The sequence below is a fragment of the Rhipicephalus sanguineus genome, unplaced genomic scaffold (assembly GCF_013339695.2).
Source record: "Rhipicephalus sanguineus isolate Rsan-2018 unplaced genomic scaffold, BIME_Rsan_1.4 Seq3701, whole genome shotgun sequence".
Classification (NCBI taxonomy): domain Eukaryota; kingdom Metazoa; phylum Arthropoda; class Arachnida; order Ixodida; family Ixodidae; genus Rhipicephalus; species Rhipicephalus sanguineus.
This window is the reverse complement of record NW_023615118.1, coordinates 5175-77263: the sequence shown is the minus strand read 5'-3', so window position 1 is coordinate 77263 and position 72089 is coordinate 5175. Positions and strand designations below refer to the sequence as shown.

General features: G+C 47.5%; 2 protein-coding genes and 1 long non-coding RNA gene across 5 annotated transcripts; 1 reads left to right on the top strand and 2 right to left on the bottom strand.

Annotated features, from left to right (window-relative positions):
• Positions 1–29044: 29044 nt before the first annotated feature.
• Positions 29045–35075, bottom strand: LOC119377152 (uncharacterized). The gene is made up of 3 exons (XR_005180761.2): positions 35004–35075; positions 33532–33632; positions 29045–29064 (listed from the first exon to the last, which is right to left on the bottom strand). It is a non-coding gene; the product is annotated as an uncharacterized LOC119377152 (long non-coding RNA).
• Positions 35076–40784: 5709 nt separating this feature from the next.
• Positions 40785–47069, bottom strand: LOC119377154 (cohesin subunit SA-1-like). Its single transcript, XM_037646737.2, is given in 3 exon segments — positions 40785–43385; positions 43387–45249; positions 46259–47069. Coding segments are annotated over 3 exon segments (3318 nt in total). The 5' UTR covers positions 46931–47069; the 3' UTR covers positions 40785–42602.
• A 213-nt stretch (positions 47070–47282) lies between these two features.
• On the top strand, positions 47283–67970 carry LOC119377155 (CTP synthase 1; the record flags this gene model as incomplete). Of its 3 annotated transcripts, none has more annotated exon segments than XM_037646738.1 (13): positions 47283–47421; positions 47821–48001; positions 48103–48272; positions 49484–49585; positions 49661–49777; positions 50857–50940; positions 51913–52092; positions 53315–53503; positions 53928–54016; positions 55356–55450; positions 61083–61189; positions 65150–65246; positions 67818–67970. In XM_037646738.1, coding segments are annotated over 13 exon segments (1648 nt in total), but the record flags the coding sequence as incomplete, so codon positions are not given.
• Positions 67971–72089: the final 4119 nt, after the last annotated feature.

Sequence of the window (72089 nt, the reverse complement as noted above, 5' to 3'; positions counted from 1 at the left end):
GTATCCATGTATTTCATATGGGCAGAGTAAGAAAAGAACACAGTTACTCAACAGGCTTGCGCAGTATTAGAAAGGAGAGGATGCCAGTCTGACGCTGTAACTTCTGATAGCAAAAGTTACAACTTCGAATAGAAACTCATATACGTAGGCATGCGCAGAAGGGGGGCAGGGGGGCACCCCCCCCCCATAGTCACCTAAGAAGAGGGGGGCACAATGTCTGCCCCATACATTGACTTAATATGGAGGGGGGGGGGGGCACGGTAAACCTTCGCCCACCCCCCGCCTCCCCTGAAGGGGAACCCTGAGCACGCCTATGCTCATATATCTATCAGTCAAAAGGACGGCCAAGAACAGTGACAATAATTTGAGCAGGCACTCGTGCTTTGCCATGGCCGCGGACAATTATGACGCAAGGTTGAACGGCTTTGGGAGAACTAGGATATACGAGTGAACCTTGTGAAAATTCTCCTACTTGCAGCTTTTTTTTTAGCATCGTGCCTTTGTGGCTAACTGCGTAGATTCTGCAGTGCTAGCTGAAAAGAAAACAGGCAATTTGTGCAAGTGAGCGTTTGGTTTCATTGCATTTAAGAACGGTGCCATCGGTGGCAGGGGTCGCCGTTAGTTTATGGCACTTTCCGCTTCACGGCAAGCCGTATACTTTGGCTGCACTACCTTAAACCACGAGATGTAAACAGCGGCCGGCCTCGAATTCAATATGGCGGCCAGGGCGTCGGCGGTGGCTCGCATCGGCGCAATTGCAAACTATCCGTGCAGCACGACAAAACTCACAGCCTCGACAAGGACGCGTTCCTCGAAAGCCTTGCTTGGATTAAGATTGCCGAGAAGGCTAGAATCTCGCTTTTGCACAGCCGGGTGAATCCGCCACTGCTGGCGTGCCCGCTTATGTAGTTTCTGCTGGTGTATCTCCCGAACAACGGTATGAAAAGGCGAAAGCTATTTCTTTTCCGTATTTTGCTTGCATTACTTGAATTCGGTAGAAAAATAAATGCTAAGGAAACGGGAAAAACAGAATGAAAAGTGGCGAAGGCGGCGATGGCATGCAAGAGGGACAGAACAAGTGTCAACATTTTCGAGGCGCCTGAACATGGTTTTCCGACCGCTGTGGCGTTTCGCTTTCTCTTCGCTTCTCAATGCGCCATTCGGAGTAGAGGGCCAGGACAACCCTGGTAACGATTTTGCTGCACTGTTATTCAGCGCAGCAAGATGGATGGTGCTCAGACCAACTGTACTGTGCAAACACTCGCGCCTCCGTTGGTCCGCCAGAGAGTTGTCGAGGGGCGACGCCTAAAGCCCCTGAAACTAGCGACGCCACGTAAAGGCTACGACCGCGTCTGAGCGTGTTCCCGGGAGATTCGGTAGATGCGCCTGTATCATGCGTCTGTTCCTTCGTGGCAATACCGCCGCCGCCTGACAGCGCCCGTGGGGCACATGTTAAAGGGACACTAAAGAGCAAAACGATTTTTCTCGCATTAGTAATGTAGTCTTCCACGATACCAAAAACGCTACGCTTGCTTCGAGAAGACGCTTATTAAGCGAGAAAACGCGCAAAAAGAAAATACAGGTGGCGACGCCACCTTGGAATTCCGGCACCATTTGCCGTGACGTCACATATTTTTGACGGGTAGAGGCCCGTGTACTTAGATTTAGGTGCACGTTAAAGAACACCAGATGGTCGAAATTTCCGGAGCCCTCCTCTACGGCGTCTCTCATAATCATATCGTGGTTTTGGGACGTAAAACCCCAGATATTATTATATTACATATTTTTGACGGCGCCTGCTTGGGTCTACGTAGTTCCTAATCGGTTAAATCGAAGTACATTGTCCTCTGAGGGAGCCAGAGACTTGACATAACGAGTTTGTGGAAATTTCGTCGGGGCAGTGGCGCCAATGTATACGTTAAATGCTCTTTGAAACCTTTTACGTCACGAATTACAAAGTTCGGCGCGAAATTTAAAAATGGAGCTTTGAACTTGGTTTTCTCCTCTAATAATAAACCTTTGGTGGTGAAATAAACTACACAAGAGTTCTCCAAGCACACTTTATCAATCTAAACCAATTCATTGTTTCTATTTAGTGTCCCTTTAAAGCAAGCCACAGACAGCGCAGGCAGCAGCGTCGCAATGACGCGTCCCCATTACATGGTAGCGCCATCTCAAAACACCACGTCTCTTAGAGAGCCAGTGCGATCATGGGGGATGCCCCACGAGCACAACTGAACCTCCTCTGGCTTCCATCGCACCACCTAAAGTTCGCTCTCCCCCATGAACGCAAAGCAGGCGCTTGCCGAGAGCGGGAAAGCTCATTAGGGGAGGGTGATCAGCAGCGGGCGCATCTGACTGGCATTCAAAAAGTAGAGGATGCGCTGTTTCTACGATATCGGTGATCAGGTGGCAGTATGGGCCAGGACAGCGCAAGTATATCAGAATATGGGTGAATGAGGGCGACAGCTACAAGGAGGTACCGGAAAAAGCCATGGTAGCAAAGGGAAAAGTAATGAAACAGAGAGCGTTACGGGAGTTAGGTGATTCCAAATTTGTGGAAACGCGTCATAGTTGCAGGGCTCATATTTGGGAACTCATGTGGCGTGCATGAATTCAGAGGTGCAGTTACTACTCGACGTGAATAAAGGGAGTATGGATCGCCTCGCATTGGCTAAAGACGACAAATGAGGCTGTCAACCAGTTTACCAAAAGGCAGTTGACCTTCTACAGAATAAAAATGCGACCAGATTTGCAGCTAATAACACATTTTTCTTACCCATGATCCATACTAAATACGGCAAAAAGGAAAACCTCCGCGTTCGCTGCAATTTCACTTTCAAATATATTCACCCTAAGCTATTAAGTATATAGTACGCTTCTGTTGCAATCTTTAAAAATTACCTTTGGCCACACTAACTGCAATAACTGTACTCTGCTCCTGGCTGTTTCACCTCGGACCTTTTTTACAGCGAAAGCTGTTATGAGATCATTTCACCGGCCGTTTTTGGCGCCGTAGTTGTCCGCCGCCGGTGTCCGTAACCACTATCGCTCGAAATAAGAAAAGAAAAACGAAAAAAAAAATTCCAGGATGGAACGAGGTTCGAACCTGGGCCCTCTGCGTGGGAGCCCAGTATTCAACCTCTGAGCCACGCCGGTGCTTCAACTGCTTTGCTAAAAGGTCCTATACGGGCTTCATGTCGGGAAGGAACCATATTAACATATGCAATATAGCGTGGTAGATGAGTAAAATAAACACCAAGCGTCGCACAGCGCGAATTCTGTAATCAGGCGTCACACAATGCGAATTGCGCAACGAGACGGTTGTTGAATGCTTCCAACCCTTTACAAAGGGCTCCGCCATAATTCTTCATCGTCATCAGGCACAGCATCAACAAAGTGCGCATAATGCCTTACATGCGTTTAGCAGGTACCACGGCTCTCCGTAGAATGACGAAAAATGGCATAATGCCTGCTTTCTTACTTCTCAAAATTGCAATGATTTGTAGCATAGTGGGTTCCTCGCAAGTGCACTTGTATTAGTTGCCAAGGAAGCCCATAAGCGCATGATCCATTTCCTCGGGGTCTCAGTAAAGTTCTTCGCTCCCCCCCCCCCTCACCTCTCTCTCCCACGTCAACGTATGTTATACAGCATGGCGGGAAAGGGACATAGCGACCGGGCGTCACCTAATGCAAATTACATAACTGGTGGGCCGTTTAAAGCTTCCAACCCATTACAAAGGGCTGAGCCATAATTCTTCATCGTCATCAGTCGTCGCGTCAACAAAGTGCACATAATGCTTACAGACGTGTAGCTGGTGCCTCGTTTCTCCGCAGAATGACGGATAATGGCTTAGTAGGTGCTTCCGAACTTCACAAAAATTGTGATTTATGGCGTAGTGGGTACCTTGCTAGTGTACTTGTATTAGTAGCCCCTAGAGAGTTTACAACGGTGCTTTAGAAACGCCGCTCTTCCAGCTTTCGCTGTGACTGTGCTGCGGTTTCAGCGCAGGCCTGGCGTTGTTTTCCTCAGTTGTAACTTGCCTTTCTTTTACCTGTGCTGTTGTATATTTAATTGATCTGTAATGAAATCTTTATTCTACATTTAATCTGTTTCATTTTACCGACAATAGCGTTCATTTTCTGTGTTAGTTATTACCGTCAATGCTTGTACAACTAACCGAGGGTCCCACTACAGTTCTTCTACTTTGGGACCCTCGTCTGTACATTTGTGATTATGTAACTACTTTTCTTTAATCAATATATCTGAATTTAATCTCACTCACAAGGTGCTATATGCGTTGGACAGGAATGGAGGTGAGCGTAGCTTAGAGCAAATTTTGTTCGAATAGAGACTAAGGAAAATGAAGGATATCAGATAGGCAGTGAAAGTGTACAGGTATTTGCGTAGGAACAGCATTGACACGCATTGGAGAAAGAGAACTAGGAGACTCACCAGCAAGTATACAGCTGGCAGTGTAAGCGATATATGGCTACAAAAAAACATAAAACGGAAAGAAACAGAGGCAGAGGCGGATTTATTTAATAGCTACGACGAAAAAAAAATACGGCTCTTAGTAACAACCGGAACAGTAAAGACTTTATGAGAAGGGGAGCATTTTATGATAATTCCGCGGGCAGCGCTTTACTGTTTGAAGTGAGGTCAGGGGGCTTTACAACGCGTAGCTATAATGTGCGCTTCAGTAAAGAAGAAGAAAAATGCACACGCTGTGGGGAAACTAAGGAAACGACAGAGCATGTTCTGATTGAATGTGGAGATCTCCATCCAGGTCTATGTTAGGGCGCGAGCCTGCATGAAGCTTTGGGTTTTAGGGACAGCAATGGAAAGCAGAACACGTCTGCGCTAGAAATAAGTAAGAGACTGTTAGAGTATTGGTGGCAGGAAAGTAGAGAGAAAGGACAAAAATAAAATGGCATGAAAACCAAGGTTACTCTACTGGAAAACGCAGAAAGTCATATATAAGTTTTGCTTCTTTACGAAAAAAAAATTATTTCAGGTGAGCGAGACATTAGTCCGAATTTAAAAAAAAAAAGAAAGCTCCAGGCAGAATGGGGAGTCGTCTAAATGCTGCGTACGCGCAGAGTTTTATTGTAGGAAACCTATGGTCGCGGCCTTCCCGTAACGTTCTTGCCGCGCGACATCGGCACGGCGCCATTCGTTAGCGTCTGGAATGGCCCAGCAGAAGGCACCGACCACCGAATCGCGTGTTTGGCACTAAAGTTCTGCAAGGTTTCCGAGCCACGTTTGCTCAGGAGAGAGGGCTCTTATTCAACCACCATGGAATATTGTCGCGATCATTTGTAGCACGTTTTCTGTAGACGCGCCACGCGTCGAGACATGTCCGACAACGCCCACTATGTTTTCACTGCGGTGCGACACTGCCCATACAAACGCATGACACTTCGGCGCTTTGCTATTGACGCACCGCGACCCGGACAGCGACAAACCCAAGTGGAAAGCTACGTGGGACGTACGGAATGTTCGCCCAGCCGTTAATCAAAGTCACGGTCACACGCACGCTTCAGTTCGCCAGGTCGAAGCTACGCAGCGGCAGCCTAGTAACGTTGGCGGCAGCGCGGGGAAAGTCCCTCGTAGGGGAAACTTGAAAAAAGCAACCTGTGGAAGCGAGGTTGATTGGCGGCATGGAGCAAGGAAGGAACTGAGGAGATGCCCTCGCTCGCTTAGCTGCGTTGCGAAAAGTGTGGCGGAAGTCACGTGCTTTCGCAAGAGCTACTGGGATTCCTTGGTCACGCCGTCGTCTCGCGTCGTCTGCGCCACCACCCATAGGACAGCGTTGCTGACAGCTGGAGCTGCGAATTCGTATCTTTATGCAGTCGTTGCATTTCGCAGATGGTGCAACGTGTCGGAGCCCTACTGTGAGCGTATGTCTTAACTCTTGCGTATTTCGTTCATTTCGTTCAAAGAGGTTGTTTTCGAAGCCGCTTATCCGAAAATGGCTGGCGCCGCAGCTTCGCCGCTCTCCTACGGCGTCCCTCAGCGCTGGAAGGTTATAATTCAAAGACGAGAAGGACAGCGCCGACGGCTCTTAAAGGAGTCCTGACACAAAAATTTTCGCCCCGCGTTTTTTTGCTGCAATGAGTTGCTGGGGGCCTGTTAGTCATCACACGGCACACCGATTGCTGCAGCGCGCGACAGATAATTAATTACAAGCTCCTCATTACCGACACAGCCTCAGTTTCGGTTTGACAGAGATCCAAAAACGGCAAGCCGCCGGGTGCAACTATCACCACGTGGCGAGTGAAACGCTCGGTCACGTGAGCACACAGAACAGTGACGCATTTCCGCGCGGTCTGTCGTCGTCGGGCTCATCGTCGTCTGATGGCGACGATTTTCTTGCGGCGGGGATCGAAGGAATTTTCGACGTGGCGAATCACTTCATGTTTGACCCGCTGGCGAGGAGTGATTCGTCGGGAAGCGCGTCAAAACAGAAATGGCGGCTACGACGTCATCGGAACGTGTACCGGCTGCAACGGTTACGTAGGGGAAGTAGGGGGGTCACCTCGGGTCACCTCCGAGGGTGTCAATGCACTAGGTGCGGCCTATAATGCTGGCTCGCGCTCGCGAACTTCAAAATTCATATAAAACACCTTCGAAGCTTTATTCGCTGCCGGTATTTTGCAGATGGTACACGCACGTACACGGGAATCGATCCAGCAGGCTATCTCGGCCGTGTTAGGAATGGAGTAGGGCCCCTCGGGTGCGCAGCATAGGATACGAGGTCATGGCATCCCACCGCTGCCACCACTGTTATGAATGAGGTAGCGTGGCCCATCGTTGCCGCCACCATTATGGTCCGATGTCGTCCCTCAGGCTCGTTGCTGGGGGTACGCGTCGTTGTACACCACCTCTGGAACCGTTGTTGGGACTCGGGTTGCGTGGCCGGTGCGAACACAGGTGTGCATCGTGCTCGGAGTAGTCAGTAAGGGCAAGGTGAAGAAGGAAAAGATTTTATGTCCAGACTATTTACATATTTTTGCTCTTAGGCAACATGACTGCCAGCCCGACCACGTCGGCTGGTTCTACTCCGTTCGAGTCGTTCTCCTCCTCTGATTGACGGACCGGCACGGCCTTAAATCCTCTAGCCGTCCATTGTCCTGTTGACCGTCCGCCGGTCGCAGGTGTCGACCCTTCTCCGAACTGGGACGCGCCGATATCAGCAACACGTAGGTGCTGATTTCCTTTCTCCGAACTGGGACGCGTCGACATCAGCAACACGCAGGTGTCCACCCTTCTCTGAACTGGGACGCGCCGATATCAGCAACACGTAGGTGCTGATCTCCTTTCTCCGAACTGGGACGCGCCGATATGAGCAACACGTAGGTGCTGATCTCCTTTCTCCGAACTGGGACGCGCCGACATCAGCAACACGCAGGTGTCCACCCTTCTCCGAACTGGGACGCGCCGATATCAGCAACACGTAGGTGCTGATCTCCTTTCTCCGAACTGGGACGCGCCGATATGAGCAACACGTAGGTGCTGATCTCCTTTCTCCGAACTGGGACGCGCCGACATCAGCAACACGCAGGTGTCCACCCTTCTCCGAACTGGGACGCGCCGATATCAGCAACACGTAGGTGCTGATCTCCTTTCTCCGAACTGGGACGCGCCGATATGAGCAACACGTAGGTGCTGATCTCCTTTCTCCGAACTGGGACGCGCCGACATCAGCAACACGCAGGTGTCCACCCTTCTCTGAACTGGGACGCGCCGATATCAGCAACACGTAGGTGCTGATCTCCTTTCTCCGAACTGGGACGCGCCGATATGAGCAACACGTAGGTACTGATCTCCTTTCTCCGAACTGGGACGCGCCGACATCAGCAACACGCAGGTGTCCACCCTTCTCCGAACTGGGACGCGCCGATATCAGCAACACGTAGGTGCTGATCTCCTTTCTCCGAACTGGGACGCGCCGATATGAGCAACACGTAGGTGCTGATCTCCTTTCTCCGAACTGGGACGCGTCGACATCAGCAACACGCAGGTGTCCACCCTTCTCTGAACTGGGACGCGCCGATATCAGCAACACGTAGGTGCTGATCTCCTTTCTCCGAACTGGGACGCGCCGATATGAGCAACACGTAGGTGCTGATCTCCTTTCTCCGAACTGGGACGCGCCGACATCAGCAACACGCAGGTGTCCACCCTTCTCCGAACTGGGACGCGCCGATATCAGCAACACGTAGGTGCTGATCTCCTTTCTCCGAACTGGGACGCGCCGATATGAGCAACACGTAGGTGCTGATCTCCTTTCTCCGAACTGGGACGCGCCGACATCAGCAACACGCAGGTGTCCACCCTTCTCCGAACTGGGACGCGCCGATATCAGCAACACGTAGGTGCTGATCTCCTTTCTCCGAACTGGGACGCGCCGATATGAGCAACACGTAGGTGCTGATCTCCTTTCTCCGAACTGGGACGCGCCGACATCAGCAACACGCAGGTGTCGACCCTTCTCCGAAGCAGGTTGCGCCGGCATGAGTGCTCCCTCCATCGCCCTCAGGAATGCTGTTCCAGTGCCTCCTCTATAACTTTCAGTGCCTGGTAGAACACCCTCCCGCGGCCGTCGGCGCTTGCGTTTCTCCCGCTCGCCGCGACTGCGTGGTGGCGCTGTGCAAACAGGGTCGGGCGCTGAGCCGGTAGTGCTGGTGCGGGCGCGGCCTAGAGCGCTTGTTTGCTTTGCTCTGCCTTGACACGTGCGGTTGGGTTTAGCGAGTTGAATGCGAAGGAAGATTTTTTTTATCCTTTGTCGTGACCACGCAGCTTGCATGAATTGCGATGTCGTACTGCTGCGTGCCGCTGTGCAAGTCGGACGAAAAAAAGAAAGTGCCTGGACTATACATCTGACCAGCTCCTTTTTGTCCTTGATATACTTTGCGAGCTTTTGCAGACGGTGCGCTCAAAGACAACCCAAATTTGGCAAAGCCACTCAGTACCTTGACAAAGTACACAGTTCCAGCCCTCTGTGCATCAAGGCTCCTTAAATGCCAGAGTGATGGCAGCTATGACCGCAGGGTGCGACTCGTGAACCTCATATGTATTTACTTCCTCAGGCCACTCCTCTCGGACTAGGCGTTTAAAGGAACACTAAAGAGAAACAATGAATTGGTTTAGATCGATAAATTATGCTCCGAGAACTCTAATGTCGTTATTTTCGCCATCATAGGTTTATTAATAGAGGAGAAAATCTATAGTTCGAAGTTTCATTTTTAAATTTCGCGCCGAAATCTCCCGCGTGACATCACGAATTTCAAAGTGAATTTATCGCATTTTGGCTCCATTGGATCAACAAAAATACGTCAAATTTGGTATGTTAAGTCTATGGCTCCCTCAAAGGATAATGTACTTCATTTTTACCGATGAGGAACTACGCAGTCCCTAGTAGGTGCCATCAAAACATGTGACGTCACGGCGAATGGTGCGGAAACTTCAAGGTGGCGTCGCCACCTACATTTTCTCGCTTACTAAGCGTCTTCTCGCAGCAAGCGTGGTGTTTTTGGTATCGTGAAAGAGTACTATACTAATATGAGAAAAATCGCTTTGTTCTTTAGTGTCCATTTAATGTGACTGACAAGCAGGATGCTTGCAAATATTTCGCGAGGAAGCCACTTTCAAGGGAGTATGTAAGGATTTGAGAAAGGTTGTGTCGTTGTTTATTATATGCGATATTTTATTTGTCAACAAATATTTTCATTGCAAGCCATTTTATATAACGCTGTGAGAAATATTATCTTGTGCAATTTATGATCTTTTTTTCTTGTCAGCAAATGTTTTAACCTTAGGCCATTGTATGCATGGCTCTGAAAAATAGTTTTGTGCAATTTATGATCTTTTTTCTTGTCAGCAAATGTCTCAATCTTAGGCCAATGTATGTATGGCTGTGAAATATTGTTTCCTTTGCAGTTAACTTTCCTTTGTCACCAAATGTTTCACTATTAGGTCAATAGATGTAAGGGTGTGAAAATCATTGTGTGTGCAATTTTATATTTTTTTTTGTACGCAAATGTTTTAATAGCGGGCCAGTATATGTAAGGCTGCGAAAAGGTTGCTTTCTTCCAATAGAAATTTTTTTTTTTCCTTGCCACCTGGTGATTTAATCCTAGGCAGCAGGTAGGTACCCTGGACAGAGAAACAGCACGCCTTTTTTTTCACGTTGGGTTAATATTTCAAGAGATATTCTGAATTGGGACAACAAATTGGTCCAGTTGGATTTGGGTAATGGTGGAGCGTAGACTGATTTTGAATCGGGTTTTGTATAAGCTTGCTCCGCGGCTGAGTGCCAAGTCAGCAACTGCGGGTTTTGCCAAGTCTTGTGTTTGTTGCGAGCGAGCTCAAGAGCTTAGCGGTCGAGTAGGCCTTGCTTCTACCGATCATTGTCAGCATCTCAAGATACCCTGACGTCGAGAAAATCGCGAAACTAGCAGCCGCACCTGCGCAGGTAATGCGCGGCCAGCGAGCGAAAGACCGCGAAACCCTGTTTGGGTGGCGGCGCCTGGCGGTGAACGGTTGTACTCGCGCCGACGGTCGTGCCTTTTGTTCTCCTCCCCGTCCACCAGGCACTGAAAGTTATAGAGGAGGCACTGGCTGTTCTCAGTCGTTAGGCAGCGTGAAAGCATGACGACTGGTATCAGCTGTCGGGGCCAGCTGGGCCAAGACGCCGTTTTCCAGGGTTCCTCTTTGTCGGAAAGTCGGCGACATTGTGGCCTTTGTGCTGAGGCACAACAGCACCCCCGCGGCCAAACAATGCATCAGGAGGACGAGCTGCTCCACGTAGCTCGGCTGAATTGATGCGGCCGGACACCCGGCTCATCCACGGCTCTAGGCGAAGCTCCCAGGATCACTGCTCTCGTGGCATTCCACACGAACACGCAGCTCGCACGGACTCGAGGTTCCTGTGGATAAGACGAACTCGACAGGGCAACCATTGTCAAACTAAACCCAACGCTGCAAGTGCCCTCCGCACTCCCTCCAATTGCCAGACATGAATGAAACACATCCTACTGACAACTAACGTTCCCGCTTTAAATAAAACGAGGAGAAGTGCGTGTCGTATGGCGACAAGCTCAACAACAGACCTCAATTTCAGGTGTTGTTAAGGAAACAACTCCGTAATACAAGAATTGTAATTGTACTATAGCTGCTTAGGCATGGAAGGTAAACAACCAAGGAAGCCAACGGAAGCTCAAAGGCTTCGCTGAATTCTCACTAAACGCTCTCAGCGTAAGCGTAACACAGTAAGAACACAACATGGTTCTACTAACTATGAACTGAAATTGAAAATAAAGCTTACACGCTTCACATAAAACAATGGTGAACTACCTTTCGCCCTAAATGCTCTTGCTAACTAGTACAGAACAAAACAAAACTCAACCTACAGTTACCTCCGTTGAAACAGTTTTCAACTATAACGCTAGAAGATTACCCTCCAAAATATAGACCCTACATAGGTCAAAATTTACTGCCTCTACAGTAAGCACAAACAAGTAAAATTCGGTTACGCTCGACAAACACCACTCTTTCACAATTAGTGGTCGTAAAAGCTTTACTCACGGCTAACGTGCCTCATTTTACGCCGTCAGCTCACTTCACTGCTTCCGCATGTTATTCTCAACATTGCGCCACTAAAGCTAGACATGTTCCCGTGAGCACTCTGTCACGCTGCACCCACATCAGGAACTGAATTCGCAAACGACATCCGTAATTGCACGTACTAGTGCCACTGCGAGCTTCTACTCCGCGGATGTACGACTAACCTAGCTCTACTCTGGCGGTCACAATTTTTACAAACAACTGAATGACTCTCGCGATAACCTTTCCCTCCTACATAGAACGCACGTGAAAAGAACAGCAAACAAACAAAACTAATTTTCGCGTGGCTCTACCAAAACTCGCACAAAGCCTAGCCTTGCCCATTCTTCCCGCAAGCTCCCAGCTTAGCGCCTAAGGTTCCGCTATACAACTCGTGGGACATCTTGACTTATTAGGGAGCTCCCGAACGGCCCACGCAAAGCCCTGCGCCGGCCCTTCGCGCAACTGCGCATGCGTCATACGCCAACCGCCCGCGGGCTCCCGCTAAATGACGGAAATAACGGGCCTCAAGCGCCAACGCTAACTCAGCGCACGCCACTCGAAAACCGCCCAATGTTTCCTTGCGTCCACGCATGACACGCAACAGAAACGCCACAAACTCTTTTCATAGTCAGCTGACGTAACCCTATTCAAGGCGCTCATCTCTTAAAGCCCTCGACTTGCTCTGATACGTGTCACTAACCTTCCGATAGCTAGCGGCACAACGCATAACGGCTAACAAACAAAACAACAGAGCGCTAAAGAAAACAAAGTTCAATGACAGTTAACTAAGCTAGCAACACTCGTGGAAATAACAAGGAATACTAATGACTAACCAAAATGAACACTCAAAATTCCTTCCAACAAATGCTGAGTCGATATTCCAGGAAAAGCTAACAGCTGTCCTCAACAACTTTTCAGGCGCACTCGCGGTGGTCGCGCCCGGAAGGCTTTTCTCGTCAAGCGGGGTGCTCGACACGCATGAAAGTTAATTACCCCCTCGTCGAGCCCCACTACGTTCCTCGAAGCGGGCTTGCCTTTGTCACCTCTTGCTGCTTCGCACAACTCACCCACCACGCGGTTTCGCACCTGCTCGAACGTTCCTCGAAAAGAACAACGGGGAGTTCCTTTGCCCCCTGACCCTTTCCGCGAACCATGCGCTACTCTCCTCCTTTTCTCTTGGTGGTTCAGACCAGACGCATGCTGTGGAAACCGGTCAACAATGACAATCGCGCCCCTCTCGCAATTTCGCGCCGACGTCCGAACTTCTTCCTCAAACTCGTCGCGACCTTTGCCGCATTTCTGTCTTGCGGACGCTTTCTTTTTGCACGACTCTTTGTGCATACTTTGGGGCCTTTGTCACGATACCTATGTGCGCGACACCTCATTGCGCTCCTGCCTCTACACGGCAGTGAAAAAGATGAGAACAGACGGAAACCTCGGCGCCTGAATCTCATCGACATTCGCTTCCTCGCGATGCGCCTAGCGCACAATCTAGATCCCCGCGGGACTCTCAACTTGGGACGTTTCCTAGCACGCCCTTTTGGGAATTCTGGCCAAGCCTTCAACTTGGCGTCTCGAGAGATGCGGTCGTCGCGTTCTGCTAGCGCTTTAGCACGCTTACCGCTACTAGTCTCTTTTGCGTTCCCCTTTTTCTTTCGCCGGCGCCTTTTCCTCACTGAACGGCTCGGAATGCTGGCAGCTTCGACGCACGCGCGCGCAAGTACGCTGCCTTCGATATTCACCGCCAAAATCTCAGGCGGCTCAACTAGCCTATCCTCGGTGTCGTCGCTAGGTGTCCTTACTTCTGACATAGCGAGTCTCGACACTCTCTAACTCAGTTAGCTCGCCCTGAGATGTCTCTTTAGTTTCGGGTGATCTATCACTATCCTGGATAGCCCCTTTTCTCAGGCCTCCAAAGGCAACCTCTGCGTCCTGCGTGTCGCGACTTATCTCGACCTCTTGGTCTCCGCGGCGCGCCTCGTCTTGCGCCTTACGAAGTGCTTCATCCTCACGCGCCTCAGCTTCTCGCGCTATATGAAGTGCCTCTTGTTCTCGCGCCTCTTTCGCTTTTCGAAGCGCCTCGTCCGCTCTCGCCCATCGAAGCGCCTCAGCCTCTCGTTTTCTCTGATGCGCCTCCTCTTCTAGGGCCTTGTGACGCGCCTCTGCGTCCTGAAGCGCCTCGCGACGGGCCTCAGCCTCCTGTGCCTCGCGACGCTTCTCGACCTCTTGGTCTCTGCGATTTACTCGAGAACCCTCCGAACTCCCGACTCCTTTCTTAGCTGGCGCGCCTTCCTTGCTATCGTATGTAGTGCTGTAAGGTTTACTTTTGGTGGAACGCTTTTCCGCCGACCCTTCACACACTGACGTGGCCGCGAGCTCTCTTTCCTTAGAACGGGTTAGGGTCTCTGCTATGCCTTCACCTGCACTAGCCTTTTCTTCGGCTGTAAGCGGCACCGCCGCTACATCGCACAGTTTGTGCTCTACATCTACAGGTGTCAGGCCTCTTTTCTGCTGTGCCTCATGCTCCAATGCCTGCTTCTTCTTCCTATGTTCGTCCTGCCGGCGCTTACTTTCTATATCCTTATAAACTTCGGTAAGCTGCTGCCAACTGTCTGACGTGGGGGTTAAAACTGACCCTTCCTCACGTTCTAGGCATTCTTATCTCTGGCCTTTGCATTCGGCCGAACCTACACTACCACAGTGGCTGAACAACGTATTCTTAACCTCAGTTACTACCTGCAAGCCGTCTGACACCAAGGCTAAAACTGAGCCTTTCCCACGTCCGAGGCACTCTGCGTGCCTGTTGGCCATCTTTCCTCTGCCCTCATGCGTGCCCTCGTTCGATGTCCTAGCTTTGCGCGCATGACTCAAACGCTGTCGGAATGCTTTTGCTGACAAGCGACATTTGCGCAACAGCGCCTCTTTGACCTGCTCATACGTTACAGCGTCCTTCCTACTGAGTCTAGCAATAACATCGGCGGCCTCGCATGCAAGAAGAGTTAGCAACTCTTGCGGCCAACTTTCGAGGGAGAATCCTGCCTTCTCGCACTTTCGCTCAAAATTAACAAGAAAGAGTGCGATGTCCTGGCCAATTTCGAACGGCTGCAAAAGGTCTTCCATCTTTACCGCCTCCCCCACTACGGGAACCTGTCTTGCGGCGGATATACGAAGTTCCAGCTCCCTTAGGTTCAACTCATGTTCCCTCTCGGCAGCTTCCTCTTTATCCCTTTCCTCCTTTCTAGCTCGAATCTCCCCATGAGCTTCCTGGGCCTCCTCGACAGTCACCCTCTCTGCCTCCATAATCGGGAGGATCTGCCGTTTCCGTTTAGCAGAGCCAACCGAAATGCCCAACTCCTTGCAAATTTCAAGGAGGTCCTGCACACTGAACTTGACCATACTGACTCTACACTCCGCCTCGTTTACCCTCTACAAAACAAAGTGGTCAGACTATCCAATTCTTGAGTGACCAAACAATGTTTTAAGCCAACAACAAAAGTCAAAACCTGCTAACAATGACTTAGGCTAGCTAGGTCTGGCAATAAGAGAGGTAAACTTCAGGCACTCACCACACCAGGGTAGCTGACGCTGGCCGATCCCACCGAGCTGCCATCCACTGTTAAGGCCCGAACACACGTACGCGTTGCAGCGCGTCAACGCGTGACTTTTTGACGCGGCGCCGCGCCCTCTCTCTATGGGGAGAGAGGGCGCGCGGCTAAGCGAAGCTGCGCGCCCTCCCTTTCCATAGAGAGAGGGCGTGGCGCCGCGTCGAAAAGTCACGCGTTGACGCGCTGCAACGCGTACGTCTCTTCGGGCCTTTAGGTATGAGGTAGCGTGGCCCATCGCTACCGCCACCTTTACCTTCCGATGTCGTCCCTCAGGCTCGCTGCTGGGAGTACGCGTCGTTGCATCCCTCCTCTGGAACCGCTGTTGGGACTCTGGTTGCGTGGCCGGTGCGAACACGGGTGTGTATCGTGCTCGGAGTAGTCAGTAAGGGCAAGGTGAAGAAGGAAAAGATTTTATGTCCAGACTATTTACATATTTTTGCTCTTAGGCAACATGACTGCCAGCCCGACCACGTCGGCTGGTTCTACTCCGTTCGAGTCGTTCTCCTCCTCTGATTGACGGACCGGCACGGCCTTAAATCCTCTAGCCGTCCATTGTCCTGTTGACCGTCCGCCGGTCGCAGGTGTCGACCCTTCTCCGAACTGGGACGCGCCGATATCAGCAACACGTAGGTGCTGATTTCCTTTCTCCGAACTGGGACGCGCCGACATCAGCAACACGCAGGTGTCCACCCTTCTCTGAACTGGGACGCGCCGATATCAGCAACACGTAGGTGCTGATCTCCTTTCTCCGAACTGGGACGCGCCGATATCAGCAACACGTAGGTGCTGATCTCCTTTCTCCGAACTGGGACGCGCCGACATCAGCAACACGCAGGTGTCGACCCTTCTCCGAAGCAGGTTGCGCCGGCATGAGTGCTCCCTCCATCGCCCTCAGGAATGCTGTTCTCAGTCGTTAGGCAGTGTGAAAGCATGACGACTGGTATCAGCTGTCGGGGCCGGCTGGGCCAAGACGCCGTTTTCCAGGGTTCCTCTTTGTCGGAAAGTCGGCGACATTGTGGCCTTTGTGCTGAGGCACAACAGCCGCGAAATTTTGTGTCAGTACCCCTTTAAGGCGAGAGGCGGCGGTAATTCGTTCCCGTGTACAACGGTCACAATAAACGATTGGAAAGCAGTGACCCGGTGTCCTCACCGAAGCTTCCAGCGTCAATAATTGAAGACGTGCCTGACCCAATACTGTTTCACAAATTAAGGCGATTTCCGAAGCTGTTTGAATTGTTCGCTACCTGTTTACGTTTTGTGCTCGGTAACTATCTGCGGCCAAGTTTTGTTCGATGTGGTCGCAGTCGACCGACCTGGGCTGCTGTTGCTTGGCTCGAGTGCCATGCACGACATTCGTTTGAACGTGTAATGACACACGCGGTCAAAGGATAATTCGGAAGCGCATCGTCTTCCTGCGTAGCAAGACCACTTCAGATGTCACTGTTGCAGTATGTTGCGTAATCTGAACTTACCGTTTCTGCAGAAAAAACCGAGCTGTCCGGGGCGATTATCCTGCCGAGTTGCACCGTTGATTTCTTGCATTCAGCTGATTAAACACGAAGTGCAAAGATGGGAATTTATTGAAGAAGCCCAATACGGGCCGTAATGAGGCTGTGAGTGGCATCCAGACACGCTGCAAGCGAGCATCGCAGTACGTTTGTTCTTGATCACCACAACAGTGTCACTTTTCAGGCTCGTCTGTCAGCTGGCGGCGGCCCGGCGCGACCGAGGTCGCTTGCTCGACGCTCGCCTCGCTCCTCGCTCACCACGGCGCCAGTTGCTCATGAGCAAGCAAGCCGAAGTGTGACCAACCTTGCGAGGAGAGGCCTGTACCCTCCCCCAATTCCGGCTCCAAAAAATTATGACGTAATGGTTTCTCTTTAGTACTCCTTCCTCCATGCTTGGCGGCCAAGTGACGGAGAAGTTTCGCTTTTCGCTAATAAAAAATAAGGTTGCTTCTTTTTATAACAGTTATTGTAAACCTTCTGTTCAGTACTACTTCTTTTTGCGTTACAAGTGAAAATGTGCACAACTTCGTAACTTATAGTTGCTGGCAGACTGTCATCTGTCAACATGCTTTTTGTTTCGGGTTGAAGAAAAACTGCGGCGAGCCACACGGTAATATTGACTTTGTTCCCACTAAAATAGCTGAACGAGGACATATAACACAAAGCAACAGGACGGGTGCCAACTTCCAATTTTATTCCACAATGGAGCGAAGATTTTATAGCACAGTCAATACAACATGCTCATGTGCGCGCGCATCACTTTTTTTTTTCTTTAACCACCAAAGAACCGCATGGTGCTGCTGAGAAAACTTAGTTCTTTATCTTGAAGCGATAGTGAAGCTGTGCTGACGCAGGTGTCGCCCTTTGTCTCGTGCCTCTATCACTTCTCTTTCCGTATTTTTTTTTCTTTAGCTCTGCCTATAAACTTCGCTTCAAGGAACTTGGGTTAATAATAATAATATCTGGGGTTTAACGTCCCAAAACCACGATATGATTATGAGAGACGCCGTAGTGGAGGGCTCCGGAAATTTCGACCACCTGGGGTTCTTTAACGTGCACCTAAATCTAAGTACACGGGCCTCAGACATTTTCGCCTCCATCGAAAATGCAGCCGCCGCGGCCGGGATTCGATCCCGCGACCTTCGGGTCAGCAGTCGAGCGCCATAACCACTAGACCACCGTGGCGGGGCGGAACTTGGGTTAGCATCCAAGGTATATGGAGACTGGCAGCGGAACATCCATAGAAGCCCATGTGTCAAGCAGTTGGCGGCTCGTTGCCACCGTCGCCATCTTCGTATCGCGGGGACAAGTAACAGCAAGCAAAAAATAACAAAATAAGATATGGCGACACAACCGGAAGCGCTAGCGACGTCGCCCATTTGCTCTACATGGCGCGAAATTGAAATTTTTCTTAATTGCTGACCTTTCACCTGCTTTTGATAACTACGCGATTTTATTGCGTCCTTATGACTCGCCAATAGACCTTTTTCAAGCAATCCCAGAACCCCCCCCCCCCCCCGCGCGCGCGAAGCACTATGGGAAAAGTGTGTACGATGAGCCCGCCGGCTGTTCCGTCGCTCGCTGCTCGTTGGCGCCGTGGGAGCACCAAACAAAAAAAAACGCGTCGCCGCTGGTTGGCAATTATTAAATCCTAAATACTACACATGCCTGAACGCACCTGCATGTATCTCTACGCATGAAATGTGAAAGGAATGATGCAGTCAGTGTAGGTATTCCCGAGCAGATGTATACCGGATGTAGCAGTTCAGCGGCATGCGAGTTATCACGTGCCGATACATACAGTCAAAACGTGCTATCGTGAGCAATGTGAGCTGGAACACCGCATTCGTATTAATTCAATGATTACTTGTACACAAGCCGCTATGGCATTTACTGCCATAGCGGCTCGTGATCGGGTTTAACAAGACTGTAGAGAGGTGTTACAGTGTTCAGGTATACAGATGATTATTTGATTTTAATTTACGAGTCACGCGCTGTACAAAGAAGTGAGCACATTCTAAAGGTGTTTAAAGAAAAAGAGATGGGACTAGAATTCACTTGCGAGATGCCTTGCCTCTGATAATTTGCAGTTTCTTTATACATGCTTTTAAGTTTCACGGCGGAACATGTTTGCGGGCAGTATTGCCCGCGTTCAGTGCATCGGTGTTTAATTTCGCGTTGGTGCGCCTTCGAATATTGTTAAACGAGGCATTGGTGATGTCATGATTACGCACGGCATTGGAAAAAAACCTGCACACATAATATGAGGCAGTAGGTTCCAGCTGCAAAGTGATCAAGAGGCAGGATATCCTGCGTATCGTTGTACGGTTTGCGAAAATCTTGTCGCATGGCAAGAAAGATAACACGGACGTCCTCCATCCTTAATAATGAAGAAACTAGAAATACTTCAGCTATTCCACTATGTATAAGAAGTCGCATGGCCTAAGAACGTAGGGAAGCGATGCGGGGTTGAAGGTTGTGTTTGCCGCCCTAAATAAGCTTTGTCGCATTAAGGTCGCAGGGGTCTGCGGGGGGGAAAAAATGCGGTCAGAGGCATGCCAATTGCTTTTGTAAATTGTGTAGGAGTTAACCGCAAATTTCTCTTTTTTGTATCCACATGTTCATCGGCCAGACTGGTCGACGTATTAATACGCGCCTCAGCGAGCATCGAAATTCATTGAATGGAGCCGTCTCATCTCGCATCGCTATGTCAGTCATGAAAATACAATTCCATCTTCGAAAGCACAGTAATTTCGTACCATCAACCTATCAGACAATGCGAGAAATTTCGATGGCATATTATGTCACAAATAACGTCAGACTTTGTGTCAGTCAACCTTCTCAGTCGTTACAAGACAAGGATTCAACTTTGTTAATCGACTGTAGCACGCCCTTGGTTGTTTGACTTTTTGTGCCTCTTTATGAGACGCGCGACGCACTCCCATTTTTGTATATAGGCTTTTTTTCACGCGTGCATAAACTTTCAGTTGTGTGTGAGCGTTGGTTTGTGCATTTCCTTTGTACTGCAATAGGTACGCATTTGGGCTGGTTGGTTCATGACTAACTGTAGAAACAGCGCTAAAAGACGGGACGAAGGAAGGACACAAACCGGCGCTGACTAACAACCAAAATGTGTTTGCTTCTTCCAGTCCGCATAGATATACTCCGCCACAATCTCAAGGAAACAAAAAAAGCAAGAAACAGAGAAGAAGATGATTAGCCTCTGCGCAAGCTAATCATCTTCTTCTTTCTTTCTTTGCTTTTTTATCAAGTATGCCGCGGTCGGCATCCTTCATACCCCCCCCCCTCCGTTGAGTAGATCTCCCGGATTCCGTTTCTCCGAACTTGGCAGGTATGCATGACTGTTAATACTGTTTGAAAACGGCATTCTCAATATTGTCGAAAATGCACCAGAGTTCCCCTTTAACGTGCCGCATTCACGAAAGGCAAAGGCCCTGCGCCAGCGAAAGCAGTCTGCAGTCACAGTCCTGTGACATCTTGTAGATAGCCGCTCCTAAGCAGCTCTCTACAGGCTGGGTTCAGATAAGAACGTCGGTGCATGTCCCGCACCACCTTTTTTTTTCTTGCTGAAAAAAAATATATATATATTGCGGTTCGAGTCCCCAGGGCCACGAAACCATTCTTAGTCTTGCGGGAAAAAAAAATTTGCCTTAGTAAAAAAAAAAAATTCGGAAGTCTCCACTCAGCAGAACCGTTTTTTGCGAATCGCCCGAAAATGGGATTTTGACAAGGTCCTACAAGATAAATATTGTAGCTATGAGTCTCAAAATGTTTCTTAGCATACTACGCAACGTGTGTTTACGAAATATTCTTATCGTACAGTTTTATTGCTCTATTTTATGAAACGAAAATCGCCAATACGGTACATTGCTCAATAACGCTTAGCGTGTACTAGATAGGGGTAGTGGGGCGAGGGAGAGCTGGCGGCAATGGCGCGCAGTGAAGCTCAAAGTACGGAAATTTTAACCTGCCGCGTGGTGGCGTTGCTGTGCCTTTCACCTGGCACTGGCGGCGCGCATGCCGGGCGCGGTCATTTGGAATGTTTGGCGCGCCTCGACATGTTCTGCTGCTGAACTTCTTCGCGTTAGCGTCTTGAATTAGGCTGGTTGGTACATACTGAATGTTGAACCAAGAAAACAGCGCTAGAACAGGACTAAGACGAGAGGACACAAACACGGCGCTGACTAACACCATATTCTATTGCGTTTGCACGTCGATATACACAGGGGAAAACACACCAGTATACACATCGGGGACCGTGAGCAGTCATCTGGTAGATCACTGTAGGAAATGTGATTGCGAACCAGTTTTTAAAGATTGTGAAGTTCTAGGCACTTATGTAGAGCAACGCCAACGTGAAATCTTTGAGGCTTTTTGCATCCAGATAAGTGGAGACTGTTGTGTCAGCGCAGCTTCGCTATCACTTTGCAAAAATGAAATGTATCTTTGAAAACGCTGATTTGGCAATTTACAGCGCTATCTTGTTCCCCGATGTTTATACTGATTGTGTTTTCCCCGGTGTATATTGACGTGCAAACGCAATAAAATATGGTTGTTGGTCAGCGCCGTGTTTGTGTCCTCGTCTTCGTGCTGTTCTGGCGCTGTTTCTTCGTTCAATATTCTTCGCGTTATCGCGAAGGCCTGCTTCCCCCACTGCTACAGACCTAGTTAACTTTCTCGATTACCTGGGCAAATGGGAAGCCTGCAGCCCTGGAAAGACGGGATTTCTAAGTGACTCCACGGTGACAGGACTGAGAGTCACCATTGCCAGCACTCTCTCATTACTTCAATACCTTACAGAATCACTTGAATTCAAGTACATATTGACTTCGCGTCTCAGTACAGACCCCATAGAGCACCACTTCGGTATTGTTCGATAGTCCAGTGGCTGTAACGCTCACCCGCCGCCGCCAGAGTAGTTTCTGATCACTGCGAACTGCCTTTCATTCTACAAAATTGCCAGAAGTGTTGGTGGTGCCAATGCAACTCCCGACATCGTCAGTTCACTGCTTAATGACACGACAGGACACACCAAAGAAATCGATGACCTGCTCGTGCAAGGCAAGTTGTGAAGCACAGAAATGCTTGGTTTCAACCCCAGCTCCTTACAGTCACCACTTGCCTTTAGTTGTGGAAAAGAGTGACTCACGACTGGTCTACTACATGGCGGGCTATGTAGCCAGGAGATTGTTTTTTGAAGTTTGGCTGTTCATCATGCAGGGACCTTCTTATAAATCCAAGTGAGGCAGTAGAGAATCGGCTCCCGTTAGGGTTCACAGAGCAGTGTGACTGGGGCGGTCTTCTATATCCATCAAAGGAGCTTTACATTTTCATCTCTACACTTAGGACCTATTCACAGAATGTTTATTGTCAGCGAGCTTCACACAAACAGCATATCCGAATTTGTGGCCCTTGTGAGCAAGAACTTTCTTCCTTCCAACACCGTGGGCTGCACATTTCACAGTGAATAATAATAATTGCGGGGTTTAGCGTCCCAAAACCACGATATCGCCATTATGAGAGACGTCGTAGTGACGGGCTTCAGAATTTCGACCACCTGGGTTCTTTAACGTGCTCCTAAATCTGAGTACACGGGCCTCAAACATTTTCGCCACAATTCACAGTGAGGAAATTAGTCTCAAAGTTGTTTCTTTTGATGTCTTACGCGCCTGCACTTTTTTGGTTAAAGGCCTGAACAGTGCTACAGCACTAAGCGTCAGAGGTCCAAGCACCTTAAACTGAGCAGGACAACTTAGATGAAAATTATGCGCAAATTCATGTCCCTTCACTCCTTCACTCGCTCACGTGCATTTATTGCCGATGTATCCTGTTGTAAATAAAATGTACCTGCTTGTTTTCAAATGCAATAAGCTTTTTGGCAGACTGAATTGTTAAAAAGTACGCGGATTCACTTCAAGACTGGATAAGAGCGCAGGCGCATCAATAGGTTGGTAGGGCGCCGGCCCAGCGCGCTTGCGGCGCCCAGGTGAAAGTCGCAGTGGCGCCATCTCCCGTCGTCGATGCAAGTGGCCTCACCGAGAGCTCGCCCTCACCCCACACTACCCACTCTAGTTCCTACCACCACTTTAATAAATAAAAAAAAAAAAAAAAAAAAACGTTTGGCCGCTAAGCGCACGTATTTAAGGGCGAGTCCATATACAATGAACTACTGATATAACGACCACTTTTCTGCGATACTTTCGAGTTCGTTATAAGCGGTTCTACCGTAGTTCGTGTAGCCAGTTATGTTATCGCATGTGGGATGAGATAAACGTCATCCTCAGCATCCAGGCAATGTGCGTTATAGCGTCGACGTCTGCATTGCTGTAGTATGCCGTCAGGGCACTTAAAGGTGGCTTCTTCCGCGTGTCACAAAGCGGCTCTCAATCCTCTCGCGCCATCGTCGGTCAGCATGAGGCCATCGCTCAGCCTAATATGAAAGGAAGAGAACACTGCGTCATTCTGGCACACCGCGTGCATGAGTGGATGCAGGGTGTCTACAGACCGCGAAAACCGGGAATTTTCGGGATTTTGGGTAGTCTGGAAATACTCAGGGAAACTTAGGGAATTTGGGCTCCCATCAGGAAAATCCACAGTAACTTTATTGAAAAAGAACTAAAGTCACGGTAACGCTGGCTCGAGATTTTGTCTACGCATTGTTCAAATCAAACGGCCGCTGCGGCTGCACGGGAAAGGGGCGTACCTCGATGCTCTCCTCGCCTTCGGAGAGGTGGAGTGGGAGAGAATCCTGCTAATGCGTGGCATGCAGGAAGCATGAACCACGGCACATCGTATCGTGCAATGTTGTCAGGTTGTTCTGAGACTACGTACGCCATTTAGTTCTGTATTCTTTGTCGCGCGTACTGTGGTGGCACCCGCAAGCGGCTGGATGAGGTTTGAAGGGAGCAGGAGGGGGGTGTGCACGCCTGCACATGCGCTCACGCGGCGGCAAGAAAACCGGCTCGAGGAGCGCACGCCTCGCCTGCCCACCTCGGCACACCCCCGCGCAGCTGCTGGGGCTTCCAAGCGCGCCATGCGCAATGCCGCCGCTTCGCACTCTCGTCAGCGGAGCAACTGCAGACGATGCATGCGGCTCCTGCTCATGCTAAAATGACAAAAGTGGGAGCAAGATCTTAAGGTTGCCGGCGGCAAAATTCGTTATATCAAGGGTGCCTCCCGCTGACTCTTTGTTACATAGAAGTCGCAAATACATGTGCTTCTATGAAGTAACGCGGGGAATAAAAAAACTTCGCAATATCGAGTGATTCGTTGTATGGAGGTTCGTTATAGGCAGGTTTAACTCTAAGTCATGAACTGTTAGTCTGAACACAAACAGCTTCGTGTAGACAAGTATTATACTGTTGCCTAGAAAACCACTAAACAATGTTTTTCTGCATAGAAGTGAAAAAAAAAAAAAGTTGTTTCGCCCATTTTTTATTGGAGCCTATATAAATTTCCAGTTTGCTTTACATGCATATCTGTTCATAAAACCTTGTTTAACATTTCATTCAAAGGTACAGCAAATTTCATGTCATGTTTGAACAGCTTTGCCGAAAGCATGGAGGCCACTGCAACAGAGGCCAGTACAGCAAAAAGTCTGTTTTTTCTCACACTGTTTTTTATTGTCATCAGGTAACACTCAGACAAGGCGGAAATACTAGGTGTCATGGAAAAGCGCAGAATGTAAGCTTTCTAGTGCATATGGTTTGTGGGCCTCAATATGACCCCACTCTCATATCATACGGACACAGCAGACGCCGTCTGGGCAACCCATGTGTTCATTTATTAACTTCCGTTACATAGGGCGAGCTCGCCTGCCGAATCTGATACACAACGAGTAACATGATAAATAACCTTATACAATGCTAATACAATACCCGGAACATAACACACACTCAGGACAACATAAGACATACAGTGCACCGCGTATGCGGCGTCGCCGATTCGATGAACAAATGTTGGTTGACCGGACGGTGTCTGCTGTGTCTGTATGTTCCGAGAGCAGATCATATTCAGACCCCACAAGTTCACATTCATCCAATGAGCGCAGCAAGCACAGTGGGTCAGCAAACTATGACTGGATTGCGCCATAGTGGGACCTTAACATGATTTACACAATACGTGCAGGGCCTGCGCACGCTGGAGCTGTGTGTGGACAACCTGCAGCCGGATTTTCTGTACGACCACATCCAACCTGTGCGGGGCCGAGCTGATGCAGGCCCTGTGGCGCACGGCTGCGCAACCCACCCGACAGCATTGCCCAGGTGGCCTTCCGGGTGCTGGCAAGTTCGGAGGTGGCAACCGCAAGATGCTCATGGAGCCCCAGCGCCTTGAGTACTGTGGACCGCGACACCCCAGGTCCCTGCATCACGGTCCACTTTCAGGACCACAAGACACCCATTGCGCTGCCGGTCGACAAGGTACTGCCAGCAAGATTTGAGTACACCTTAAGGGGGGACGTGGGTCCTAAAATTTTTTCTTTATTTTTGAGTCAATATGAACTAAACTTCACTGTCTTGACCAGTTTTTTATGCTGATTTCAAATATGTATTAGTTTTTTAATAGCTGCACTAGCTGCACTAGTTCAAAAGATCTCGAGGTTCGAAAAAATAATTAGTGCCTGCTTCTTACGGGGCTTTTAGACATTTCGACCTACTAAAACCAATATGTAAGTGCAGGGCCCAATGCCCAGATCATGCTGTAGGGGTGATGCTATTTTTATTCCCTTGAGAGCACTGTGAAGGTCAAAAACAGATGAACACTCACTGGTGGTTATTTTTCTGATTCACTCTCATTAGTATCCTTAATTAAAATTTGTAAAATGTGTCTAGAGTAATGCAAATAGCATCACCCCCCAGATCGTTTCAATACGAGTAAAATGATACCAAATTTGTGATTTTTACTCAGCAACAACATGGAAAAAAACCCCCGTAAGGCTGAGTGCGTTGAGCAAAATATCAAACTGAGAAAAACGCATTTGAAGTTTCAGACAACTGTAACTTTTGTGGAAGTGCAGCCACAGCACTAGTGGTTATATCATTTGATAGGTTTCTTCTTCACGAGAACAGCCATACCAAATATGTGACCATGACCTGCCAATGTACTGGCAAAATCTTCTTATAAAGCCACATAGTGCACCCCAGTACCAGAGTGATAAACTCCACCTTTAGCAATTCATAGGCCTGTACCAATTCCTTGCAAGCTAAAGAAATACAAATTTGTCTATGAATGTGGCTTTGCAACAGGCAATAAAATAAATAGACAGAGAAATTAAGTCTAAAAAGCACGTGGGTTATTTATTAAACCAAAATCAGTTATTATTGTCCAGCAATAGCACTTGGCTCAACAGCAGGCAAGGGCTGTACTCGGGTCCCCTGCTGGTTTGTGTAATTTTGAAAGTCTGTGCTTGGTGTCACTACTGTATAAGTGTGCTCCTTTTGCAACTTCCAATGTCAGTTTTTAACCTTCTCAAGGCTGTGGAGCACAAATCAATTTCCCAAAGTGTAACACGGCGTCTCTGCAATTTCGGTGTTGCTCTGTCAGGTCGTGGTTGAAGCGACTACCGTTGCACCCTTGTCGACAGTATTTGTGGCCCTAATTTAATTCATTTCACTTCAAATTACATTAATTATCTTTAGCACCACTATCACCAGATACCTTCTACGAGAAACGCTTCTCGGCGAGTCGCACCTATGATAATGAAGCACAGGCTTTGAAAGCAGCCTATACCCTCTGCCTTGAAAATGGTCACTGCTGAGCCGAATCGGAACAAAGCACAAGCCCAAAGAACGTTTTTATCACGGATAAGTCCACGCGGATAAATTCTGTGCCATTTTCCTTGCCGCCGTTCACCAACATCCAACGGCTTGAACTTCCGCTGCTTCGTTGCGCGCTGCGATGCCAAGCACTCCTCCCGTCGCCGTATTTCCCGCGCACTCGGCAGTCCCGCATAGTATGCCATACGAACGCGGTTTCGAATGCCACTGAAGCGTTGCCTAATGATCGATGGCTCCAGCTTGACCAAGGGGAACTGGGCGGTTCTCGTAGACTCGACGCTCCGGTAGCGACAAGTAGTTCGGCATCACGCCCTCGTACGCTTGGCGCGTCTTTTCTTTACACGAGAATCTCCGGATGTGCCAGCACAAAATAAGGTAACTGTGTGTCGGCGGGCCGCACGAACGCGACTTGTAACAACACACGAGCACACGACACCGGCAACACGGCAGCCGTGAGCGCAGAACAAAAATACAAAAACAAAATGGCCGCCTCGGGTTGCGCCAGCCAATGGGAGGCGCGAGAGAAGGGGCTCGCCTCGCGCGCGGCGCGCTCTGGCCAATGAGCGTTCTACAACCACCCTTCGGAAAAGCGCCGATAGCGGCCGTTCCGTTGCAGTGACGCCATTTTGAAACGCCGCAAAATGTACACAAAGAAAACAGCTTCAAAACAAGCCAAAGATGGCGGCGATCAGCCAGCTGCTGCGCCCGCGGCGCGCGCGGGAAGTTTGAACGAATTTTGCCTGTTGAGATGCATTTTGCGGCTCCCGTGGCGTCTTAAAAAATAAGTTTAACCCATTTCCCGGGCGAAATCGGCGATAATATTTGAGGGCAGCTGCTTAGGGGTGCAAACATGCCTAAAATGCGTTTCTCAAAAATGATTTTCTGTCCATTTTTTACTATTCTAAGACCCGCGTCCCCCCTTTAAAGCGCGTGAGCAGTCTTTCTTGCTCGGGACTTCTCACGTGCGCAACGCCGTTACGGACGCTACGCACGCAGCTCGTCTTCTATAGTACATGCGCCGGGCCGCGGTTGCGTGGGAGGCGCTGCGACATGGGGCCGAGAGGAGGAAAGAGGCGAACATTATGTGGACGCGCCGTCGGGCGGAGTGTCCACACCTAAATTATTTTTCTTACACCGTGGTCACCGTTTCAGCCACCGGCAAAAGTTGAACCACTGCCCAAGGGCCAGCCATCTTGAACTGGTTTGTGTGGTTCATACTTGTGTACATTGTCGATCAAAAAGCAAACAGTACGCATAACTGAGGCGCAGCGTCCCTACGTAAGTATTAGGTAGTGTGTCCTTTACCAGAAAATACATAGATACGTAATTCTAAAGACCCTAGTTTCTTAAGCTGCGCTTAAAATGGCGGCTGCGCTGAAAGTGTTTCATCACTTCAAGTTTCCATCTTCCCCTGAACTTCTGTCATGTTACTGTTAATTATCAGTAACTACTCGGGGACAACTTTCTGTGGCAATGGAGCGAAAGCTACACGGGGTGGAGCTAACTGCTCCGTGTCCGCGATGAAGTAGTTCCCGATAAACTGCTTTTGGTTTCAGTTTCGGCATGACAGATATGCATTTGCTACAGTTCATTTTTTCGCATGTCCTCCGTGGTTGAGCGCGTTGAACCACGATCACTGAGCATGCAGGCATACTGGCGACAATTTCCCTACGCTTCACTTGCCAGGTACCACTCAGAACCTCCACCTTGAGCAATGAGACAGTACACTCGCTTACGCGGTAAGCTGGCTAACCGAACGAAATGCAGAAATGACGGAGAGTCCCGGTTGCGTCAGTCTCACTTGGGCTTTTACGTTGCAGACCACTTGCTTCGTTTGTTTTGACAGCTTTGGCTCCTCAGCTTCTTGAAAATCCTATGCGGTGATTGAAGTGGTGAGCTACCCGAGAAAAAAGGCGCCATCGACGATGAGGTCATGTTTTATTTTTGTTTTTTCTGAAGGGAACCTATGTGACGCCAGTAGAGAACGCTGCAACAACAAAAAAAACCTGAGAATCTAAAAAAATAATGCTGTTTAACATAATCTGGCTAATAATTTTGTGGCATTATCAATTTGAGGCCAAAGAGTAACAGAACATTTTTAAATGTTTAGGTTACACGCAGAAAATAATCTTTTTGTGGGACCAGTACTTCCAGCTGCGCAGCGAAACTATCGAAACGGCGTGGTTAGGCTCTGTAGACTTGGCTGCATTGCCACAGAAAGTTGTCTCCAAGTACAGTTTACTACGCAAGACTATCGAGCACTCGATTCGCAAAACAGCTCTTCAACTGCGCCAGCGATGAACTCACCGCACAACAAAGTCGGAGTACTTGTCGAGCGACAGGGCCAGTTGGATTAGAGCCTTGAGGACAGCCGCAGCCGTCTTACTGCCATCCTCATTCTCGCTCTGAGGGGACTCCACCACAGACTTGATCAGCCGTGCCAGAAGTGGCTTCAGGATGGCCGACACGGAATGCCTGGACGACAACTCCTCAAGCGCAGCTACGAGTGACTTCTTGTGCTCATCAGGGCTTGAAATGCACTGTCTTGGGTAACACAGGTTAAAAAAAAGAAAGCTTTAGGATTAATGAGGCGATAAGGAATAGTGCAATAAGCGCCAAGTCATTCAGTACACTGAATGCTCTATTTAACTTGAAATTGAGACGTGTGATGCTGTTATACAGATTGGTATACAACAGTATCTCAATTTTTGTACTGTTTAAAATAATCTTATACTGTTTACCATAATCTTGAGCCACTCCAGACACTTTTCATTAAGCTAGTCGGGGAAAAAAGAAACAATAAAGCAATTATTTTGTATTACACTATAATACCCGTGCCACATGGGCACAGAAACTGAGATTCGGTAGTGAAGGCATTCAGTTCCGGATGACATTTTTTTCAGCAGAGCTGTTACACATCCAAACTGAATGACATTGACTTTATGATGTCGATCGCAGCATCTTCTGTAGTGAGCAACTGTTGAGTAGTAATAAAAAAAATAAACATGCGTTTACAAGCTTCATATACCTCCGAGAATAATTACATGTAAGAAATAGGCATATTACGCTGCCGTAAGCTTGAGTTCGTTGCGCTGTTTCACGACGTTGCAGCTGACCGTAGCAACATAAGCCGGCGCTAGTCAGATCCACAGTGTAAAAGAAAATGGCGCCTGTCGCATCCAAAATACAGCATTTGAAGCGCTTGTTTAAGTGATTAGTGTAAATAAAAGACGTGAAAACTATTTTCAGCTGAATAGGATGTCGTTTTATATAATTAGGTACATCGCACTTCGTCAGCTGTGCCGTCGAGAGTATGCATTTCTCAGTCGAAGCGAATGACTTCTGGCGATGGCATTAGGTGACGAATGACATTTGGGCGAATGCCATTTCGTTCGTCCGTGTGGCACCGCGCGAATGGTATTAAATCTGCAGGCATTAGGAGGCAAATGCCATTTTCTGTGCCCATGTGGCATGGGTATGACCTCATTATAACAGAGTCGCATCTGACACGATAATAACTTCGTTATATCCGAAAATTCGTTATAAACGTTCATCCATGGCCTTATAAACGTTCATTATGGCAAGACTATTTCTTGATTTACTTCGTTATAATCGATAATTCGTATATCCGTGTTCGTTACATCGAGGTTTGAGTGTATTACAAAACACATAATGAACAGGTACTCATGACAATAATCACATTGAGAACAGTGAGGTCAGCCAGGCCCAACATTGGCTAGTATTTTGACTGCAAATACTACAGTAAAAGCTCGTTAATTCGGATTTCACGGGACCGGGAAAAATGTCCGAATAAACTGAATTCTGCATTATAGAAAGTATCAAGAAAACAATCAATAAATGCATACCTGCCAAGTTTGGAGAAACGGACTCTGGGAGATCTACTCAATGGGGGGGGGGGGGGGGGCGTAGTATGAAATATGTCGACCGCGGGAAGAGAGGGGGGTGCGTTACTGCGATAGCAATTATATGGACACTGTCAGCGGGATTTTGCGGTCGCCGCTGATCTGTACAGAGTCCAAACCGATAACATCGCTTATGCATCGTCTGTTCACGTGCGAGTAAAAGCGCGCTAGCGCTAGGGACGAACGCGGTTGAAGCAGAGATAAAACTACCCGGCCGTCACCGTCACGCGAAGGGCACATGCGACAACATCGCTCCGCGTGCGAGGCCTGTCGTCGCTTGCTTACCAGTTATTTCGTCGGGCAAGGGACCATAAGGGGCGCCGTTGAGACGGGGACGGTCGCGAGCGCTGGCGAACGCGCTATCTCGACAGACATCGGTAACGGCTACCCTTTTAAGTGCTGGACTGCGGCGCAAAGTGCACAGCAACTTCATGCGCATGAAACTGAGTTGAACCTTTCTACCATCGTTAAAAAAAAGAAGAATCCTTTCTACTACGTGGCCAGACAAATTTGCACATGTGGCCAGACAAAGCACTGGACGCACGGGGCAAAACTGGATTTTCGGGAGATTTTCCTATGACCCATACAACCGGGAGAAAACATTCAAAATCTGGGAGTCTCCCGGGTAATCCGGAAGACTTGGCAGGTATGCAAATGTCTTTTACATCTATTCACTTTCATTTTCTTGACGAATATGTAAATGCTGCACTTATTTTGCATAAGTACAGCACAAAAGCAGCAATTTTCGTCATCCTGCAACTTCTTTCACGATGCAAATGCGGCACAAGACCCGCATGTCCTAATTAGCCTGAAACGTGCTCTGCACCCCTCCCTAATTACTACTGCCACCACCACCACCCCCATGCACATGTGACAATAATTTTCTTACCCGTAAACAAAAATTTGCCGCACCCACTGAAGCCTTGGTCACCTACAATGCAATTGTGGATGGCGACCATGCCTTTTCAAACACCCGTGGCCAAGGAGGTGTCACAGGCGGTGGTAAAAACGCAAATAGGCATGAAGCGTTCTGGCTTTCCAGCCGTTACTGTGCGGTTCGCAGTGATGATGATCTTGGTCCGGACTGTACCACCTCGTTTCGGTTGTCCGCGAACGTCGTTTGCGCTCTTTTGCACCACACATTTTACGGCACTTCGCGCTCGGCGCACTCACAGAATCGTCTTAATTAACTGAGCTGCAGCCAATTATGACTGAATTAACAAGAGCTTGATTCCTTTAAACAATGTATATGCTGGCCGAAACCAGAGAACACGTCCAAATTGCCCGATTTCCATATTAACAAGGGTCGAATTAACCAGCTTTTACTGTACTGCCATTAAACCATTTTGTGCAACTGACCACCCAAACCAGACCGGTGCTGCTGTACCTTCTGATTCACATGTATGTGTTCATCAAGCATAAATGTAAAGAACACTATAAAAAATAAAATAAATAAATAAATGGTTACTTTGTCATATTCACTTCAAAAGGTTGTGCCAGGCACACATTGTGGAAAATTGTGGAGGATGCTAGGCACACATTTAGAGAGTAAACTACTGTACTAGATAAGAGGGTGCTGTAGTGGTACAGTCAAATCCCGCTACAATGAAATTGACGGGACGTGCGAAAAAGTTCGTTGTCGTGGAATTTTGTTGCAGCGAAATTTCATCTATAGACCACAAAAGTTAGGAAGATCTGATGATCATGACTCATCCTTGGTCCCGGCAAGTGCATGCACTGTCCTTGCATTTAACTTTCGCTAACTCGGACGTACTTGGCCGCACACCGAGTGAATGTATTTTCTCGCGTATAACACGCACAAAATATACAGAAAATTTAGCGCTAAACTCAGGGTGCGGGTTATACACGAATTTCAGTGTGCAAGTTGGCTTCACGGTAATGCAAGGAAGGTGGCGTTGCGTCAATACGCGAGTTGTACACGTGGGTTATACACGAGCAAATAACCACACTATATGCTGGCTACCCTCGAAGCGTGCCGAGCGCGTATCGCCGCGAAGGAGCGTGCCAAAGTTCGCTAAAGGCTAACTGAAAAACGAAGTGCCGAATCTCCGCTCTACCACAGTCATAAGCGAGCGAAAGGAAAGCCGAAACGCATCGTGCCATTTTACGACTTTTATTGCCTTTAATCTTTCTTCCGGTGTGTTAGCTGCGTACTTGAGCGTATTCGCTATCGATGATCGCGACGATAGCGACCGCGGTTTTCTGCGCAGTGGTTGCGGTAAACGGTAGTTCCGTTTTCAATCTGTGCGCGCTGGCCGTGCGCGTGCCTTCTGAACTTCGTCGTTGCTGTCTGCGATCGCGTCTATTGCGGTTTTGACCACAGCGTTGCTTTGAGTCGGTGCACGTACGTTGGATGCGCGCGAACTTTCGTGGTCGCCCACGATAGCGTCGACACGACCACATTTGTGTTCGCAGCGGTTGCGGCAGAATGTAGTTACGCTTGGACTAGGTACGCGCTGGCCGCGCGTGTGCCTTCAAAATGCCGTGGATGTCATTCACGATCGCAGGGCTTGTGACGACAAGCAGTAGTTTTAGTTCCTGAAGAACGATTCTTCCGCGGCCCGCACGCGCATCAAACCCGCCGGCAGCATTATGGCAGATGGACGATCTGACGCGAGCATCTAAATGGCGAATAATTTACCGGGATGTGTGTGTGGTGGCAGAAAGCATGTCTCCGATGAAGACACAGGTCTTGCGATGCGACCACAAGGCTCTGGCGACGAGAAATGGTAGAGTTTCTAGTGCGAATTTCGCGACAATCCTAGGCAAGCCCCTTTTCCTTATGTGGTGGCAATCGCGAAAACTTCGTTCAAGCGGAAATACCCAGAAAAAGTATTCGTTGTGACGAGACATTTTTCGCATTGTTTTCTATGGGCAGCTGGCGGGGATTCCAAAATTCTTCGTTGTGGCGGAAATTTCGTTGTAGCGGTATTCGTTATAGCGAGATTTGACTGTAGTAGTACTATATATAAACATTGCAGGATGACTCTGCAGTGAAAGCAGCTTCTCAGTACTCCCATTTAGTCGTTTAAAAGGAAGAGCACAGTCACTTCCATCACTCACGCTTTGGGCATTTCCTGAATGTCTTGCAGGGTCATCAGCACCAATAGGCACAGGAGGCCACCTGACAGGCTTGCACCTGAGTTGCCGGGCGCCTTCATACTCTGAAAGTGAGAAAAAGAAAAGTTGCACAACCGTAAACATCACCGGACCTGTGCAACACAGAAATGCAAATCAAGCACAGATATTTGTCTGACATTGTTTTGTAGATCCCATGCAAAGGTAAAGCCCTGCGCAACATGTACAGTGAACTCCCGTTCACCACCACATTTGATCTACCAAATGCTGCACCACTGCAAGTGTGCTTTACCTAGCTCCCCTACAATCACTTGTGTCATTGAAGATAATTGTGTCAATGAAAAGGCACTGTTCTTGCAGATGCTGTCCAATGGGAATCGAATCCAAAGGGCAGTGCAAACAATTGAGAAAAAGTTGTCAAGGTGTGTGTCCCAAAATATGGATGGCTCGTGAAGCAGAGATATCATTTGTGCTCCAAAATGATGTATTTGCTTTAGCCAAGCTTCATCGCAACACAGCCTGTGATGCGGTGAACAACTATAGCGGATAGAATAACGACCGTGCAGTGGAGCCTACTAGCTGCAACTGATCGTTATTGGAAAGAGGACTATCGTGCTGCTTCAAGAAAGCAAAAGGCCTTCAGGTTCATTAAGCAAGTTCACGAAGGCCTTGGGCGTCAATATACACAGGCTCAACTTTCCTAGCTAGAGAGTTACAGTAACTAAAACCTCGATTATAACGAGTACTGATATAACGAATTATCGGTTATAACGAAGTAAATGAACAATAGCCTTGGTAATAGCTACAGTGATACGAATGTGTGTTTATAACGAATTTTCGGATATAGCGAAGTTATTTTTGTGTCAGATGTGGCTTTCTCTATAATGAGGTTTCAGTTTATTTGCCCTTGTTACAAACAATACGTCATTGATATTTTCTTGCTGGTTACACTTTCTCCCTATATCTCAAGGCAAAAGCGTATATGCCTCATGAAACAGAAAAGGTGACCGGCGAAAACACGAATGGTACCGAAAGTCAAATAAAGCAAGAAAGCCTGAAGCCTCCCACATGCCTCATGGCTCGATGTGCGCAAGCTGCATGTTAACTTTGTTCCCTTGTTTTTGCAGCGTGCGTGCACAAGCTGCCCATTAAACATTCACTTTAGCTTTGGCGCGTGTGCATGATAATGCTTAAAACTGGCACTCGCATGACCCTCACTTCGTTTTTGCGAAAGCAAGAAACCGACGCGACAAAGACAAGAAGACGATCCCGGCCCATGGCTTTCGCCTGCGAGTTATCTTCTGTGAATGCATAAGAGACCCTGCAACTTTTGTTAACAATATCTAGATTTTTCCAACAAAAAACAGCGCAAAGAATAGTGAAACAATTGAGCTTTCTCTCGCTTAGTCTTCACAGTGCCTGTAAAAAAGAAAACCACTGCGAAGCCACCAACTCACCTTGGCGACTCGGACGATCAACTCGTAAGATAATTCTCGGCTGAGAACCGTGCGCCGAGCCAGCTGGCCAACCCACGAGGTACGTGGCGGCACGGTGGTCGGGAATGGCCGAAGATGCCAGGCCCTTCAGGATGTACGGCAGCAGCATTGCCACCGTCTGGTCCGTGATCTCTTCATCGCCTCGCGAGTGTGCCCAGAACGGTGGAAAAAGCATACAAACCGATGGCAGGACGCAGTGCCACGGTGTTTCAGAGTGTACCTGTACATTGTCCCAGGTCATCGTATAGAGCGTATGTACAAGCACACCGTATTACATGATTGTGAGTCAACTTGAACACAGGTCGACCCAGCTCAAAATCGCACATTAGACAAAAAAAAAAAGGAAAAAAAGCAAGCACATTCCAGAACAGAAATTATTTATGCAGTCGATGGACTGACTACCATGTGCTCACTCGTCATCGTCAGCCAGCCCTCACCATTAACTTCAACGCCCAGACCATGCTGGCCTTGAAGTGACCCCCAAACAAATTGCTGCTGGGCCACTGTTCGTTGTCAAGAATGCCACTCCTGATTGAAACAGCTGCTCTTCCGTCAATGATCGACACTCCCATAAGAGCCGTGTGTGTCGTGTCATTTTTGAAGTGCTGATCGTTGATGGAAGAGCCACCTCCAATAAGCGGTGATTTCGTAAATGCTGAAAAAAAAAAATTTTTTTCTTAAAAACAAGTGCGTGATATAATTTATTTCACTGATAACAATATCAAAACAATGGTAACCATTCATGACGAAAACCCTTATCTATTACTGCTACGAAAGATACTGAAGATTCATAATATCAGCTGACATACAATGACAAAACGTGGTAATCTTCCCTCGATCATTCAAGTTTCTCTTTCACGTTCTCCTCACCTTTGTCATGGCAACAAGAAGTTCACAGACAAACTTGAGGGCACCGGGTCTCGCGCACACTGTGTCACCAGGGCAGTCTTGGTCAACGACAGGCCGGGTTTCTAAGGGCAAACACATGCATTCAATGCACTTCGCCTAAATAGCTCTCAAGAAGTAACAAGTGATTGATTGATTGATTGATTGATTGATTGATTGATTGATTGATTGATTGATGATGATTGATTGATGATTGATGATTCATTGATTGATTGATTGAATGATTGGTTGGTTGGTTGGTCTGAGAGCAGCAGTGGTTAATATATACATGGGTGGAATCGAAGAAGAACAGGAGTAGAATCTCCCCAGAGGGGAATTGTCAGATGGTAAGTAAGCATTATTTGCCATACCATTATTTAACAGCAACTGGTAATAGTAGCCGACATTAGCCAGTATTAATCATCATTTAGCCCACAAGTTATCATCAACCAACACTTGCAGACATTACAAGTTTTTACAAGTTTTAAACAGTGATGGTTGGTGTGTGAGTAAGTAGAGTAGGTAGGACCTGGTCTTGTGGCAACTGTAATCCCCACTTCGTTCTGCAATGACTCTTCTTTCATTACGCTGTCATGCTATACATTCACACACACATTCCCTGGACATACTCGCCAAGGAACGTACATTCGGGCATTAAATAACAGCCATGCGCTCATCGTGTAGACACAAGTTACAGAATTTTCAGGCGGGTAAAGCCAACCCACTGTTCTCACCCAGTGTTCCTCGCTACCTGCAGTACAGCTTTAGGAAGAAAGGCAAGGAAATGTTCGTACAACACAAGCCCCAACAGCAAAGGCTACTGTGGTGAGCTGTGGAGATGTAGAGCGTCATCAATTTGCCATGCAATTTATTTTCTTTGCGCGAGGAGCAGCGCACAGATACGCAACATGAACATTTATACAAAGGAGCCCAAGTAAACAGGAAGTGAACATGTGTCCCTAACTTCACTCGGTACCAGTCACCAGTATGCGCAGACGAAAACGCCTAACCTGGAGACAGTGAAGCCAGTGCCACTTGGAGGTCTTGCTCGACAGGTCAAGCAACTGCAAGGCGCGAGCAAAGACGCGCGTTTCGTGGAACGGTAGATGCATGCAGCGGAGGAGTGCGTCCACGTTGTACTCGTGCACATGGAACCTGCGAGCAGAAGAGGCATCCGTGAAGGGAGGAGGTAAAAACTTCTTTTAAGCAAAGCTTTTATCATTCACAGATTTCGGCATCGTATGCAAAAAATACATGCCTGCGAGCGCAAAGAAATGCGGCCATGAGGTGCGCCAGTTACACATCATGGCTGCATGCATCTTGTAGAAACAAGATGTGTAACTTGTAATCCTCTTGCAGAAAAATACTAGTTGTGCCGGTTACCGTCCCCTTGAAGTGACCGTTCCAATGTTGATAATCTATGCGAAAGGCATTACTAATGCCATGGCACGAATGTTCAACTAGTAATGTTTATCTGCTTGGTGACTTCAACTTCCCCCAAATCGATTTCATCCTTGTGCAGACAGGTGCCAATTTCATGAGTTAACTCTGGACTTCAATCTTTCTCAGGTAATCGATCAACCCACCCGTGACACCAACCTTTCAGATTTGGTACTAACTACTGCAACTGAAATCGTGGGTCCCGTATTAATTTTCAGTGCATCGGAAAGGAATGAAAAACTAAGAAAAAAAAAACGATATTGTTTACTGGAACGAAAACATAAGCGAAACGTTATCTATTATTTGGTCCGGAATGAAACTGAAATTTTTTTATTGGTTTTCGGTTCAAGGAGGAGTAGAAGTGGCAATCTGGAACAACCGAGGTAATGCAATGTGAGCATTAATCCATACCTCAGCGGAGCGCGCATTTTGGGCAGGGATTCCAAAGTAAAGATATGTTGAATTTTGTGAAAAAGCGAAAGAGTGGCAACCGGAGCTGTTTATATTAATGCAGTGGATGTGCAAGTCGCACAGGCCAGAGTGGGAGTTCCGTTCGCGGTGCTGAAGTTTGTTTTATCAGAACAGCGGTCCGCACATCGCAGACTACGCTCGATGAAGTGCAACTTCTGAGATCATGCTCATTCCTTGACACAAAGCATTGAGCCTGCTCAGAGAATTCATAGTTCACTAATAAAATGGTAAATACTATGTTTTAATGTTACTTAAGTTCAAATTTTCGGATACAATAAAAAACCGTTACGAACTGTTACGGAACATTTCTTTCCGTTCTGGAACAGGAACGGAGGGAACTTTCTGCGGACAAAACTAAAACAAAACAAAAACATTTCGTTCCGGCACCCTGTTAATTTCTCACGGTTTTAGTGACCATAAACTGCTTCAGTTGACACTCCAGGTACCCATGTTGCTTACAAAATTGCAGTATAAAAAGTTCCGAGCTGAAAACAAAGGCAATTACGTTGCCATCAACAACGTACTAGATCTTTCCTCAATGACTCTTTCCTGCATCGAAGGTGTGGTGGCTCATATGCATATTTGTATGTGCCGTTTTCAGAAGATTGACGCCCTCATGATCATGGGCTTGTCAGGGATCAGTTGTTTCTGATATGGCAAATTGATTTTTATCGAGGCGACTTGTAATTTCACACTGCCCCATTTCATTGCTGCCTGGACATGATGCATGACAGTCATTGTTCCCTACAGCAACTGAAGTGTTGTGCTGAGAAGCATGAAGACGAATTAACGAAGTAAATGAAAAATAGCCTTAGTAATAGATACAGTGGTCCGAGTATACGCTTATACAGTGAAACCTCGTTATACGTACCTGCCGGGAACGCGGCATAACTACGCACTAAACGGTAGTACGCATTAAACACCAAGTACAAATTTGCATCTCCTAGCGTACGCCATCGCCCAAATAAATAGAGTGCCACAGCAAATATTGCCAAAGTACCCACCGCCAAGCCTTTTCTTTCCTGGCACACTCGCACGACCGCCCGATAACGCGTAGTGGCGACGCCGAAGAGCATTTCGAAACTATTGCAGGGTCCCTGATACGTGGTCAACGCAGTGACCGACATAGCGACAGAAGGGACAGTGTGTTTTCCGCGGTATATGTGTGTGCGTCTAACTGCGATCTGCCACTAAACGAAAACTGACAGTTCCAGTGAAACGCGGTACGGCCGCGTGGAGCCGGGAGCCGGATGATCGTCTCCCGGCTAGTTGTGTGCAGCGCGTCGCCTACTCGGCTCACGCCGTCACTACCGGGCCGCTTGCTGTGCCGCACGCGCGCATTTATCGTGGGAATGTCGTTCGTACCCACTTCGCTCCAGATCGTGCACAGATGCGGCGAGTAGCTTGTTCGGTTAACGCAGCGATGACGAGCTTCATGCAAGCGATGCGCACTCCGCGATTCTCTAGCGGTCCTGGCAGCGGACGGAGGCGCGTTGTGTGGTCGCCTAATAAAAGCTTGCAGTATGGTTACAACCGCGCTACGCTTGCAGTATCGTACACGTGCGTTTAGTGTGATAGCGTCAATGCAGCGAGGTTTCTCGGCGCCCGCGACCCGCAACGCTAACTACGCAACAGCGATCTGCTTTCGTTTCTACAAGCGGTGCGCGCCTTATGACGGCTTAGTAGCGTTTGCTGTCGGACTGAAGTTCTTCGACGTGGTTGAAGTTCTTCGACCCTACCCGAGCATTTGTGCCATTAATTCAACTTCAGCCTTGAAGACGGCCGCGCACAACGAAGCGGCAGCGATCGGCGGCCCAGCGCCGCACGCGTGCCCGAGCAGATAGCTGAAGATACTTATTGTGATAGGGTTGTCGGCGATAAGTCATGTCGGCGCGTTCGTCGGTGGCCGCCACCTCGCCTTCGTTCTTTCCCGATGCTTACCCGCAAAGGCGTCGCCGCAATCGCGCGGAAGTCGGAATCGGGGATCGACTGATCTGCGCACTTCTCAAAAAGGCGGAAGACCTTTGGCAGCACATTCTGGGCGTCAGGAAGTTGAGCAGCACAGTAAAATTTTATGGCACAAAAAGTTATCGCGGTACGCAGGTACGCACTAACCGGTAGGCATAGGGCGAACCACTACGGCTTAAGCGGTCAGCGAATGCATTGGGCTCTATGGGACTCGGTCGGGGATTCGTCGCAGCTACGTTTTAACCGTTAGTACGTTAAAGCGGGTACGTATTAACGAGGTTTGATACTATTGAACATTTTGCAGTTCTGAGTGATGTTGACACCAAAATACTGTTCCTGTTTTTTTTAGCAAATCTTCCCGACTTTACACTATTCGTAAATTCAAAATCCGCAGTAAAGTAATTTGACCATCTGGGAAAGCTTTTTCAAAAAAATTCTACCCTCAAAGGGTTAAAAAAATTGGACACTTTGTAAATTACAAAGTGTGTCCGGCAAAAGAAAGCGTGTGGCCATTCGACTGACTATGCCATGGTATCAGGGGAATCCACATTCTTGGAGCGTTTCTCCGATCTGCTTGCCGTGGAATCATCACTGGGCCGCTTGGGAGCCATCTGACTAACTCAACTGGACGCGGCGCCGCCGCCGCATTGCACAACACGCGTTGGAAGGAGTAACGCGCAACTGTTGCTATGCGCCGCTGTGCTATCACGTGATTGCTGAGAGAGTATGAGGGGGAGAGGCCATAGCTGGCACTGTTCCAGGGCACGGAACAGTAAAGGCTTTCGCCATATGAAGTATGACACATTAAAGGCTTTAATGGCACACGAAACTGATCTACTCCGTGTATCTTGTTGTGGCTGCATATTAAAAAGCCTCATAATGTAAAAATTACTCTGTAACCAATGCTGTGGCAGCTCTGATGGCGAATATGTTGTTTTTGGACTTTGCACGGCATCACTTCATTCTAATCTAACGTGTACACACACCTTGTGAACAGCATAAAGTTTACTGACCAAACCGAATGTTTTATTTGCAATGTTGTTGCAAGTCATAAATACAAACACAGCACACCTGTATACAAGATATTAAGGGGCTCTCACAAAAGCATCTTAGCTGTATGAGCTGCCCTTTCAAAGAAAGGTAGAGAGAAACAAAATAAACCCTGGGATAGCATTTCAAGCAAGCTGTTACATTGAAGCAAACTGCAGACAACAAACCTGCGAAGAAATGTGAGGTGCATAGACATGAACAGGTCTGCCAGTAAAGGAAAACTGTTGACAATGCCTCTTAAATGAAATCGATGGCCTGACACCTGATGTGGCCATGTAGTAAGGTCTTGCCATGAGAAAAAGGTAGAATGCCAAGAAGAGGTGTCGTTGATAAGTATAAGACTTTTCAGCTTCTGTAGGGAAGCCTAGTTCACAAGCACCAAAGTAGAAACAGTGAGCCTAAGTATGTTACAGTGTTGGACACAGGCATCTTGAAGGTGAAAATTTGTCACCGATGTAGTGTAGCGTTTCTTCTTGAGTCTGAATGCCAAGGAATTTGAGGTTGTGCCGTGATTTGATGATTCTTTCCTAGGCAATGATGGAAACCTAGTCCCTAATCACAAAACTATGACAGTGTTTGCATTATTGACAAAGAAAGATGTTTGAGAAGAACAGTATGTGTCTCAGGTTCTTTGCTTTCCAGACCAGATAGTAACAATGGCAATTTTCCACCTGCCTCGGTCAAGTACTCAATAATTATTATGCCTAAGGGCAGACTTTCGAAAAAAAAAAAAAGTACTAAAACTAACTTATTTCTATCAGAAAGTGTTCATCAACAAGGCTTCCGTAGACAAGCACAGATGTGTAGCACTTATCAACAGCAATACGTGGTCGGAGCTGTCTCTCTCTCTTACGATGTACACAATGCCCCCCGTTCCATGTTTCGCGAACAGTGCACTGCTGCGTTCCAAAAATATGGTTATGAGGCCGTTCCACATATGCCTTGCTAAATAACTATGCTCTGAAAGGGCTCTCCACTGGCACATGAGAACAGCACTAAGTGTTCATAGGTGCCTAAATATGGAATAGGGGCCCGCAAGTCAGTCTGACAAATCAACATTTTCCATTATGGGAACGTTACTTCCTGTCAAGGAGTCGAAACATGTTATAGCACACTGAATACTGACATAAAGAGTGAACAACCTTACCCATGCCTATGTATTCAGGTGCTACATGTTAGCATTAAATTATGTTCAAAAATGAAACACTGAAATAAAATGAATACATAATACAATAAAGAAAATATGTACATTGCCTTGTGTACAAAGTGAGTGCCAGGTAATAAAGAAGTGACAGATTTGAGAGCCTCTTATAGCCATGGCCAGCAATAGGATACATTTGGACATCCATTTTGTATATCGGAATGCTTGGAACTAGCGTTTGACCAAATTTATTGCAAATGGATATGTTGGTGTCTAATACAAAAAACAACAAATAGAAGTTGGAAACTAACTTGCAGCACCTCACTGTGCTTTGCAGAAATCACAATGAACCAATAATTTAATAGAACTCTGATGTGAATGCATAAATGCGAAATGTCGCATTCTACAAATAGGCGTGAAAAGTTACTGGCAGTACAATCGAGAACGGGCAATTAGAGGCATTTCCATACTCAGCAGATTTAACTATACAGAACTTTGTGCATGGGGTAAAATAATAATACGAACTTGTACAAAGTAAAAGGGGGGGGAGCTCTGATCAACACACACCGGGACAAGGTACTCAGAGTTTACAAGGTAAGTTCAGCTCACGGTCGAAACTCTGACTCTGAGCCCCTGTCCGAATCCTGGTCTATTTCCTCTTCTTCCGCGTGGTCATCATCTTCACGCTGCCGCTTTCTTCCCCGGTATTGACGTCCTGGTGCTCTCGCCACAGGCTGCTCAGCTTCGCCATGGACGAGGCTGGTGCGGTAAAGGAGCAGCGGCTGCCAGTCATCAGCTCGCGAAGCGGGCAGTTTGGCTTGGACGTGTCTGTCCAAATATTGAAGTACGACCTTCTTGTCCAGCTTCATCAACTTGTTTGTGAACTCGCACAGAAGCTCCAGGAAAGGAAGGTTTGGCGGTGGGCCCAGGGGGTTGAGCGGGTTCTCGAACGGCGTGCATGCGAAAATGATGCCTTCACGATGAAGAGCTGCGACCGAGTCTCGGTTCTTGACCTGGTCAAGGCCGAAGGACAAGGCAAACCGCTTGGCCAGTTCCTTGATGGCTACAAAGTTTTCGTCTTGACGGGATATGTTTCCCAGTTGGTCTCGCTCCAGTGCGCTGAAGAGGGACGTGAGCGACTGTACCATCGTGCGTGCACAGTTGACCTTATTGATCTCACGAGCTTTCCCCAGAGTTGCTTTGATGATGTCACCGTAATCATTGTAGAATCGAACGTAGTGCTTGAAGACGTCTGCAGCTGGGCGCACACTGATGACGTTGTACACGACGAGCTTGCAGAAGGAAGCCAGGAAGTTGCGGCGCTTGTGTAGCTCTTCAATCTTGCGGTGTTCATCTTGCTCGTCTTCGGCAGCTGAGTCGTCTTCCACGAAAAACATTGTGCTGGATGAAGTCGCCAAGGTTTGCCTGCAGGGCACGGTCTGGTTCGTAGACTAGAGCACTGAAAGGCTCACTGTCACCCAGCTGCCGGCAGAAGATCATGAGCAGGTCACAGATACTCACAAAAGCCTCTTCTTGCAGTGCACCGGTGCAATGCCGAAGCATATACACCATGGTGTCCATAAACTCGCGGAGACGGTTTCTCAAGGCGTGCACGTGTGCCATCTGAATGTTGCCTTCATCCAGCACTGCCAGGTCCCACATGATACCCGATGAACAGCATGAAATTGCATGCTTGACACCTTCCAGAGACAAGCTTCTCTCTCCCGCGCCTTTCACCCAATAGTCAAAGATTCCTTCCCAGATGGTCCAGGGACCCAAGTTGTGGCAACCATAGAAGATTGACACTTTCTTGAGTGCCGACTGCACCGCATAGATGTCGTCGTCATCGGCATCTTCCCCCGCTTCTGCATAAGCAGAGAGGGCCTGCTTGTATCGGCCCACAAGAGAATCGATCAGTGTTCCCCTTGACACGGCACAACGTGAATGAACAGCTAGTTCTTCACTGCACAGAGCCTCGTAGGTCCTGGCACATGTTTCAAGCACTTCCGTGTTGTCGTGACGCTCGACAATCTCTTGTATAAGTTTCAGCAGTGAGTCAAGGGACTTCTCTTGCCGGCTAGATGTGTAGATCTCCAGATCAAAATACTGAGGCAGTACCATCAGATTAGCAATTTTTTCCTGGTCTGCGATGTACTTGCTGAGGAGGCTTGGCAATGCCTGTATGAAATGCTCCGTCAGCTTGACACGGTCATCGGCCACCTGCTTCATCTCCTTGTTTGACATCTGCTTGCGATTGGGTCCTCTTCCCACTGGAGGCTCACCCGTGGCAGCTTGTTTGGTGCAGCAGACCATAATCTCAATGAGGGAGGTTTCTTGTCGATCATCCAGTTGCTCTTCGTCTGGCCCCGGCTCTTCAAGTAGAAGGTCGGTCATGCATTCCCAGTCTTTCATCATCGGGTTGCTGTCAATCAGACTGTCCACAAGGTAGGCGCCATGCTCATGCAGTTCACTCTCGATGAAAAACTGCACCAAGTCGCGGATCAGTGGTGTGTTCACCGAACGTTTCTTGCCCCGTCGTGTCCGCAGACCTTGCACCGCCGCTTCATCAGGCTGGAAGAGCCTCTCATTGAGGAACTCTCCAGCAGCTTGAGCAACAGCTCTGTGTGAGCTGTAGACAAGTTCGTAGACATGCTCACAGTCTTTATCAGTCAGGATCTCCCTGTGGAACTTGTGGATGCTAATGACAAGCTTGACAGCGTGGACAGCAACTTCGTACTCCTTGTCCAGAGTCATGGCAACTATGCGGTCCTTGAACTTGTTGGTAAAGAGCTCCATTTTACTTGTTAGCTCTTCGGATGAATACAGGGGAAGCAGTGCTTGCAGGCACCGCAGTCGCACATCTCCAACTTTATCGTGCAGGGTCCAGCCCAGGTACTTGAGGTAACTGTCGTCAAGAAAGTGCTGGTGGAACCGCTTCATCCACTGGCCAATCTCCAGCATGCAAATGGAGCGAACTTCGGGAAGTGTGTCACGGTAGCGGTGGACAAACACACTTTTGAACATGTAGGTCAGCATGTTCTTGATTTCTTCCATGTTTTCCTCCAGGTCCTGCCGCTTGGTCATGAGAAGTTCAAGACGTTCGGTTGCACGCTTGTCCTTGTTCTTCTGCCGCTCGGCCTCGTATTGACGTTGGGTGTTGTCTAAGCTGATGCTCAAGTTGAGTGCAACATCAACAAGCGCTGTCATCAACTTCATTGCAGCCAGTGTGGACGTGTGCCGGAAAGCACGAACCTGCATGGAAGCACATTTTTGCTGAATGAGGTTACACTCAAACTAAAAAATATCAATACAAAAGGAGAATGAAATACTTTCTTGTGTAATACCAACAAGAGGCAGTTACTTCTCTTGAACATGAGGTTAAAGGAGTACTGACACAAAATTTTGAAGGCGAGATAACTTGTGGGTTAGATTTGTGTAGACACACACGCATCATCTACGAAATATCAACGCATAATATAGGCTAGAACATACTTAAAATCAAGTTTAAAGTGCGTGCCACACCACTGCACACCAAACGCGCCTTTGGTTTTCGTGTAAACAACCAACCGCCACCTGTGTCACGAGTTTGTGTTGGCTGCCACGATCCTTGCGAGCGCTCTCTCCTAGCAGACCTTTTTCAACAGATAGAGGGGGCACACTTGTACAAAGGCTGATGTCCTTGCCTCGGCAGTACATTTCTGGGGGAGTCACACATATTTACTACGTTTTAGAGGGGATGATAGCAGCACCCAGGAAGCCTTCATTGAAAAGAATTGTCAACGCGGTTTTGTGTGCTCACGTTGTCAGCTATGCTTACATGAAAACATCTCGGGGTGCTGCCTCACTCGGTGCTCTTTGAAAGTGAAACTGTGACTGAGTGCTATAAAACCGTCACCAAAGAATTAACCGTTGCGCACTCGAGCAAACGAGCTTTCCAGCCATGATAAGTGTGTCGTTAGCTACTTATTGCAACGGAAAAAACAAGATGAAAAAATTTGTGTCAGTGCTCCTTTAAGGTAGCACTGTGTCAGTGACAGCAGTCAGAAACACAACAGAACTCAATGGAACACAGTTGAAAGGCATGTTCTCGTTTCATACGATTTCCCTGTTAATACATTCGCAATAAATTACAACTGTTAATTCATATCACAAGTTTACGTAGCGTTCGTTTACATTTCAAAACCAATTTAGCATTATACTGTTTTCTATTTAGCTTCTGCACGTTTCCTTTATTCATAGAGTTTGAGTGTGTCGAACCCACCTGTGAATCAGACAATCCGGTGAGTATGGAGATCACGTTGTCCATCAAGAACTGATCGTAGATGATGCTGTACTGGCACTGGCGCACCAGAATTTGCACGAACTCGCAGAATGTCTGTCGGAACTTCTTCCACTGGGGGCCCGTCATAATGAGCGGGTAGTCACCGCTCTCCTCGTCAAACTCTTCGGTCATTTTTCTAATGATCTGATTATGCTCCATGGTGACCTGCATCTGAGGTGTGATGCGGCCCTTGCACCCGGAGCAGTGGAAGAAGAAAGTCATCAGGTCCAGAAGGGCGGCATCTCTGTCTTGCTTGTAGGACTCTATCCAGTCGTCGACCACGGCAGTTAGCGAGTGGCGACCAAGCCGGACTACATCGTAAAGGGTGCCCGGGTCTTCGCTTGTGATGCTTTCTGACGCGTTGCGCCTTGCTCCACGGCCCCTGCCACCACCGCGACCGCGTCCTCTCCCGCGGCCGCCTTCACCTACACGACGTCGCTTGCCGCGGGACCTGGTGCCGAACTCGACTTCTGAAGAGTTATCGTTCGACTCGTTGAGCCCGTCGTCTAACTCTGAGAAGAAGTCGTCCGGGTCTAGACCCGAGTGGTCGGTGCCATCGTCCTCACTTTGTCGTGTACGCTTCCGCCCGGCGATGGCGTTGCGGAGGATCATTGCCGCCGATTTTGAGCTGGCTCAATCTTTGAGGGACGGGTTGTTACTCTCCCAACCAACACCGTTACACACGATCTTCGAAGAGACACATATCAGCTAAAGTACGGTCGCTAATGTGTTTTCGGCGCGAACATCCGCCATTCAGGCGTCTTTACCCGTGTTGTCGATGCCAATTTAACATCGCAGTCAGTAGGGTAAAACCAGGTAAAACTCTAACTTCCAGCGTTAATCATTTGGTAACACTCATAAAAAGCTAACATAATGTTTTCTTGCAATAAAATTAAACTTAACGCTTTAGTGATTCGGTACAAAATGATAATGATGTCGATTTTAATAAGTGCGCCAGTGCGCCACATGGGGAAGCAGGGCAGCAGGGGGCAAGGAGGCCAGTGGGCCCCAGCGAATGAATGACGCGCGCACTGCGATTAGCGGCCACTGTGCGCTCCCATTTGACTCTGTTCTCTAAAGTCAACGTCCCACGGAGTTGCACCGTGAGTACAACTCATTAGAGTTCTTCGTATTTTTCTCACCGCCCTAACTACCGACTTCGTACTAACCGAAAGCACGCGGTACTCGTTTGCTGTCCTCGGTTCGCGCGAGAAACTTCTCGTTCCTTTCTTGTTGGGTTCTCTTAAATCTTTCACCGAAACATGGTTCGTTGTACCCATTACAAGTTCCCGCGCATGTCATTTGACTCGTCTCCTTTGCTGCTGACTGTAACACATGCCTATCGCGCGGAGAAACGAAACGTGCGCACGCAGCCACGTGCATGCAGCGAACGTTTCCACAGGCGGGAGCGCTCGTCTCAATTTTGCCGCGCTAATCTAAATTTGACGTGAACACCTACAGGCGTTCGTTCCTTGTGCCAGTGAAACCCGTACCATCCCCAGCCTCCAGTCGCCGCGATGAAGTACATCCTGGTCACCGGCGGTGTCATCAGCGGCATCGGCAAAGGTGTGATTGCCAGCAGCGTTGGTACCATCCTCAAGTCGTGCGGCCTTCAAGTCACGTCCATAAAGATAGACCCGTACATAAACATCGATGCCGGAACGTTCTCGCCGTACGAACATGGTAAGTGGTCCCTTTCCGCGCCATCTTTATGACGCTTGTGTCTGGCGCCCCATTTTTCTCCGTGGCGTACGTTACATAAAAGCTTTGATTTTGTCTCGTAGGCGAGGTGTACGTTCTTGATGACGGCGGAGAAGTCGACCTCGATTTGGGAAACTACGAGCGCTTTTTGGACATCACGTTGCACAGAGATAATAACATAACGACGGGCAAAATCTACCAGCATGTCATCAACAAGGAGCGAAAGGGAGATTACCTCGGCAAGACTGTGCAGGTAATGCTAGTACTTTCCGAACTGCGATAAAAATAGTTGCGTTATGAAACATCTTGACTACTGTGGCCATTTCTCGAATCGTCGTGCATGTTAACAGTAGCTAAAACAACTTTTCCAATAGGTTAACGGTGAACACCAATAAGTAAGGCATGACATGCATGGAAATGGGATATTTAATGCATGTGTAACGAAGTGAATAACACTGGAATACTTAAGCATAGCTATGAGTAGACTTAACCCAAACATGTAAGCATACCTCTAGTAAGCAATTAAAAGCAGAATGTTAGATGTCTGAGATGACCACTGGTCAATAGGACTTTGTGCAGCATCAGTAGTGTAGCCAGAATTTTTTTTCGGAGAGGGGGGGGGGGTTTGCTACCCCCCCGGCTATGCCAGTGTGCAGCACTATCACAACAAGAGCACCTTTTGATAGAAAAACGAGAGTGCATCTAGGCTGTGCTGAACTAAATCAGCTTTTGATTAAAAAAATTACACCATTTCTCGCTAAAGGGGACCATGAGGCGATGCAAAGCCGGTACACTTGCACGATCGCGTTCCGTTGGCGTTCTTTGGGCGTGCTACCGACCTCGCATCGTGGAACGCGAAGAGGAACGCTACGCGCGTCTTGTCTTCCCTCTAGCCTGGCCGTTAATTCTCACAGGGCGAGCGGGGAACGCAGTCGGCAGGCATGCGAGAGGGGGGCAGCGTAGGAGAGGAGAGAGAGGGGGAGGGGACGCGCATGCGCTGGTGCTCATCGCGGCGTTGCGCAGGAGAGAATTCCGGCATGTCTAGCCTGCGTTTCAGAGGAAGAGTGGAAAGGGGGAGGGGAGAGGGTATGCACATGCGCAGTAAGGGTGGTCACGCCGCACACCACCACCACCACTGGATTGAACTCCGCCATAAGATACTTCGCATCTAAAACAATTTAACATGATTCACTTAGGCATCCTAACGTTCTTGTGGTGCAGCTCTTCACCGACGTATTATGCGACATCTGGCCAGTTCTATTAGTTTCAAACATGTATATGCATGGTGCAGAGTTTGTAGCACTGTCTGTACTAGTGGAGAAAGTAGTAGAGGTATTGTGCTTGAAGCGTGAAAGTAATTTTTGGTGTTCAACTGGCAGTGAGCTGGTGTGATGTGCCCTTTGCATAGTTGTGCTTAAAGACTGCTGTATGGAAAGGCTACAGCAAATTGTGAACTACTTTCAGGTTGTTCCTCACATCACAGATGCTATTCAGGAGTGGGTTCAGAAAGTAGCACTTATTCCTGTCAATGACTCTAACCAGACGCCGGAAGTTTGCATCATTGAGGTAATGCACGACATTGCAATTTGCAGCTTTTGCAGGGTAACATTTAATGTGCCTGCACTATATATTGTCTTGCAGCTCGGAGGGACGATAGGTGATATTGAAGGAATGCCCTTCGTGGAGGCCTTCCGACAGTTTCAATTTCGTGTCAAAAGAGAGAACTTCTGCTGTGTCCATGTCAGCTTGGTGCCACAGGTAAGAGAAAGAAAAAAACTTGTAACGTCAGTATTTGCAAAGTGCTTGTGTAAATAAAGTCAATTTTGTCTGTGCACACTCTATAATTATAAAATGTGGGCTGTTGTGGTGGCGAAGTTGTTCAGTGCTCACTCAGCTACTGACCCGAAAGTGAAGAGTTCGATCCCTGCTGAGGTGGTCGCATTTCGATGGAGGCGAAATGCTAGAGGCCCATTGTACGGTGTGTTTCAGTGCACAAAAGAACCCAAGGTGGTCGAAATCCTCTGGAGACGTTCACTTCGGTTCTCTCATAGCCCGAGTCAATGTGGGACGTTAAATCCCATAAACAAACAATCCTAAAAAGTGGCAGCCTCTTAATTTAAAAAATACTGTGGATACAAATAATATCCTTAAGAATGTGTGGCCTTGTCTGTTGATTACACCTCCTCACTTGTGCGTCAAACAAGAATAGCTGAATAAATTGTCATTAAGCTTGGTGGCATTGTACGTATTGCCCTAACCTACAAAAGGGTCTCTTTCATTTCAAATGTGAGACAGGAATAGAGGTATTGCGCAAGAAGCTCTGTATGCAAGAGGGTGTTGTTGCAAGGTGGAATGAATGAGATGGCCGGAATGAAAAGTTTAATTGCACCTTTAGTCGAGCCTCTCATATGCGCTTTATCCAAGGAACTAAATCACAAATGACGAAATCACAGACGATGTGATGTCGTGGGAAGCTGGATCACCCTCCTTTCTCTAGATATCATCACCTACTATTTCTACAGATAGTGGTGCTCGAAGTAGGTGGCAACACTTTCAACATGCTTCATTGTCTTCCCACCTGTTGCTCTACTGAGCCCTACCCCTTCGCATTTAATTGTGCACTGTAGCGACTGTTTGTATCTTTACTCAAGCAATTGGGACTACATTCTGTTGGAAATGTGATACTATGAAAGAAAACAGTGGACTTCGCACAAACTTCTTGAACAGTGGGGTATGTCTGCTTGTTTTGTATAAGTAAAGGTGACGGCAGAAAGGAAACAGAGGGATATGTTTGCTTGTTGTGTATAAGTAAAGGTGATGGCAGATTCTCTTTGCAGCCCAAGAGCACTGGTGAACACAAGACGAAGCCGACACAGGCTAGCGTCCGCGAATTGCGAGGCTTGGGTCTATCCCCAGATTTGGTAAGCAGCATTCATAGCTTTCCGTTGCTTTTAGGTTTAGGCCACTATTTCAAATGTAATTCAGCAGTCAAGTCTCGTATATGTGAGTTGGTATGCCTGTGTTATTGCAATAGGGGAGCCTTATTTGCATTGGTGCAATCAAGGCTGAGTTGCTTGTAAACTTGTGCTCTGTTGATTTTGGTAAGATTGTGAAAGTTTGATATTTTGATGTTGGAAAATTGGAGAGGGGGGTTGGTTAGAGGTTTGTTGGCAAGTTCCTGTCAAGGTGTGCTAGTGTGGACTCTGTAAATGAATGCCAAGGTAAATGTCAACCATTAAAATTTCTATCACTTTAAATGTGGCCAACTAATTTTCAAGATTTACAATTATCCTTATCTAAAATAGTAGTGAGCTAAGCAAATTTAGCTGTTACTTTTAAAGGGATCATGAACCACTTTTCCAAGTAATGATCTAATGGCCTCAGTATCGGAGTGTACTGCCTCCCGAATCGATTGCCGCAAAAATTTCTCGAATCCGTCAAGAATCAGCGGAGTTACGGGGGTTTGGCGCACGCTCCCAGCGCTTTCTCTCTTTTCTCGTGCCGACGAGCGCACTGGAAGCTAGACAGGGAGGGATGGCATGGGGGAAAGAAGTTACGCCAGCGCGCGTCATGAAACGCGATCGCTCTCCCGCTGTGATTCGCTTGCGCGAGTGCGGCTACCGTGTACTGAGGAGTGCGGTGGCGGCACCCCGCGGCAAGAAGCGCATCTGATCCGAACGCCGCTCTCGATTTACGTAGGCTATCGGCCAATAAGCATGCTATGTCTCTTGCGACGTACAGCGGACAGACGCCCCACCCACCGACGAGAGTGAGAACCGGCCTCTGTTTGAAAAGAGGGTGCCTGGGGAAACGGCAACTTCGCGCTCGTAAAACTGTTAACAGTTTACCAGCTACGGTGGGAAGCGTTCTGACGTGTGATCCACTTATTGCAGATTGTTTGCCGCAGCGAAAATGAGATCACGAAAGCTGTCAAGGATAAGATATCCAACTTTTGCCACGTTGAGCCACGACAGGTCCTCTGCATGCATGATGTGCCAAGCATCTACCACGTACCCATTTTCATGGAGGAACAAGGCATCGTCGAGCTTTTTGCAGAACGCCTTCACCTTCAGGTGAGATGGCAGTCTAACTGGTGTCTTCTCGCAGCAAGCATGCTGTTTTTGGTATCGTGAAAGAGTACTTAACTAATATGAGAAAAATCGTTTTGCTCTTTAGTGTTTCTTCAAGTCTATTTCATGCTCATTTTGTTGTTCACACCGTGTGTTTGTTTTGCTGTGTTCCAGGGTGCCTTTAGAATGACATGAAAGAGAAAATAAGTTGAGATGTTATCCTATACATAGGATAGATGCAGAGTTTAGATATGAGGAAACATAAGTACACTACCCTTTGGCTACCGTTCTTTTTTTTCATTATTTTGGTGCTACCGTCCATTCCTTAGCAAGGTTTGCATTAACGACAACTGCTGTTTTCTGGATTTCTGTACAGTAGATGTTCTTGGAATTTCTGAATGTGTACGTGTGTTCAAGTGTGGACCTTTTCTTTTCGTACGTATCTGGTGGGAATGCACTTGGGAAGTTCCCTGATGCTGCTTGAAGGCCAGTGGTGTTTTTGTAAGCCATGCAGTAGCATGCTAAATTATGGCTATCACTGCAAATGTTTGCGGTCGTGATAAATTCAGGGGACTCCCTTTTTAAGGCAAACTCGACTTATCCTAACACTGATAAGCTGAAGAGTTCAAGACCTTTGTACAGTTTCTGATATGTAAAATACGCTACTGCCTAGCCAATGTTCCGATATGACAACTGCCTCTCCATGGTTCCTAAGGGTTTATGACAAGCCTATTTGTGCTGTAGCCTTTACAGAATGAGCAGTGACTGATTAAGAAGGTACTTACAGTACTTAAAGGATAAGGAAAAGGGACAGGATAAGAAGAGGCGAAGATCGCAGACTTCCAATTAGTTTTATTTCAGTGAGAAAGTGCATGCGTACATGACGAGGGAGAAGGAACTAAACAGAGAAGAAAAAAGTGGGCACTTGGCTGGGGTATCGTGAGGCAAGTATCAAATGTACAATCACATTTGCCCTGAAGTCCGGCAATGTAATCAAATTCTTGATTCAATAGCGCAATAAATGTTGTCCAGCTTATGTATGAATTGCGCTTCGATAATTTAACATGTTAACTTCATGGATCCTTACCAACTCGCCCAAGCTTCTGTTCTTACGAGTAATGACTGCTAGAAGAAATAAGGGCTACAATCGTGACCTTGGGGCAATAGTATTCCCTCACTTATTGCTTCACAGTTTGGTGCCTGACGAAGGCTTGTGTTGCTGCAGGTTCCAACTCCAAGGCCTCGTCGTCTGATGTACAAATGGCGTGACCTTGCTCTCAAGACAGAACGGCTCCGGAGGGAGGTGACCATTGCACTTGTCGGAAAGTACATCAAGCTGCAGGACGCCTACTCCTCGGTTATCAAGGCTCTCCAACACGCTGCACTCGCCTGCAACCACAGACTGATGATCATGGTGCGGGGTTCTCCTTATGCATTGCAATACTTCAGTTGCTGAGCTTACTGTTATGTTGTTCTCACGTTACGGTTACTGTAGTCGTAAGCTCCATTGCTTATTGAAAAACCATAGTGCACGAATAGTTTTTATTTTCTCTCCCTTTTCTCTTCATGTTTTCTGCCCTTACCCCTCCGCCCAGCAAAAATTCACTTTAACTCGTAATTGGTCTTGACGCTTCCAACGTCTCTCATTTGTATAGAACATGCTTTTGCCCGTTAGTAAAGCTAGTTTGCACTTTAATGCCACTGCGTCGTCCCTTCCTTCCTTTATATGCAAGATGCAGTGAACTGTAAACACCACATCATAGTAGCAACCGGCATATTGTGCACTTGATGAAGTTGCTAGAAGTTTCTGTTTTGATGGTTTCTCTTGTCTTACGTAGTACATAGATGCAGAAGAGCTGGAGCCCACTATGAAAGCTGAACACCCGGTCAAGTTTCACGCTGCCTGGCAGAACCTGTGTATTGCAGAGTGAGTTGATGAAGTTCGACATGTTGGCGGAGTTAGTTTGAAAAAATTGACACTTAGCAAAATAGTGAGTGCCCTCTAGCATACACTTTGCTGTAAGTTGGCTTTCCTGCAAGAATGTTTTCCCATCAAACTTCTCGTTTCCAGACTGCTCTTCACGCTCTAAGCATGTTCACCCCTCCACATTCCAGCGAAGGTGCAAGAGCAGCACAGAGGCTTTTCAAAACACACTGTAGGAATGTCACACCTCATTGTAAGTTTCCTCGTATACAGAGAGAAAGGGAGAAATGAAAGAAAGGTGAATTGAAAAAATAGTTTGTCTGCAAGTCTGTGGTTGAGGCCGTTCGTGTGGAAAATATACCTTATCATGCATGCGCTGTAACTATTTTGCAAACTGTAAATTGCATGGAACATGACACGACACATAGGACCCCATGACATGACACACGGCAACAATTCTAGCGAAATAACGAAGTGGTGCTTCTTGTGAACTTCAGCACAAGTAAACGCCAAAATGTCTGGACCTGTGCATCCATTCCTTGCAAGGTTTAGTTGACAGAAGGTTCTCAGTTGCCTCGCATTTGCATGCATGCTGTGGTTATGGGTATGCTGCAGACGGCGGTTTTCCTTCATATTCTGCGTCTTTAGCAACTGTGTGCAACCGAGATTACAGCTCTGAGCTCACTATCATCAGAAACTGTAATGACAGATGTTTACTTATCCATGTTCAAACATGTTGCATGCATACAGAGAGGCGCTTCTGGTTTGATTTCTGCTGCAAAGCTTGTTTTTATACACAAGAAGTGTTAAAAAGAAACTGTAGCATAATAATGTGTTTATGTAGGTTTACTTCTTGCAAGTAAAATAAAGACGTATGCCAGTTTTTTTTTTTTGCCCCCTACCCCAAATTACGAATCGCCTGAATTTCGAGGTACCAAGGTTGGCAGGTATGCTTTGGTGAACTCTACTTCACCATGCAGACCTACGTGGAACTGATTTGCTGTACTCAGTACTAATGTGTTTCATCAAGCAAGTTTTCATAATGGCCAGATGTTTTATTAATTCAGGATTTTCATTTCATCCTCATGATAATTGTTTTGATGAAAATGCCATAACTACACCAGTGATAATGTATTCGTTCTTGCATCTCTCATAGTCGGAGTCACTTTGGGAGTCACTTTGGAACCCCATAAACCAACCATATAGTATTAGCTGTTCAGCAGAGATAATGAGTACGTTCCTGGAGGTTACATGCTTCCACTTGACCTTTTGCATTGCTATAAGAACTCTGCGAAATATCTAGGTTAAGCTTTCCTTTCTTTTATTTTTTTTAAAACCTCAGTGGCATCATTGTTCCCGGAGGCTTTGGAAGCCGAGGTGTGGAAGGAAAGATTGCTGCCATTGAATGGGCCCGAAAAAATAAGAAGCCATTTTTGGGTAAGAAAAAGCATGCTTCCGAGTTTTGTGAAACGTGGACATTGTGTTTTTCAGGCTTACTAGTAATTAAGCTCTTTTCATTGACGACTGACCAAGCAACCAGCAGTCAGCCAGAATCATCATCAATTCATGATCACAGTAATTGTATTAGACTTCTCCAAGGACTTTTCGGTAGTCTTCTAACATTGCTGCCTGATGCATGGTTGTACTCGTGCTGAACTTTCATGCATCAATAAACCATTTCTAGCTCACTAGTCAGTTTTACCACATTGCATGTTTCTGTGTTCAGTTCAGTTGCAGTTTATCATTATTAATTAAAGCTACAGTTTGTAAGGTTCAGCTAACAGTGACTGCAATCCTTGCACTGTAGTATGGATCTCCATTCGTTTTATAAATGCAGTTTTTAGATGGCAAAACATTTGCTCTTTACCACTACTGACATGTTTTGCTAATGAAGTAGGGTTTACCTAAAGTAGGCATTGATGTGTATTAAAAAAAAGTGTGGGGGTGCCACTGCCAGAGTTCAACCAGCACCCTTTAGGTTGTTGGGTATGGATGGGTGAATGGTAAGCTTGAGGTTTGAAGTGAATGCGAAGTGAATAGTGATTTGGTCGAATAATCTCGAATCTAATAGTTCGAATATATACAGTGAATATATACAGTGAAACCCCAGGAAAGAGTTTGTAAGTGAAAGTTTGCTTAACTGAAATCGCTATGTTGCAACTTGTTATCAGGAGGTAAAGAAAACATCAGTAGTTGAAATGAAATTTGAACCCTTTTATTTGCAATGCTGCCCATTTGAATATGAATATCTGCTTATTTAGCATGTTTTGAAAAATGTAGTAATGTTTGGCTGCACTTCTGCACTTAGTGACTCAATTCATGACCACTGCAGTCCTGTTTCCACGCTCTCATAAACCTTCTCCGGCACTACACTCTGCTAAGCAGCGAACGGCGTCAGTGCTTCTTTAGCTGAAAATTTTAATGTATCTTCTATCAGGATTACTTCCTCCTCCTCTTCTTCTTCTCGAGGTAGGACGCTCGCTACAATCTCTTCTGTAGACACGGCAGTGCATGTCTCAATGTGAGAGTGACAGGTGACATAGTCCTCCAAATGCAGAGCAGTGTCTGTACCAAGTCTTTCAGACAATTTCTGGTCGATATGATGTGAGAGGCATTGGATGGTGTCACAAAATATGTTTGTACAACTGAAATGCGCTCTGCACTAATTTCGTTAAACTGAAACGCGTTAGCATTGGGTCCAGTGGTGCTTCGGCGGGACATTTAAAAAATGTTTAAGTGACATTCGTTCAAATGTTATTTTACTGTATGTCACGTATTAAGAAAAGTTAGCATTTTTGTCATGACCCAACTAACTTGCATAATATTTTTAAGAATTGGAACTAGGCATGTGTGAATGTCACTTTTTTGGTTTGAAGTGAAGTAGAAGCAACTTTGAATAGTAGCGAGGTTTGTATAGCAGTAGGGGTGCAAGTTATAACTGGTACAGTATGTTATGTTTTAAGCTATGCTTAGCGCATATGAGCCCATATAACACGCTTTTAAACCTAAAAAATAATTGAGGTGAAGGTAATAGTACGTACATTTAACATTGATGTGTGGCTTCGTGGCAGTGTGGATTTCCCCTGAATGTGTGGTTTCACTGCATAGCAACCCTACGCTGTAGTAAAACCACCTTTACAGGGGGACTATATGTTCTCAAATATACATATGTTGGTTCATTTCGAATAACCCTAATTCGTGTTGAAACATATTCGAATACTGTGATATTCATTCGATTATTTGAAGCACCCTAATATTCGTCCATCTCTAGTGTTAGGTATGAGTATATTGTATTTAACATAATACCATATTTACTCGAATCTAACGCGCACCTTTTTTTCCGGGAAAACGAGTCCAAAAATCGCATGCGCGTTAGAATCGAGTACCGAAAAAAAAAGAAACTCGGTTATCGTATTGCCATCGACATTTCAAAATGGCCGCCTCCTACGCGCCTTGGCCATTTCTGCCATTTTTTCAGTTCGTACGTGTGCTGAGGAGATTGTCATCCCGTTCTGCGTTCGCATCGACGGCATGGAAGTGCCGACTCCAAATACTCGACTAGTGTACCACGATGCCGCATTTAAAAGAATAGTTATTACATGTGCAGAAAGACGGACGGAAATCGGGCCGCATCGCGGTCGTTCGGAGTTCCCGAAACGTGCGTGTGAGACTGGCGCAAACAGAAGCAGAAGATTTTTTTACAGCAAAGCTTCACGAAAAGGTTTCTGTGGACAAAAGCAGGGCCAGTTTCCCGTCGCGGAAAACGGGTGCGCGTTACAATCGAGGCCGCGGTAGAATCGAGTAAATACGGTATTTGCTTAATTCACTTGTACAGTCGAACCCACTTATAACATTGCCGGTTTTAACTATATTTGTTATAACAATGAGAAGCTGCTGCACCGTCAACTTTTGTATGTTTTCTGTGGTAAAATAACCCGCTTACTACAATATCCCCATGCCGGATTATCGGTTATAACAATGAAGTCTGGCTGCTAGGTGTCCGTGCTGAAAGGTAATGGAACACGAAATCCTTGAAAAGAAAGAAGAAAGTGAAAAATTCGAGCCGCTAAACCCCCGCCAACGGCTGCCGTGCACTCATACAGTAGCAGCCGTCCTGCAGCCTTCACAAAATCGATAGTCCCGATGCCCTTCCACCCCTCCAAACATGACTGGGCCCACCCTTCAAAACATGAATGGACCCGCCCCAAGTGCGCTTTCAGTGCTGCCTGTGATCACAGTCAGCTTGCCTGCCCCTAATTCTGCGTAGTTCTGCTAACTTCGCGTAAAAGAAGCAAGGCTAACGGACATCGGGTTTTCTCGTGCCAGCCGGTGAGAAGCACGTGGCTTGACACTTTTGGTGATGTCACCCCATTATGTCTCAAGCTGATAGGCTGCCGCAGCAACCTGTGTGCAGCACGTCGCCTATGAAGGTCACGCTGTCACTGCAAGGGCACTTGCTGTATTGTTTGCACGCGTTTGCCGTGAAAGCGTTTGTTATGGCATGCCCACTCCGTTCCTGACCACACATGAGCAGGGTGATGGCGAGCGGCTTTTGTTTGCGGAGGTAAAACACGTCTGTGCGGCGCGCTTAGCGGTCTCGCACAAAAAGGGAGCATGAACGGCAGTGCGGCATGTTTGGGTTATTGCCTCTTAAATGCATGCAGTACACATACAACTGCGCTAGGCCACGTGCACTACCGAGCAGTTAGATGAAGATGTTTATCCTAGGTGTTGTCAGCAATTAAGCTGTACTAGCGCGTTTGCCGCCTGCTGCTATCACGCCTCCGTACATTTCCGGTGCTTATCCGTAAAAACATTGGCGCACTGTGCCGTGACAGTGGCCCCTTCAGGTTTTTTTATTAGCTTCGCCCCATTACACTTTGGCATTGCGGCAAAGCTACCTTTCAAACTCTGCTACAGCCCCAACTGGATCGACTTGCGAAAGCACTGGTTTGAACCTACAGATGCGGCAGAGGTGGGGTCTTTAATTAGTGCCGTTTCGGATCTGCAGTTCGCACAGAAAGTCCGAAAAATCGGATGCCAAAGAATTTCAGCATCTGAAATTTCGGACATTCTCATGCATTGACATCTATGGGACACGTGACGGTGCCGCGAAAGCATCCAAATTTTTCATACATGTCCGAAAGATTGGCAGTTGACTGTATTTTCCTTTTTTTTTTTTCATGCAACCCGTTTATTACCATCATTGGTTATAAAAGTGGAAGTTTCGTGGCACTAGAATATTGTTACAAGTGGTTCGACTATTTCACGCTTTGTTCTTGCATTTATTTGGAAAATATACTAGAGGGGTTCTATTATATTTGCATACCAGCACATTCTTTAAACTACAGGGATTCATCTTTAATGCGTAAATGCCATCTACATGGATGCAGTTGTCCAGACGTGCGATGTTATTCCCCACTTTTTGGATACATGCATAAATGCCACTACTCTATCTTAATACAGTGGAACCTCGTTAATGCGTACCTGCCGGGAACGCCGCATAAACGGTGGTACGCATTAACCACCAAGTAAAAATTTGCATCTCCTCGCATACGCCATCGCCGCCAGCAAAGAAATAAATACAGTGCGACAGCAAATATTGCCTAAAGTACCCACTGTAAAGCCTTTTCTTTCCATTTCCCAAACTGGAGAAAAGATTCTGGTACTCGCACGACCGTCCGATAGTGCCGATAGCGCGCGGTGGCGACGCCAAGGAGCATTTCGGAACTATTACAAGGTCCGGTATATGCAGTGACCAACGTAGCATCAGAACGGACAGTGTCGACTTTCCACGATATATGTGTGTGCATCTGTACCGCGATCTGCTACTAAATGAAAACTGACACAGTTCCAGTGCAACACGGTATGGCTGCGCAGAGCCGATCGTCTCCTGGCTAGTTGCGTGCAGTGCGTCGCCTTCTCGGTCTCGGCTCATGGCGTCACTGCCGGGTTGCCGGGCCGCTTGGTGTACCGCACGCGCGCATTTGTCGTGGGAGTGTTCTTCGTACCCACTTCGCTCCAGACCGTGCACAGATGCGGCGATGAGTACAGATGAGCTTGTTCGGTTAACGCGGCGATGACTAATTTCCTGCAAGCGATGCGCACTCCGCGACTCTCTAGCGGTCCTGGCAGCGGACAGAATCGCGTTTGGGTGGTCGCCCAATAAAAGCATGCAGTATGGTTACAACAGCGCTACGCTTGCTGTACCGTACGTGTGCGTTTAGCGTGATAGCGTCTATGCAAAGAGGTTTCTCGTCGCCCACGACCAGCAACGCTCAACTCCGCAACAGCGAGCTGCTGTCGTTTCTACAAAGCGGCGCGCGCTTGAACACGGCCCTGCACAACGAGGCGGCAGCGATCGGCAGCCCAGCGCATCCAGGTTGTCGCCTATTAAAAGCGTGCAGTAGGCTTAAAGCAGTGCTGCGCCGCACGCGTGCCCGAGCAGATATCTGAAGATACTTATTGTGATAAGGTTGTCTGCGATAAGTCATGCTGGCGCGTTCGACGGTGGCCACCGCCTCACCTTCGTTCTTTCCCGATGCTTACCCGCAAAGGCATCGCCGTAATCGCGTGGAAGTCGGAATCGGTGATCGACCGATCTACGCACTTCTCGAAAAGACTGAAAACCTTTGGCGGCACATTGTGGCGTCGAGAAGTTCAGCGGCGCAGTAAAAGTTTATGGCACAAAACGTTATCGCGGTACGCAGGGTACGCACTAACCGGTAGGCGTAGGGTGAAGCACTGCGGCTTAAGCGGTTGGCGAATGCATGGCTCTATGAGACTCGGTCGGGGATTCGTCGCAACTACGTTTTAACCGTTAGTACGCTTAAAGCGGGTACGTATTGACGAGGTTCGACTGTAATGTGACTAATGTCTGCAAAGCAGCTTCATGTACATCAGCATTGCTCTGTGATCCAACAATTATGTGGATGGCCAATCATTGAATTGGTTGAGGGCTATTTTTTTAACACATCTACGTTGCTTTTATCACGAGCAACTTAACAGGAAGTGTTCTATGCTTCCCCCCCCACTTGGTAGCATATTATATTTTATGTAATTTTTGCAGGTGTGTGCCTTGGGCTGCAGTGTGCAGTGATCGAGTTCTCCCGTAACGTCCTAGGGTGGCAACATGCTAACTCTGCAGAGATTGATTCCAAGACCTCACACCCTGTTGTAAGTTTTCGCTGCCGCTCTCTTAAATTGTCAAGCTTTTCATGTGTTTTTATGTGTGGCGGTTCTCTTCAAATTGCGGGGAAAATCAAATTTGCATAGGAATCTTGCAGCTATGTTTGTGTAACATATCGAACTCTACAGTGATTCTCTTAAGTGTTTCTGCGATAGCTACAATCCCACATGATATACTGTCATACCTCGTTGGAATGAAGTAATTTCGGACGCAAAGACATCTTCAATATGTTCGAAGGTTCGATGTTAGGTTGAGGGTGTGATGCCCTCCATGCTCAGAAGACCAAGGGTACAACAAGTCTGACGCACTTGGTAAATTGTGGGTTTCAGTCATTATTCACTATGCAGGGGAACCCTAATTATATGACATTGAAGGGACCACGTGAAACCGTCTTATGATAAAAAAAAATGAAGAATATAGGTTTTGATGCTCAGTCTTCTAAAAAAAAACAGGTACGGACCGCTAGGATAAGCCTGCAGCACTAACCTACACTGTTCCAAGTAAAGTAGATTAAATACAGTAGAACCCCGCTGTTACGTTCCTCACTGCTGCGTTTTCCCGGTTGTTACGTCGTTTTCCGCCGGTCCCGGCATAGCTCCCATAGGATACAATGTATTGGGAACCCCGCTGTTACGTCGTAACTGTCGGACCGTTCCCGTATGATACGTCGCGAAGTGCGCCCGGAGCCGACCGAGTGACTACCAAAGAGAGCGGCCATGGCGCATTTTCACGCAGCTTGGCCTCGTTTGACCGTAATATTAGCCGCATGAGAGGCGCAAGCAACAGAATCTTTCAATTGATGCAAACAAAAGCATGGCCTTCGAGATTCAAATTGCAAAGATGACGTCTATGACGTAACTGCTCACGAAAGCAAGGCCTTCGAGATTGGCATTTACTATTGACAAAAGCATAGCCTCTGAGATTTGCATTGCACAAACATGGCGTGTATGACGTAATTGCTTGCGAAAGCAAGGCCTTCGAGATTGGCATTCACTTCTGCCATCGCGTTGGCGTAGACTCATCATCATCGTTATTTGTCGGAGAACGGGAGGAGTTCGAGCTGGTTGGAGCTCGCATGGTCGTGCGTGCGGTTCGCGGTCGGACTCGCCGCGCCGGTCGTGATATCGTGTGCTTAGTTCTTTCATGCCTACAGCTGTTGGTGTTAAAAAAAATCACATACGTTGATTACATTTCTGTGGATAAGGCCGTCCTAAGCTCCGCGTTTCTGTCCATCGACTAGATCGCGGCTGAGCGCGCCAATTTTCGTGCTGCTCGTAAGAATTGAAATAAAATTCTGTACCACTAAATATTTTGCCGTTTTTCCTATTTTTCGGCTCTTACGTTTCCCGTCTCTTACGTTTATTTCCTACGGTCCCTTAAAAAACGTATCAGCGGGGTTCTACTGTAATTTTAAGAACGACAGTCAAGCGTATACCGTATTTACTCGCTTAATGATCGCACTCGCGTAATGATCGCACCCCTAAATTTTGTCGTCTAAATTCGATTTTTCTTTTTCCCCGCGTAATGATCGCACCCCGAACTTGCCGCTCGATATGTCGTGTGCCAAGTCTAGCCGATGATCATCGCGTTTATCATCTGTCGAATGTTGCGTTAATAACTCTTCCAAACTCGCCAAGTGAACTGCACGCACCAAACATATTCGTAATTTTTGCCCACCGTTGGCGGAAACGTGCCATTTAGGATTGCAGTAAAGGCAAATGCCGCAGTTTTCACTGAATGCCCGCCATGTGTTTTATGTCTGTGGCAGCTGAACGCGCCCATCTTTGTTTCTGTGATCTGAAAGTAGGCATCACTACGCTAATGCCGTAAATTTACTGATTTAAATGAAAGCATTCCTTATTTAGACAGAAGAGGCTGTTTTGACGCGTGTGACGTACTCACAACCACCGTGACTGACGAAAAGAAGAAAAAAAAGATGCGGTCGCTTCGCTCTGTGGGCCGCCATGTTTGTTTTGCTATCCCGCACTGTTACAGCGGCGGCGGCCTGTTGGTCGACCTGTTGTCATCCCGCAGCAACAAGCTGCCGACGCATTCCCATAATTCCTGAAAAAGCCGTGTCGCCGCCATCCCAGTCGCTCGTCACGGCGTCACTCGACACCACGTTTTTTTGGCTGTGCTTTGTGATCGTCTGTTGAAGCACCGTTTCACCATGGGGCGGTATGCGAGCTTTACTGCCGCGTTCAAGCTGAAGGCGCTTGATTACGCGCTAGAGCACGGAAACCGCGCTGCCGGCAGACATTTCGGCGTCGACGAAATCCGGATCCGATATTGGAAAAAACAGCACGAGAAGCTCATGGCTATGAACAGCACGCGCCGAGCTTTCCGCGGACCCAAAACGGGCAAGTTCCCTGACATCGAAAAGGCATTCCTCGAATACGTGAGGGACATGCGCAAAGACGGTTGTGCCGTGTCGTTAGACATGGTACGGACGCAGGCGCGCACAGTTTCCCGGAGGCTGGGAATAGCCACAAAGGACTTCTGCGCCAGTTCCGGCTGGACGACACGCTTCATGTGGCGGAATGGACTGTCGCTGAGGCGGCGGACGTCGTTGTGCCAGCGACTTCCATCCGCGTACGAAGACAAAGTGATCGATTTTCACAGGCTCGTCACGAGGATACGCCAGAAGAATGGTTTCCTGCTGTCACAGATAGGCACCGCCGACCAAACGCCGTTGACGTTTGACATGCCTCGAAGCACTACTGTGAACGAGAAAGGTGCTCGAAGTGTGCTCGTGAAAACGTGTGGTGCGGAGAAGCAGCGGTGCACCGTGATGCTCGCAGTGACGGCAGATGGGTGGAAGCTGCCGCCGTACATGATTCTGAAGCGGAAAACAATTCCGAAGGGAAACTTTCCCCGTGGCATCCACATCCGCGCTCAAGCAAAAGGGTGGATGACGGCAGACCTCATGGTCGATTGGATCAAGACGGTTTGGGGGCGAAGAGCAGGAGCGCTTCTGCTTCCTTCACTTCTTGTGCTGGACAGCTTTCGGGGCCATCTCGTTGACAGTGTCCGTACCGAGCCGAAGGAGCGGCGCACGGAAATCGCAGTGATCCCTGGGGGTCTAACTTCGCTGCTACAGCCTCTGGACGTGTCACTGAACAAACCGTTCAAGGACAACGTCCGGAGGCTGTACGCAGAGTGGATGGCGGCGGGCGACCACGATGTCACGCCAAGTGGCAAAATCAGGAGAGCCTCCGTGGAAGTCCTCTGCTCATGGATTCTCGAAGCGTGGAGTACCATTTCCGACGAGGTGGTCGTCAAGAGCTTTAAGAAGACTGGCATTTCCAACGCGCTCGACGGGACAGAAGATGACCGTCTGTGAGACAGTGAAGACACTGCCGATTCCGACAGGGAATCGTGCGGTGACGACACTGACGCCAGTGACGCTTCGGACTCAGAATGAACGTTAGGGGGTCAGAGAGTTCAAAAATAAAAGGGCAGTGTTCCATGCATGTAGCTCCTGCGTAATGCGTGCATTTTATTACAAAGGTAAGCCTTACTCTACTTTTATTTTTGGTTATGTTCATGATAGCTATCGTAAGAATTCAGATTAGCGACTTCTTTGCGTTTTCGGTGCTCAGAATATTGTTTCACGGAAAATTTACCCCGCGTAATGATCGCACCCCGAAGTTGGCGTCAATTTTTTTGAAAAAAAAGTGCGATCATTATGCGAGTATATACGGTAATTGGAGAAGGTGTAAGCTAATTTTTATTCATGACCAGGGGTGTATACCTTTATAATGTTCGAATGTATTCCTATGAGAAAGGCATTGTGAGGCATTGTGAGGCATTGTGTTACGGTGCCAACAGAGACAGACAGACGGATTTGCTAAGCAAGTAGGCTAAGGATGCTTCACATTAAAAAGCCTTTGGTGTCTGAGCTAGGCAAGCAGGACTTATTGCTTTCGTTTGCTCATTCTTTGCAGATTATTGAAATGCCCGAGCACAATGTGGGCCAAATGGGAGGTACGATGCGTCTTGGGAAGCGAGAGACTATCTTCAACACCCAGGACTCTTTGTTGAGTAAGTACAACCGTATGACAGCATTACCCTACCTACTTGGTTCAATCAGTTGTCCCACAAAAAGTCACTAAAATGTGGCGCCCGTGTGTTTAGAATTGAGTATGAAACTGAAACTGCCACACGTGATGTCCAAACCCTCTTCCTAATTTTGAAGGTGGTACTTTGCTGTACTGTGGTTAGTGGAGTTGCGGTGCTTTCAGAGTAAAAATCTTTCGGGGACAATACTTTGCATGGAAGGTCAAGTTTCAATTGAGTGAAGTTTCAAGCACAGTGAACTGCCAATTTTTTGGATGTGCTCGAAAATTCGGACGCTTTCTTGCCACTGTCACAAGCTCCGTAGACATCAGTGTATAAAAATGTCTGAAATTTTGGACGCTGAAACTCTATGGCGTCCTATTTTCGGACTTTCTGCCCAAATCGCAGGTCTGAAACGGCATTAATTGAAGCCCCCACCTCTGCCGCGTCTATCATCTCATAGGTTCGAACCAGCGCTTTCGCGAGTTGATCTGTTTGCGGCCGTAGGAGTGTCCGAAAGTCGGCTTTGCTGCAAAGCGTAAATGTTATGGTGTGAAGCAGACCGCAAACGCGAAGGAGCCGCTATCACGGCGCAGTGTGGCGATGTTTTTACGGATAAGCAGCTGAAATGCATGGAGGCATGACGGCGGCAGGCGGCAAGCACACCAGTATGACTTAATAGCTGACTACCCTTTATGATAAGCACCTTCAGCTAACTGCTCGGCAGTGCATGTGGCCTAGCGCAGTTGTGAGCGTACTAAACGCGCTGCCATTCACGCTGCCTCTTTGTGCGAGACTGCTAAGTGCACCGCACAGATGCACTGCCTTCACGAACGAAAGCAGCTCTCGCCATTGTTGCTTCCGTGTGCAGTCAGACACTGAGTGGGCATAATGAACACTTTCACGGCAAACGCATGCGTACGGTACAGCAAGCGCCCTGGCAGTGACGGCATACGTCAGCTTAGTTGGCAACACGCTGCACACAACTATGAATAGTCTGCTCACACGGCAGCAACTTCTGCGTGCCAGCGGAGATTTTCGTACACTAGCGCATTGTTTACGTGTGCACACGCATCGGGCAGAGCAGGACGAGTCGTCCGCTCTTCCAGCACAGCTTTTGCGTTCAGCGTCGTCGTTTCCAAACACTCCATGGGGGGGAGCCATAATTTTTTCCGCACTTTGATGGTATTGGTGGTGCTCATCACGAGACGCAAATTTGCAACTGGCAGTTGGCACGTAGTTTGGCGGGATTCGCGGCAGGTACCGAACATATTTATGAGATCCTGAGCATGCACCAAATGCCTGATAAATAGGCTTGTGCGAATAGTAAATTTTAGGTTCGAAGTGAATTCGAAGCGAATAGTGATTTTGGTTGAATAATTTCGAATCGAATTCGAATAGTATGTATCACATATTATAAAGAAAAATTAGCATATTTGTCATGACCCAACCAACCTGCACAACATTTTTTTTTAAATTGTAACAAGAGATGTGCAAATGTAATTCTTTTTGGTTCAAAGGAAGTGGAAGCAACTTTGAATAGTAGCAGGATTTATCTTTCGGTAGAATGCAAGTAATAGCCTGTAAAATATGTTGCGTTTTAAAATTTACTATACTTGGAGCATATAAATCGGTATAAAAAGTTTTTAAACTTAAAAAATGATGAATCGATGTGAGGGTAATATGTTCATTTAACTTTGAAGTGGGGCTTCGTAGCAGTGCGGATTTTTCCTGGAAAGGTGTATTCACGGTATAGCACCCCTCCACTGCAGTGAAACTACCTTTACAGGAGGTTACAAACAGTGCGAATTTTCTTCGGAAAGGTGTATTCACAGTATAGCACCCCTCTACTGCAGTGAAACTACCTTTACAGACGGTTACAAACGGACAGTGCGGATTTTCCCTTGAAAGGTGTATTCACGGTATAGCACCCCTCCACTGCAGTGAAGCCACCTTTACAGGGGGCCTATAAGCGGACTAATATACACCTATTCGTTCATTTCGAATACTTCGAAATTTTCAATATTTTAAATTCGAATCGAAGCGAATTTGAATACTGTATTATTCGTTCGAATATTCGAAGTGCTCGAATATTCGCACAAGCCTACTGATAAATGTATTGGGAAGCATTAAAGCTGTTTCGAACATGGCCGTGGCGATTTGACAGCTTCAGTGGAATAGAAAAGTATAAATCCATTTTTCGGACAATTTTGCAGTCCCTAGGGAGTCCGAAAAACCGGACATCGACTGTAATGAAATACGTTGCCAATTTCACTGATTTCATTATGTCAAGGTTTAACTGTATTTTGTCTGATTAATAATTAACCAATATAAATGAACCAACCTTCAAACCTTTGAGTACAGGGCAGGAAATGGGTGAGAAAGCCGTTTGTTATAGTACAAGGTCTTTTGACAACAAACAACTTCCTTCTTTTCCCCTTTCTAAACCATATTTCCTAAGAAAAAAAAATCTTGATACTTCTACAGCATTATGCAGTCCTGCTGAATTCAGCATTGGGTGTTGACGGTTGAAAATATATTTTTTCATTATCGCAGGGAAGCTGTACCACAATGCGGAGAAAATCGAAGAAAGGCATCGACACCGGTACGAGGTGAACCCCTCCTATGTCCCCGAGCTTGAGCAGGCTGGCCTGAAGTTTGTTGGCAAGGACACCTCAGGGAAGCGGATGGAAGTGATAGAACTGTCTGGTAAGTTAGCACGGTGTGTGTTTTTCCTCCTGGGTGATCAATTATCATGGTGTGTCGATTTACTTTGCAACTCTGTCATAATAGTAAAAGTCTTCCTGGGAAAAAGGCACATGAAATGTTTGATATTTTAAGAACTACTTATTGTACTGGAAGACCAAGTAATTACTAGGGGTGTGCAAATATTCGAACTTTCGAATAGTGTTTACTATTCGATTCAATTCACACTGCAATTTAACTGAAGTATTCAAACTTCCGGAAAATACGTATAACGGTTTCATTCGCTAAAAATCAAATCACAGCACTTCTAAATGATGCACGTGAATACAATTCCCCTCACGAACTAACAGCCGTCACTGCATCCTGGCACTATTTTAGATAGGGTGGCTCAACCAGCGCACTCACACTATAAATCGTGCAGCGTAGGAATGCAAAGCACAGCATCTGCTTATACCGTACTTCATCGAAAAAAAAAAAGGCAGGCGCAATGTACCCTCATAAAAAGTGAAATCCATTCTGCTGAGAGTTCCTTTCGTTCAATGATCCAGTTTTGCTGGCTTTGAGGTCACTTGTGAAAAAACGCCTCGATGCTATTCAGGGGCCGTTACCTTGACAAGCTTGGTCTACACGGAGCTGCTTGAGAACGCCTGCAAGCTTGCCATCGAAGTCTGGATATTTTCCCGTTTTCGACCCATATAAACTTTTCCTGGTCGACACTGAAGATCTTCCTTTGTTTGCGGTACTCAGGGACACAGGCTTTGGACATACAAAATAGACGGAACGTCGCTGTCCTCAGTGCGCGAACATTTTTTGATATGAGCTTCCATAATAAAAGGGGCGCACACTATTTCCCACCTCGCCGGGAACAAATTTGACGCAGATGGACCATAGACGAGCATGAAATGAGCCAGCGTGGACAAGCTCTAAAATGCGTTCAGTCGCCATTTTGTGATGGTGATGTCACTACGTCTGCCACTGACTGTCGGCTGTTGCTAAAGCTGCGAAAGTGGTTTCCGTTTCGCAATCGAGTGACTCAGCTTGTGAAACGTGCTTTCTGAATTATGTTTTGGCACCGCAAAATCAGCCTGTGATATCAAATTCTTTGGTATCGCCCTAAACACGGCGAAATATTAAGTTATCCAGGCTCGTGCCAGTACTGCACGTTACGTCAATTGCGTCACTACGCGACAAATGGCAGCACAGTTTCGTTTTCACGCGCCGTATGCCTTGCACCCTTTTTCTGCAGTTGCACTTGGAAGTGTTAGAAAAATATTTTATTAAAATATTCAATTAGATTTGCACTCAAATTTTAATATTTGAATTCGCTTCGCACCCAACATATTGCTATTCGCACAGCTCTATAGTCGGATACAACTTTAGAAGTCCGTGGCATTTCCTCCTCAAAGGCGCATGTAGGCAATCCTGCATCAATGGGCGCGCACTCCGGACTGACATCATGAGCCAGACGGCCGGTGACCCCGCCTTCGAAGAACATTGCCACATGCATGAGTGGGACTTTATCTATCTTTAGTCGCGGAAGGGATCCGCAGCTGCGCTTCGGTCATCTGGACGGGGTCTTTCCGGACTTCTTAAGGGGGAAAGCGGGTCTTTGAGACCAAAAATCAGAAAAAAAATCGAATTTTTGAAAATGTTTTATTTGGGTTCTGGCCGCTACTGATGCATAACCTTGCCAATTTTCATGCGTCTTAGATCAGTATTTTAGCTGTGACAGCATTTTATGTGCCATCAGCGAGCTAAATTTTTAGCGATGAACGCGTAATAAACGGACTTATTCAGCGCCGCGCTGTTGCCGTTCTACATTCCCTACAGCAGCCATCTTGGTCGCATTCGAAAAAGCCGCGCTTTCTCTTGAATGTCCCGCCGCCCTTGTTTCCGTCCACTCAGAATTCACGTAGAAGTCGGGCCTCCCGCGCTGTCTGCTGCAGCGCACGCAAAGCGGCAAGTTGATGTCACCGTAGTATAACTGTGTTGTTCTCGTCGATTTACGTCCGTAAAGTTCCAACCCGCGCAAGCTGGCAAGAAATTGGAGCAGGCGTTTTTGATCATCGTCAACAAAGACTGCACGTTGCGGCGGCTTACTGGCACGGCGCCACGCGAGCTAGACGAAGTGCACCGCAGCCGCCGGGAGTGAATTAGGCCTACGCTCTCGGCCGCGTTTTGGAACTTTGATCGTGGCGAAGCCATATCGAAAGTTGCGCAGCGCTCATAAATTCGAAAGAAAAAGCGAGATCACGGCTCGGGTGCATCAGAAGCGCATCCAGCGGAGGACGGCGTGGTGGCAGAACGCGGTTCGTCGGTCGAAATGCCGACTTCACCTGTGTCGGCGGCTGCCTCGACGACGTCAGTGATAGGAAGCGTGGTAGAAGGATCGACACGACGTTCTTGACTAGTGCCGATCGTGCGCAACAGCAGAAAAAGACTGAAGATAAGATCTCCGGCTTATCGGCAACTTCCGCTAGCGAGCGCAAGCTGCAGACGCTCGCAACAGCGTGCGAGGGCTCTGACCCGTCGGCGGCTAACTATGGGATCGTCGACTTCTCTGCAGTCAACAAACTGCTTGAAAGGACATGCACTGGGGCCGTTTCGATTGGAAAATGTGATAAACTACTCTCCTGGTGTCTTCTAAGGCATTTATTTGCAAAGTAAAGCATTTTTACTTGTGTAGCGCTCCTTGAAGATACAGAGTTTTGTTTTTTGCTTTTTTCTCAGTTTCAATTTTTTGGCCACGTTTCATTCTTTTAACGAGCGTTTCTTAGCTTTGGTACACTTGATTTTGATCATTTTTGTATTACTGAAAAGCTGGATGTTTAGTGAGTGCAACAAAGTGTCATATGTTACTATAGAAAAGCGTAAGTTTTTACAAGAGAGAAAATAAAAATATATTTTCTCAGTAATCAAATGGCGAACTTTGAAGCTTCATAACTTTTGCTTTTGCTTTTGCTAAATTTTGCTTCATAAAATTTGCTTTTTGCACTCTTTGAGAACTGTAGAATGCAATGACATTTAATTCAGCAAGATCCGAGTAGCCAATTTAATAAAAAGGTGATTAAATGAAATTTTAATGAATGATTAATTAAAAAAATAGTCGTAAGCGCTACATAAAAACTGAGTTCATACAGTGGAACTTCGATTATACGACTTTCAGGGGACCGCGCAAAATCGTCGTATAATCCGGGCGTCGTATAATCGAAAAACCCAGAATATAGGCAGTGACGGTCATTGTTGCCCCACAACAGCGGGCACATAATGCCTAAGAAAGTCCGTGGCACAAACCTACACTGCTCCGAGGAACGTAGATTAAATTAATTGAAAAAATGACAACCACACATTTTATCGGAGGTGTGAACGAACCTTTATTTCTCACCTTTTAAAAAAATCTGTGATTTTCTTCTGAGAGTTTGCCCAGTCACGACGCATCAGCTTTCTTTCGATAGCTGCAACATCTGGCAGCAAGTCGCCGATCTCGTCGCGTGCGCAGGCAAACCGCCGAATGTGGTCGACGTAGCACAACACGTCCGCGTAAGTCGGAACGGATGCGCTAGCCTCTGCAGCGTCGTTCATCTCTTCCTCGTCGGAAGTTCCCGCAGCGTCGGGACGCACAGTTTCGATAATGTCATCCAGCGACACTTCACTGCACACTGCAACGTCGTCGTCGGCACCAACATAGTCCGCGAAAGATCCAGGCAGCTCCAGGCTGCCGAACTCTGGTTCGTCGTCAACAGGCACTGCAGCTTCACTGGTAGAACAAGCACCACTTCTATTAAAGCCGCAGTGCCTGAAGGAGTTGGCGATGGTTTCTGGCGTGACTGCGTCCCATGCACTAGCAATGTAGTGCATTGCATCAAGCACAGAAAGCTTCTTATCCAACTTCTTGCGTTCCATGCCCGCCAGCCGACGCTGCACCAGAAACTTCCAATATTTCTGTTTCATGCACTTGATGACGCCAGCGTCAAGTGGCTGCAGCTGGCTAGTGCAATTGGGGGGGGGGGGGGGGGGCAGAAATACAACTTTCACATTTCTCAAATGCGACATATCTGATGGATGGCATGGCGCATTGTCAAGCAGAAGAAGAATCTTTCTGTTCTTAGCCCCCATTTTGGA